The sequence below is a fragment of the Ovis canadensis genome, chromosome 1 (assembly GCF_042477335.2).
Source record: "Ovis canadensis isolate MfBH-ARS-UI-01 breed Bighorn chromosome 1, ARS-UI_OviCan_v2, whole genome shotgun sequence".
Taxonomy (NCBI): Eukaryota; Metazoa; Chordata; class Mammalia; order Artiodactyla; family Bovidae; genus Ovis; species Ovis canadensis.
This window is the reverse complement of record NC_091245.1, coordinates 55,936,567-55,999,738: the sequence shown is the minus strand read 5'-3', so window position 1 is coordinate 55,999,738 and position 63,172 is coordinate 55,936,567. Positions and strand designations below refer to the sequence as shown.

General features: G+C 37.4%; 2 protein-coding genes across 9 annotated transcripts in view; both read right to left on the bottom strand.

Moving 5' to 3' along the window:
• Positions 1–14,482: 14,482 nt before the first annotated feature.
• IFI44 (interferon induced protein 44) lies at positions 14,483–36,369 on the bottom strand. Of its 8 annotated transcripts, none has more exons than XR_011252051.1 (11): positions 36,184–36,369; positions 33,593–33,768; positions 32,902–33,353; positions 30,212–30,248; positions 29,098–29,293; positions 28,783–28,929; positions 22,099–22,270; positions 20,760–20,860; positions 18,367–18,541; positions 17,433–17,532; positions 17,045–17,345 (listed from the first exon to the last, which is right to left on the bottom strand). XR_011252051.1 is itself a non-coding variant. In XM_069566833.1 (10 exons), exons 3-10 carry the CDS (start codon positions 33,341–33,343, stop codon positions 14,934–14,936), a joined length of 1,314 nt encoding a protein of 437 aa, XP_069422934.1. In that variant the 5' UTR covers positions 33,344–33,353; positions 33,593–33,768; positions 36,184–36,363; the 3' UTR covers positions 14,483–14,933. The 8 variants fall into 8 exon arrangements, 6 of the variants coding, with proteins under 6 accessions (XP_069422934.1, XP_069422837.1, XP_069422781.1 ...); XR_011251993.1 differs by lacking the exon at positions 36,184–36,369 and adding an exon at positions 18,005–18,042 and having other exon boundaries at positions 33,593–33,715; XM_069566833.1 differs by lacking the exons at positions 17,045–17,345; positions 17,433–17,532 and adding an exon at positions 14,483–14,977 and having other exon boundaries at positions 36,184–36,363.
• A 13,691-nt stretch (positions 36,370–50,060) lies between these two features.
• The window catches only part of IFI44L (interferon induced protein 44 like), a 20,290-nt gene continuing 7,178 nt past the window's right edge, over positions 50,061–63,172 (bottom strand). The window contains exons 3-10 of the mRNA XM_069566599.1: positions 62,105–62,598; positions 61,555–61,603; positions 60,637–60,832; positions 57,365–57,517; positions 56,233–56,404; positions 51,353–51,453; positions 50,890–51,064; positions 50,061–50,735 (exon numbers count right to left, since the gene is read on the bottom strand). Of these exons, the coding sequence (XP_069422700.1) occupies positions 50,894–51,064; positions 51,353–51,453; positions 56,233–56,404; positions 57,365–57,517; positions 60,637–60,832; positions 61,555–61,603; positions 62,105–62,588 (1,326 nt within the window). The 5' untranslated portion in view covers positions 62,589–62,598 and the 3' untranslated portion in view covers positions 50,061–50,735; positions 50,890–50,893. The remainder of the gene's footprint in view (positions 50,736–50,889; positions 51,065–51,352; positions 51,454–56,232; positions 56,405–57,364; positions 57,518–60,636; positions 60,833–61,554; positions 61,604–62,104; positions 62,599–63,172) is intronic.

Below are 63,172 nucleotides of genomic sequence, written 5' to 3'. Positions count from 1 at the left end.
AGTTGGTTTCTTAAAGGCAGACCTTGCTGTAAGCAAGTCATAGTCAATGAATGTTTTGATACATGGAAATTCTAGAAACTCTTTAACCTCGTTAAAAGCCTGTTAACTTGAAACAGATTCCAAGAAAAGTAATACTTTCATAGATAAAATAGACCTATCACTATTTCAAGAAAGGAGTAGGCTCACATATGGTGAGGTAAAAGGAAAGAAATAATAATGGTAAAAGCAGAAATCAGTTAAATAGGACACAAAAATATAATGGATGAGACCAATAAAATCAAAATCTGATTTTTAACAGTGACTAATAAAATTAACAAGATCCTAGTGGTAAGCACCAAGAAAAGGCAGCATAAAGTAAACTCAAAGTAAAAATAAATAACTAACAAAAGATAAGAGAAAAAAATCAATTAAATAGAAATAGAAAAGCAAAGAAGAAAATCAGTAGAACCAAAGCTTATTGTTTGTAATGATTAAATTTATAAAATTAATCAAAATCTAGCTATAGTGACCAAAAAGAAAAGAAAAATCAAAAAAGAGATGCATCACTATAGATTTTGGCTCTATTTTAAAAGAATAATAAGGAAATATTATGAATAGCTTGATGCCAATAAAGCTGGCCTATGGACAATATGCTTGAAAGGTATGACTTATGAAAAGATATCCAAAATGAAATAGAAAACATAAATAAACCTATAGCAATTACAGAATTAAAATTATAATCAAAATCCTTATCACAAAGAGAGGCCCAGAAGGATTCAATGATAAATTCTATCAAACATTTAAGGAAAAATAATACCAATCCTACAAAAACCATTCCAGAAAATTGAAGAGAGAACATATTCCAATTCATGTAATGGAGCCAAAATCAGACAAAGACATCTCCAGAAAAAAAGAATTACACACCAAAATCCCATAAACACATACACAAATTTATAAATATACAAACAGAAAAATGTATAATGGCCAAGAATGGCTTATACTGATAATGAATGATCAGTTGGACAATCAAAAATAAATAAATCACCATATAAGTAAAGTAAAGGAAAGAATCCATGTGATCATTGCAATAGACGCAGGGAGAAAACAAGAAAAACTTTAACTCCCATCTATGACAAAAATTTTGAAAACTAGGAATAAAAGGGAATTTCTTTAACATGATAAAAGTCATATTTGAAAATCTTGCAGCTAATATCAATCTTGAAAGGCTCAAATCTTCCTAGCTAAGATCATAACTTAGGGAAGGATGTCTATCTCACTTCTGTTCAACTTTGTGATGGAGGTTTTAACTAGCCAATTTAATCAGGCAAAGAGATAGATGTTAGATAGATAGATAGACATACAACCAAAGAGGGGATTGATTGATAAAGGCAAAGCATAAATATTGGAAAGAAAGACTAAAAATTGCCTTTACTTGTCAAGGACATTATCAACCATGTACACAGAAAATCCCATTGAATTTATACAAAAGCTACAAGAACTAAAAATAAATTTAGCAAGATCACAGGACATAGTCAATAATATAAAGATCAATTTTATTGCTGTAATAATCACAATTTAAAATATTAAAGTAAAATTAGAAACTATCATCATTTACTAGAACATCAAAATATGAAACAGGAGTAAATTTAGCAAAAAAAAGGAGGGGCCCAAATTTGTACAATGAAAACTACAATATATTGCAAAATTAAAGCACATATAAATAGATAAACTGTGATATTGACAAAATATTGGCTTTTGTTTTACTGTTTTATCTTTGACATATTTGGAAATTAATTTGATGATGAAGTATGTAAGATACTTTGATGAATTCACCTAGGAATGGGGTTTTATTTGTGGATAGGTTTACTTTTCAAAATTTAAATGTTTAATAGCTTAATTAAGAATTTAGTTAGGCAGACAGGGCAAATCACCCCTTCCTCCACCTTTATATCCTATTGAAATCCTCAACAGATTGAAAGATGACAACCCATATTGGGGAGGGCAATGCACCTCATTCAGTTTATCAATTCAAATGCCAGTCTCTTCTGGAAATAGCACAGACTTAACCATAAATAATGCCTAATTGCCCAGGTGGCACAGTCATTAAGAATCTGCCTGCCATTGCGGGATATGCAAGAGGACATGGGCTCAATCCCTGGGTTGGTAAGATCCCCTGGAGATGGAAATGGCAACCCACTGCAGAACTCTTGCCTGGAAAATTCCATGAACAGAGGGGGTCGCAAGGAGTTGGACATGACTGAGCACACACACAACCACACACAGAGAGACATCCGGACATTCCATGATAAGGTCAGGTCATAAGATAAACTATCATATAGGATATACTACATATAACACAATTTGTCCACTCATCAGTTGAGGGGTTTTACTATTATAAACAATGTTGCAATAAACATGAATTTACAAGTCTTTGTATGGACATATGTTTTCATTTCCATTAGATAAATACCTAGAATGGGATTGCTGTATCAGATCATAAAATATGTTTAATTTCATAAGAAGGGGCTTCCCTGTTGGCTCAGAAGGTGAAGAATCTGCCTGCAACGTACAAGACCTGGGTTTAATCCTTGGGTTCGGAAGATCCCCAGGAAGAGGAAATGGCAACCCACTCCAGTATTCTTGCCTGGCGAATTCCATGGACAGAGAAGCCTGATAGACTTCAGTTCATGGGATCACAAAGAGTTGGACATGACTAAGTAACTTACACTTACTTACTTACACCATATTATCTTCCTAAGTTAATGTGCTATTTTGAATTTCCATATCAAGGTATGATAGTTTCAGTTGCTTCACATCTTTTGTGAGAAGTATTGTACATCTTCTTGACTTGAGCCGTTCAGATGAGTGTATAGGGATATCTCACCCACATTTTCATTTGGATCTTCTTGATGACTACTGATGTTGATCATCCTCTGTGATTATTGGCCATTTTTGTGAAATATGCCACACTTTTTGCCTATTTAAAAACTTTTTCTTCTCTTTGAGTAAGAGTCCTTTATATGTTCTGGATAAAGTCTTTGTTTACTTTCCTGATATCAGCACTTTATTGATATAGTTTCATTTTTTCCCTCTCAGTGCTTTTCTTAACAAGGTGCTTCAAAGAGAAAACGTTTTTAATTTTGATCTAATCAATTTCGAATTTTTTTCTTTTATGTGGCTTTTAGAGTCTATTAAGAAATCTGCCGTGCTCAATGTCATAAAGATTTTGTCTTAAAGCTTTCTTCTAGAAATTTAATAATTTTAGCTCTAGCAATTAATTTTGTAACTCATTTTGAGTTAATGTTTGCATATGGGGTGAGGTCAGGGTTAGAGTTTCTTTTCCTCATTCGTTTATTTATCCATGTGTTCTGGCATAGGTTTTTAAAAGGCTATCTTTTCCCATTAAATAATTTTGGAACTTTGATTGGAAAATCAATTGAACATTTAAGTGTGAGTGCCCTTTATGATGCATTTTCATAGCTCCTGCAAAGAAACACCACATTAGAACAGTGGGTCACCCATTTGAGCCAAGGTGGAAACACTCAGGGATTCCCAGGTAGCTGAAGGGTAAAGAATCCACCTTCTACTGCAGGAGACACAAGAGACATGGGTTTAGTCCCTGGGTTGGGAAGATCCCCTGGAGAAAGAAAAGGCAACCCACCCCAGCATTCTTACTGAGAAAATCCCATGGACAGAAAAGCCTGGTGGGCTATAGTCTTTGGGGTCGCAAAGAGCCAGACACAGCTGAGTGAGCACACATGCACACAAACCCTCTTAATGATTCATTTTTAGGAGGAACTCTCAGGCAGTTTTTGTTGATGACATATAGTGTCAAGATCCTACCTGATTCTCCACTGTTTGCATATTCATGTACTTCTTGGCAGGCACCTGAGACAACAAAGTGAACAATGTTTTTATTCAGATGCTTCAAACTTAGTTTTACTGTGCGCTGATGACTTTCCTTATCTTTGATTTTGGCGAGGGTATTTGATTACCCTTAAAAAATCACTGCAGATGGTGACTGCAGCCATGAAATTAAAAGACGCTTACTCCTTGGAAGAAAAGTTATGACCAACCTAGATAATATATTCAAAAGCAGAGACATTACTTTGCCAACTAAGGTCCGTCTAGTCAAGGCTATGGTTTCTCCAGTAGTCATGTATGGATGTGAGAGTTGAACTGTGAAGAAGGCTGAGCGCCAAAGAATTGATGCTTTTGAACTGTGGTGTTGGAGAAGACTCTTGAGAGTCCCTTGGACTGCAAGGAGATCCAACCAATCCATTCTGAAGGAGATGAGCTCTGGGATTTCTTTGGAAGGAATGATGCTAAAGCTGAAACTCCAATACTTTGGCCACCTCATGCGAAGAGTTGACTCATTGGAAAAGGCTCTGATGCTGGAAGGGATTGGGGGCAGGAAGAGAAGGGGACAACAGAGGATGAGATGGCTGGATGGCATCACTGCCGCAATGGATGTGAGTCTGAGTGAACTCCAGGAGCTGGTGATGGACAGGGAGGCCTGGCATGCTGCGATTCATGGGGTCGCAAAGAGTCAGACATGACTGAGTGACTGAACTGAACTGAAGTGTCAAGAAACACCTGGAGTAACAGGGAAATTTGACCTTGGAGTACAGAATGAAGCAGGGCAAAGGCTAACAGAGTTCTGCCAAGAGAAAGCACTGGTCATAGCAAACACCCTCTTCCAACAACACAGAAGAGTCTACATATGGACATCACCAGATGGTCAACATTGAAATCAGACTGATTATACCCTTTGCAGCCAAAGATGGAGAAGCTATATACAGTCAGCAAAAACAAGACCAGAAGCGGACTGTGGCTCAGATCATGAGCTCCTTATTGCCAAATTCAGATTTAAGTTGAAGAAAGTGGGGGAAACCACTGGACCATTCAGGTATGACCTAAATCAAATCCCTTATGATTATACAGTGGAAGTGAGAAATAGATTTAAGGGACTAGATCTGATAACCTGATGAACTATGGACGGAGGTTCATGACATTGTACAGGAGACAGGGAAGCAAGATCATCTCCCAAAAAAAGAAATGCAAAAAAGAAAAATGGCTCTCTGAGGAGGCCTTACAAATAGCTGTGAAAAGAAGAGGAGTGAAAAGCAAAGGAGAAAAGGAAAGATATACCCATTTGAATGCAGAGTTCCAAAGAAGAGCAAGGAGAGATAAGAAAGGCTTCCTCAGCGATCAATGCAAAGAAATAGAGGAAAAGAACAGAATGGGAAAGACTAGAGATCTCTTCAAGAAAATTAGACATACCAAGGTAACATTTCATGCAAAGATGGGCTCAATAAAGGACAGAAATGGTATGGACCTAACAGAAGCAGAAGATGTTAAGAAGAGGTGGGAAGAATACACAGAAGAACTGTACAAAAAAGATCTTCACAACCCAGATAATCATGAAGGTGTGATCGCTCTCACTCACCTAGAGCTGGGCATCCTGGAATGTGAAGTCAGGTGGGTCTTAGGAAGCATCACTACGAACAAAGCTAGTGGAGGCAATGGAATTCCAGTTGAGCTGTTTCAAATCCTGAAAGATGATGCTGTGAAAGTGCTGCACTCAATATGCCAGCAAATTTGGAAAACTCAGCACTAGCCACAGGACTGGAAAAGGGCAGTTTTCATTCCAATCTCAAAGAAAGGCAATGCCAAAGAATGCTCAAACTACTGCACAATTGCACTCATCTCACATGCTAGTAAAGTAATGCTCAAAATTCTCCAAGCCAGGCTTCAGCAATATGTGAACTGTGAACTTCCAGATGTTCAAGATGGTTTTAGAAAAGGTAGAGGAACCAGAGATCAAATTGCCAACATCTGCTGGATCATGGAAAAAGCAAGAGAGTTCCAGAAAAACATCTATTTCTGCTTTAGTGACTATGCCAAAACATTTGACATATGTGGATCACAATATACTGGAAAATTCTTCAAGAGATGGGAATACCAGACCACCTGACCTGCCTCTTGAGAAACCTGTATGCAGGTCAGGAAGCAACAGTTAGAACTGGACATGGAACAGACTGGTTCCAAATAGGAAAAGGAGTGAGTCAAGGCTGTATATTGTCACCCTGCTTATTTAACTTCTATGCAGAGTACATCATGAGAAACACTGGGCTGGAAGAAGCATAAGCTGGAATCAAGATTGCTGGGAGAAATATCAATAACCTCAGATATGCAGATGACACCACCCTTATGGCAGAAAGTGAAGAACTAAAGAGCCTCTTGATTAAAGTGAAAGAGGAGAGTGAAAAAGTTGGCTTAAAGCTCAACATTCAGAAAACGAAGATCATGGCATCTGGCCCCATCACTTCATGGCAAGTAGATGGGGAAACAGTGGCAACAGTGGCTGACTTTATTTTTCTGGGTCCCAAAATCACTGCAGATGGTGACTGCAGCCATGAAATTAAAAGACACTTGCTCCTTGGAAGGAAAGTTATGACCAACCTAGATTAGCATATTCAAAAGCAGAGACATTATTTTGCCAACAAAGGTCTTTCTGATCAAGAATATGGTTTTTCCAGTATGGATGTATGTCATGTATGGATGTGAGAGTTCGACTATAAAGAAAGCTGAGCACAGAAAAATTGATGCTTTTCAACTGTGGTGTTGGAGAAGACTCTTGAGAGTCACTTGGCCTGCAAGGAGATCCAACCAGTCCATCCTAAAGATCAGTCCTGGTTGTTTATTGAAGGGACTGATGTTGAAGCTGAAACTCCAATACTTTGGCCACCTGATGCGGAGAACTGACTCATTTGAAAAGACCCTAAAGAAGATTGAGGGCAGGAGGAGAAGGGGAAAACAGAGGATTAGATGGTTGGATGGCATCACTGACACAATGAACATGGGTTTGGGTGGACTCTGAGTTGGTGATGGACAGGGAGGCCTAGCATACTGCAGTTCATGGGGTCGCAAAGAGTCAGACACGACTGAGAGACTGAACTGAACTGAAGTATCATATAAATTAATGTGATGATTCAAAGAGTGAATGGGTTACAGTTAGCCCTTGTGAGTTTTTGCTTCATAACCCTGTGCATGCATGCATGCTTAGTTGCTTCAGTTGTGTCCAACTCTTTGCAACCCCATGGACTGTAGCTTGCCAGGCTCTTCTGTCCATGGAATTTTCCAGGCAAGAATACTGGAGTGGGTTGCCATGCCCTTCTCCAGGAGATCTTCCCAATCCAGGGATTAAACCCATCTTCCACAGCTCCTGCACTGGTGGCAGATTCTTTACCTATTGAGCCACCTGGAAAGCCTCTTAATCCCGTATATTATTCTAAATTTCTGCAATAACTGACATTAAGGGGAAACAGCAATAATAAATGTTGTACAGGGAAAATAAAATGTATTGTGGCTTTATGACTGATACTAGCTCTAACGTAACCAATTTATTTTGTGACTAACAGCAACAAAGAGAAAACACGAAATGAGCAGCTGAACAGAGGGACCCAGCCAACACACTGATCAGCGATCCAGGTGGGAGCTTCCAGAGACCTGGGAGATCATTCCTTCTAAGCGCAGTCAGATTCTCAGCTTCCCCAGTTCTCTCTCCCACTCTCTGCCTTTTTCTCACTCTCCCCATGGACTGTCATTCTCCTCTCCGCCCCCTTCCCAGCTCTCATTGCCAACTATGAACTTATCTCTTTAGTCACGGACTTAACCTGGTTGAAGTAATGAAGATATTCTCACTTCTCTGGACATACAGTGTTGTCATTTGAGCCCATAAATGAGAAACTGGAACCAATTACAGATATTTGGTGCATCATGTGGTAATCTTAAATGATGTATGAAAATGGTATAAACATGGATCGATTTTTATAACCTACTTTGATTCTACTTGGCTGCAAATGGTGATAAAACTTGTTTTGAATAGAAAACTATGAAAAGGTGAGAGAAAAGTCACAGAAAAAGACTTTGAAACTTATAGGGGCCAATGGCTTTATTTAAAGATTTTTCCCACCACTCGTACAGTGAAGATACTTTGAAAATCAAGTTTAATTGCTTAGAATTTCATGTGTCAGAGGGATATCCTTTATAGAGTTTTAACTGCCTGTCCCATATATGCAAATATTTACATCAGGATTTTTATCATTATAATATCATAGAATTTCAGACCTGGAAAAGGGCTTAGAATTAATCTTGCGAAGCCCAAGCTCTTAATTTACAAATGAAAAACCTAAGTCTTACAGAAGTAAAGAAATTAAACTCAAATCTTAGAGCTACTTAACCACAAAGCAAAATGTTGACTGTATGCTTCCAGAGTCCTGTTTTAATGCTACACTCCCCAAACTCTAGAATTGGGGAAAATACGGTACACAATGGGGATTCTCATGAATAACAATCATGAAGGTTGTAAGGAATCAATTTTCTTGAATACAGCTAAGAGCCCATTCTTTTAACACAATTTACATGATTTTCAGGATAAGCATGCTTTCCGTGCATATGGAATGCAGAGAAAATGTAGCCCAGATGACTGCTAAGTTTTAAAAGCAAAATATGCATGGAGAAGGAGCAAAATTAGAACAGTAAAGGAGTAAATCTAAAAAACTCATAGCTTGAGACTTGAAGAATATCTCAAGTTTGCAGAGACTACAAAATATTTGCAAGCTTCTAGATATTGAGATCTTGGAATGACTGAGAATGATACATTGAAATGCATGTTTTTGGCATTGCTATGATGCAGTTAAATTGTGTCATTTTAAATCAAGAGCCCTCAGTAGCCCCAGTCCACATCCCTGAAAAGAACTGCCTCGCCATCTAGCTATCGTTGTGCCTAAACTTTGTGCAGAATGACCCTTCTCAAGACACTTGCATAGTTTACAGTACATAGATATTCAATAAAGAATGGTGTTAAACAGGTGAACTTATCTCCTTCCACAGTGCTGGGAAAGTTGTTATTTGATGCACTGGAAAATATGTGGTTTGACATACAGATACAGCAGATACTGACCAAGCCTCACATTTGTGTTAATAAATCATAACCACTGGTAAAGGAAAAGCATCTCACCCTCTGCAGGTTTATCTTGAAAAAGAGGTAGAAACCTTTCTGTCTTTAGGATAAAAATGATCTTTCAAAAGAAACTCAATGCACTTTTCTCCTCTAAGCAAATTAGAATCATGCTAGGATAGTGAATTCTCCAGAGACAGTGAAGACAAAATCTTGACATCCATTGCAGTTTGAAATTCTCCATGCCTCAGGAAGAAAGTCCTTTTCCTCCCATTTCTGAGTTAACAAAAGTCCTCCCTGGTGTCTAGAGAGAGAGACTATATACCGGGGTCCTTGAGCTGTTAGTAGAGGTAGGACCATATTAGGCAATGTTTTCACACTAATTTGAGCACTAAAGGAAGTGTTGAGCCCATGGGGACTTTTCATCAAACAATAGCCAAATTTGTTTTCAATATTGAGAGAAAAGGACCTACACATGAAACACTTTGTGTGTTAGTTGTTCAGTCATGTCTGACTCTTTGCGACCCCATGGACAGTATCCCACCAGGCTTCTCTGTCTCTGGAATTCTCCAGGCAAGAATACTGGAGCAGGTTGCCATTCCCTTCTCCAGAGGATCTTCCTGATCCAAAGACTGAACCCAGGTCTCCTGAATTGTAGGCAGATTCTTTACCATCTGAGCTACCAGGGAAGCCCTACTGTAAGGCAAAAATTACTGCTGCCACAGAAGCAGAAGCAGAACCAATAGAATTTAATATTGAACTGAGAGTATGAGAAATGTTTTTAAATGGTGTGGTATACCAGTTGGACTTTGAACAATTGGGTACATTTTAATAGGACAAAAAGCATAGAGATTTTGTTGTGTGCTGCTGGAATAGTAGTAAAGGCATGAATATGCATCCTGTGTTTAGGAATAACCAGAAAACCAGAGACAGGAATGTAATTTGTGGGAAAGAAAAGAAGTTAGAGAAGGGTCAGCTGCACTTCTGCCTCCAGATCTGTTCCTCAGGCTTGCATCCCATTCCACTCCACTTAGCAGACAAGCCCATTCCTACAGACTGTTTCATCCAGGCTTCCACCTCATCTGATTTATGGCTAAGTTTGGCCAGTGGGAGTTACCAGCTAGAGACTAGAAGGCAGCTTGTAGTGCAGAGATGGGGGCTCTGTCAGCTCCTTTCTTGCCCTTGGGCTTGACCTCCAGCAGCAACTAAGTCCTTATGGCTCCAGCTTCCATGGGACAGTCCACCCTGTGCAGTTTCACTTCTCATCAGGAAGCTCCCACTGTAGTTACAGTTTCCTCCAGAAAGCTTTGGCTTCTTGGTTCTGGTATCACCATCTCACCACATTGTCCTCTCTGCCTGTGTAGGGAGGTAGCAGCTTCCTCTTTCAACAGAAGGAAATCAGGATATGTCACCCCAAAATATGCCTCTCTGATATAAAAATTATTTTGAGGAATTAACAGAATATGAACACTTAGGTGACAAATGATGATGACACAAAAATATCTCCTATGGTTCTTGTCCTACAGTTGTTAGGTTTTCACATGAACATACACAACAGATAAGTTTATTAACTGTACAGCATGATGACCATTTACTGTTCATTAAGTGGAAGTAGATCATCATAAAGGTCTTCATGCTTGCCACCTCCGTGTTGAGCAGGCTGCAGAGGAGGGTTGGTCTCACTGTCTCAGGAGCGGCAGGGACCGAAGAGGGAGAGGAGGTGGAAAGGGCAGCAGGAGGGGCAGGCACACGTAGTGTAACTATGGAAATATATCGTAACTTCTGTCTGATTCCACTTTTCATTTCTCTCAAAATGTTTCTACACAGACTCAATCCTCCTACCATTCACTTCAGTGCCCAAAATCATAGAAGGGGTCATCCATGTCATAAAAGAATGCAAAAGCAGTCTTGCAAAGTCAGAACCCTTCTGACTTTTGATTAACTAGTTTTTCGCTTTTGTTTTTTTTCTGGCACTGCTTCTTGTACATCTTCTCCATTGTCTGGCACTGGTTCAGAAGCACTCAGTCATCTTCTGGTAATTCCTCTGGTGTGGTGTCTATTAGCTCTTGAATTTCTCCAAGATCCATTTTCTGAAACCCTTCACAACCACCACCCTATCTTTTTTTGCCACATCCACAGTCTCTTTCATAATTTCCTTGGCGAGCTCTGTCATAAATCCTGAGAAGTCATGCACAACATCTGGAAACAGTTTCCTCCACAGGAACTTATTGTTTCAGGCTTTATGGTTTTCGCAGGTATTTTTTACAATAATGATAGCATCTTTCATGGTGTAATCTTCCAGACTCTCATAATGTTGTTTCCATCGAGGTTCTCTTCCACAGCATTGACCATCCTTTCCATAGAGTACTATGGGTAACGAGCTTTAAAGTCCCTAAGAGCCCTAATCTGGAATCTGAATCTGAGACACTGTGTTTGGGAGCAAGTAGACCACTCCAGCACCTGTGGTGCTGAACTCATGAGGTTCTGGGTAGCTAGGGACATTGTCCAATATCAAAAGATCTTTTTAAAAGGCAGTGCCTTATGGGAGAGGTATTTCCTGATGTCAATGACAAAGCATCAGTGGAACCAGTCCAGAAAAAGACTTCTCATTGTCTGGGACTTCTTGCTGTACAACCAGAAGACTAATAGCTGGTGTATATTCTTTCCTGTCAAGGCTCAGATGTTAGCAGCTTTATAGATACGGGCAGTTCTGATCATAAACCCAACTGCATTTGCACAAAATGGGAGAGCTAGGCTATCCATTCCTGCCTTAAATCCTGGTGCTCATTTCCCTTCTGTATTAATAAATGTTAATAATCCCTGGAGATGCTCTTTCCAGGGAAATTGTCTGCTGCCTCTTGGTCAGTGGAAGTTGCCTCTCCTGTTATCTTGACATTTTTAAAGTCAACATCTTTCTAAAACTATCAAACCATCCTTCACTGTTAAATTCTACAGCTTTAGATCCCTTGCCTTCCTTTGGCTTTCCATTGTCATATAATAACTTCACTTTTTTGGAAACATATTAGTCTATAGATATGCCTGCACCCGCATAAAAGCTGCATTTTCAATACAGGATTAAGAAGATATTTTGCAAAAAGTGCGAAGTTTTCCTGCTTGCTAATGTAGATGCAGTTATACCTTCATGGATTTCCTTTTTGGGGTTTTTGTTGTTGTTGTTGTTGTTGTTTTGTTTGTTTGTTTTTATAATGGTCCTTATGCTGGATTTGTTTATCTTGAAATGGCAGGCAACAGAAGCTGCAGACCTCCAGCTAGGGTACATATCCAGCAATTAAACTTCCTCTTGTAATACCGTCATGACTTTTCTCTGCTTCTTGGGAGCACTTCCAACCTCACTAGCGGCACTTCATATGGGTCCCATGGTGTTAGCCAAGGTTTATGGTATAGAACTAAACATGATGAAAACTACGCAAGAACTGAGAAAGAGCCTTTCTACTGTGATGCGCAATTTACTGGAGAGAGGAACTGCACATACGGAGATGATTAGCATCTCATGGCACTTTACACAGACTCACAACACCTAAGCTCACCTAAACCGCAACAGGAGTTGCCTGTACAGTAGTACAGTGTGTCCTGCAGCTAATTTTACAGCTATGATTTAATACTGCATCGTTACATTTTTTTACATTGTTTTTTACATTTCTCTCGGCTATGAATGGTGCCAAGTATGGTTTTTACATGTTTTAATGTATAAGTTTTGATAAATTTTAAGTTTTCATTATAGATTTGTATGTATTTTATGACCATAAATGATAAAATAGGCTAGTATATTCATATATTTTATGCATTCATGACATACCTACTTTTTCTTCACTCTTTTTTTTTTAATATTTCTAGGCTACATGGGGAGAAGGCAATGGCACCCTACTCCAGTACTGTTGCCTGGAAAATCCCACCGGCGGAGGAGACTGGTAGGCTGCAGTCCATGGGGTCTGGAACAGTCGGACACGACTGAGCGACTTCACTTTCACTTTTCACTTTCACGCATTGGAGAAGGAAATGGCAACCTACTCCGTTGTTCTTGCCTGGAGAATCCCAGGGACAGGGGAGCCTGGTGGGCTGCCGTCTATGGGGTCGCACAGAGTTGGACACGACTGAAGTGACTTAGTAGCAGCAGCAGCAGGCTACATGGATGGTTTATCGGTCATTTTTTCAAACCAGTGCAAATCTCCAAAATTTTGTCCAATATATTTACTGAAAAAGATCTACTATCAGTGGGCCCATAGTTTAAACATGTGTTGCTCCAGAATCAGCTGTAGATTTTTTTATGTTATTCTCAGCTAGGTTTTCAGGTATCAGGTTCACATCCACATAAGTCTTCATATGTTTTCTAATCACTTCATTTAATTCCTTCAAACATTACTGAACATCTATTATTCACAGAAACTGTACTAAGTGAACTGACCACAAAAAAAAAAAAATAAAAGTATACTTAATATGCTCAAAAAAAAAAAAAGAATAATGGACCTCCTTGTGGTACATCTTTCGGAGATGGCAATGGCACCCCACTCCAGTAAAAAAAAAAAAAAAAAAGCAGTGTGCCCATACATGACCATATAGCTAAATAACATATAGTGTGATAATGCTTGGACAGTGTCTACAAAGAGTCAGTAGAATGCAAATGACAGAGAAATCAGTCCCTGATTGGCAGGTGGTAGAGAGGTATATGAGATGAAATACTACAGAAGGGAAACACGACTAGCATGCCTAGGCTTCGCTAGTGGCTCAGTGGTGAAGAATCTGCCTGCCAGAGACATGGGTTCGATCCCTGCATCTAGAAGATCCTCTGGAGAAGGAAATGGCACCCCCGCTCCAGTATTCTTGCCTGGGAAATCCCATGGATGGAGGAACCTGGCAGACTACAGTTCCTGGGGTCACAAAAGAGTTGGACATGACTTAGCAACTAAACAACAACAGCAACAACACTTACTGTCTACTGTGTTTCTGACACTTCAAAAAGTACTTTATACTTTTATTTAATCCTCAAAACAATTCTCTGAGGTAGGTACTATAATTATTCCCATTTGCCAGATGAGAAGACAAGGTACGTAGAAATTAAATAACTTCCCCAAAGTAGAAACAATCACATGGAGATGGACAATGCATAAAACAGTTAGGAAGAGCAAGTCACTCAGTGGAGCACTTGTTTTAGTGTTTGAGATCAAGTATGTCCAGATTAGGAAAAATCTCCTAAGAAGTTTGGACATAATGCTGTGTAGGCAAAGGAATTCATCATAAATCTCTGAAAGAAGCATTGGTAGGGAACCAGGGCACATCATCATGTTTTTGGAGCACTGTGCTATTTTAACTAATTTGCAGACTCTTCTTTCATATGGAATAATATTAAATCAAATATAAATGCACATTGAAGGAACATGACTCTTGAAGCATAATGTTTCTTCTGTTCTACATGAATGTAATTTGCCTGCACAAATTAACTCATGTGTGAGCGGGTTCGAACCTCATTATCCAAAAGTAATGTCATTGGGAATAACATTGTTTTAAAGCAAAAGACAAAAGTTCCCATTGTATGTGTTTATTGATCACCATAGGCCTTGAGCATTATACATTCAAATTTCTATTTAAATATGCTAAAATAGGATATGTTAATAATACCTTAGTTTGCAAACACGCATAAACAATGTCTGATATAATGCCAGGAATAAAAAAATTCTAGCACAGAACACAGCATTTCCAAAAGCTGTCATATATTCAACACCAGGAGAAAATCATCTTCCATTCAATAATGAACACCTTTAACAAAATTATATGTTGAATTTTTTTTTCTGCTCTGATGGTTTTCCTTTAAAAAAAAAACAAAATTAGAAGCCTTAGTTTTTATTTGAGCTTCCAAATTCAACCTTCGCCGTCTTCTCCATTTAGAGCATTGACCACTAGGGGGCAGAAATGACCCAATCATTTCGTTTGTTTCTGTTGACTGTTTCAGATTTTGAATCCGAGACGTATGCTCCTAAAGCAGTATGCTCCTAAAGCTAAAGGTGTATCTTCTATAAACTGCATATCAAACAAACAAAAAGAAAGAAAATTCAATTTAAGTCTCTTTCATTTTTTATGAGTTACCAAGTCCAAATCTTATGCTTGTTTTCAACTACAATAAAATTAAATTTACAATAGAGAGATTGATAGTTGATTATTGGTCTGTTGTTATATAAGACTAGCAATGTCCTTCTGTATCTGGGTTTATGTTTCTAAGTGCCTACACTAATGATTAATGTAGTTATGAATATCACCTAATTCACGTATACTATTAATTACATATATACATATTATACATATTAATGTAGTTGTGTATATTATCTAATTATGTGTGTGCATATATTATCTAATTACATATATTATCTAATGATTTAGTTACGTATATTATCTAATTTAGTGTTTATGACATATCTATGTAAGATGGGAAATTAAAGATTTTTTAAAAGATTGCAAATTATGTGGCATAATAGGGATTTAGATCCAGTTCTGCATAATTCCGAAAGTTTTGTATGATATTAATTTTTTTCTCTGTTGGTATGGAATATACAATACATGCAGGAAAGTACATTAAATACAAATATTCAACTTAAAAATGATATAAAGCAAATATCCATTTCACCACCATTCTGATCGAAACAAAGGACACTTATAGCTCCTGCAGAAGCACCAGGTGGCTACTCACTCTTCACAAACCCCCTCCACCTTGGGAGGTAAAGAAATAAAATAGTCTACCTGATTTGTGTATGCTTTTGCCTGTCCAGACCAGTTCGACAAGCAGGGTTTCCGAAAGCGCGAGAGAATGAGAAACAAGACACAAAAATTCAGAGAAAAGCGAGGATCAGGGGACCAACACCGCTCCAAGGTGAAGGTGCCGAAACCGAATCCAAGCCAGCTTTATTATGCTTTCAGCCGTGAATGAAAGAATATGCGGGGAGTTAAACTATAACTCATGTGGCCTTCAGGGACAAAGAAGAAAATGATCATTAACCATTGAGTAATTAAGAAACAGTAACCAATAACAAATCAGTAACTAGGACTGATATTCTTATCTATAGATTTTTCACCAGATATGTAGAACATGTGATTCTGAGAAGCCAGTTGAGAAACAGTCTGGGGTCGCAGGATCATATCTTGTTTTCAAGATTATGAACTGTTCCCTCTGGACTTGTTCCAAGAGTCTCATGCCTTATAGCATCCAGTTTATCAATAATTACAAATTTATTCTGTGGCCCTTGCCAGGGCCTGCTTTTCTTTTATTCTTCCTGTCTCCTACACTTGCCTGTAAAAATATTTCCTTCTTTTTATTGCCGAGTAGTATTCCATTGTGCAGATATACCACATCTTTTTACTTATTCACCTGTCAAGAGGCTATGGATTGTTTCCAATAAGGTTGAGGATATGTAGACAGACCCAATGAGCTAGCAATTTCTCAGTTATACATCTTAGGGACGATTTTTATATGTGCCTCAAAAGATGTGTATAAGAATCTTTGTAGCAGCATTATTCATAACAGTCCCAAATTGGAGATAATCCCCAGGCCTATGAATAGTATTAATAGAACAGATAATAAATTGCAGTACATTACATAGAGCCCCTCTCCACCTTGAAATATCATCACCATCTTCATTTTTATGACCATCATCATTTTTAAGATTATCATTCCCTTTGTTTTACTTAGAACTTCTATGAGATTTATATAAATCTATTCATCATGTATAGATTCATTCATATCTTTCTCCTTTTGGTCAATAGTGTATTTTTAATATTTATTGATACTATTGTATATAGTTATAGCTCTTTAATTTTCATTGCTACATGAAATGAAATCTCTATGTAATATTAATTTGCTACATCCTTGAAGAAGTGTTCAGATATTCAAACAAAAATGGCTTTAGGTTAAAGAATACAACATTAATAGGGACCCAAAGAGAATCAAGCACTTTAGAAATAACATAAGAAGGCAAAAATTAAGACAATATGGGTGAAGGTCAGAAGATGTTGACAAGTTGTATTAGAATAATCTTTTCCAAAATCACACACACATACCACACACACACGTATGCACACACTCAAGTTAGACTTCAGTTTTACAAGAAGAAACTTTAATTTTTCGCAGATACAGTACATAATTTTTAAAGAAATTATTAGTCTTTTATATAATTAATGACTTAAATTGTGCTGTTCCTCTTTATAGGTATTATGATTTTGTATGTAATTTCATTCTAGATTTAGATAAAATATCCCCCTCAGGTTCAACTGCTTCCTTTTTTCCCGTGTTTTCTCATTTCACACTTTTCACTTTGCTATGATGAAATTAAAAGCTTTAATATGCAACGTGCTCACTTATTTTCTTTATTCACATTTGATCATTTCTTTCTTCTGATCTCTGAGTAAAGGAAAACAACATATTCTTAATGGGTTATCCAGGGAAAAGCGCAGAGAAGGCAATGGCAACCCACTCCAGTACTCTTGCCTGGAAAATCCCATGGGTGGAGGAGCCTGGTAGGCTGCAGTCCATGGGGTCACTAACAGTCGGACAAGACTGAATGACTTCACTTTCACTTTTCACTTTCCTGCATTGGAGAAGGAAATGGCAACCCACTCCAGTATTCTTGCCTGGAGAATCCCAGGGATGGCGAAGCCTGGTGGGCTGCCGTCTATAAGGTTGCACAGAGTCGTACACGACTAAAGCAACTTAGCAGCAGCAAGGAAAACCAACCAGTAGGAAGAAGAAATATTGGGCTAAGCCAACCCTGACTTTGGGAGTGCATGCCCCACGAGGAAGAGAAGGAATGGAAAAACCAAGATGGCAGAGTCAGAACTGCAAATGTAGTAATGGTGACAGTTTCCCAGGGGTTTGCAAGTGAGAGAGCCAGAGATAATATGATACTCTGATTTCCCACAAACTGAAATAAGTTTTGAGTTTAGGTTAACACTCCTGCCTTATCTTTGATTGGAACAGTACAGCATGTATTATACACAGGTTGATAATAGGAAATACACATAATACTAAAATCTGAAGTCATAAACAGGAAAAGTACCCACCTCTACCCGGAAGTGATTACACTGCATTAAGACAGGCTCTGATAAGGGAAAGCCATTGAAAAGTCAAGTCAAAAAACAGGCATAAGGATAAAGCTCCAAGGAAGGACCAATAATCAAAGATCCCATCTGATCAGAAACAATGCTGAGTCAATCCCTTCCTGAGTCCCAAGCAGCAAAGCCCATTTTGACAAAAGAGAACAAGGATACTGCTTGGTCTGTTAAGACAGAGGTGAATCATTTCAAATTTTCATTTTAAAACAAGACAAGAAGGGGAAGAAATAGTGTAGGTCCAGTATACACCCAAAATGGAAGTAGCCACATAGTGGACACCTTGAAGCTTTCACACCATCAAACACATCTACCTGTTTTCTCAAGAGGCAAATTCTCTAAGAAGTCATCTGCAGCCCACAGCATCTCTCTCAGTGCAGAGAGGATCAGGACATCTATGACAGGCTCCAGTTCCCACTCTGAGGTATAATTACTAACCACAAAGATGTCAGAAAGAGCGAATCCAAGTTTTCTGTGAACTGCCTCTAGCTGCAATAGAGAATGCAAAGCCCAGAAATCTTAAAACAGTGCAAAATACAATTTTATGTCAATATAAATTATGAAAGTATGAACATAAAGTAAGAACTTGGCAATGGTTTGGCTGTTGGAGAATGTAGAGACCGAGATCTGGCCCCATAAAGGGGTTTCTTCAAGAACTTCACAAGTCAAGTTCTAATATCATTGCTAATTTTCTCTTAGAATACACATAATAGACTCAGTATGAATTAGAAGTGAAAGGTACCTAATAGTTTCATACAAACTACACTGAAATTCAAGCATTTTAACACCTTATGTTAAAATCTATCATTTCCTTTCATTTCTTTTTTAAATTTCTTTTCAATTTTTATTTATTTGTTTTTGGCTGTGCTAGGTCTTTGCTGCTTTGCACAGACTTTCTCTAGTTGTAGCGAGTGGAGGTTAGCCTCTAGTTGAAATGTGCAGCCTTTTCATTGCAATGGCTTCTCTTGCTGCAGATCACAGGCACTAGGCACATGAGCTTCAGTAGTTGCAGCACGTGGGCTCAGCAGTTGCAGTGTGTGGGCTCTAGAGGGCGCAGGCTCCAGTAGTAGCAGCACTCAGGCTTAGGAGTTGCGGCACATTGGCTTGGTTGCTCCCGGACATGCGGAATCTTCCTGGACCAGGGATCAAACACGTGTTCCCTGCATTGGCAGGTGGATTCTAATCCACTGTAGCACCAGGGAAGTTCCCTTTCAGTTTCCTTTTAAAGGTTATTCTCAGGATAAGTCGGTTTTACTAGACTAATTTAATGTTATGCTTAATTCAAGCTTAGCCTAGTTTATTTGTGGAACCACACTTCCTATGGCAATCCACTCCAGTACTCTTGCCTGGAAAATCCCATGGACAGAGGAGCCTGGTAGGCTACAGTCCATGGGGTCGCAAAGAGTCGGACACGACTGAGCGACATCACGTTCACATTCACGTTCACGTTCATACTTCCTAGGTTCAAATTAGGACTCTGTCACCTCCTAGCACCGTCAGTAAACTAGCAATTGCTTTACTCTGTGTGCTTCTGTTTCCTTATCTATCAAATGTGGTGATGACAGTGCCCATCTCATAAAGTTGTTACGAAGTATTGAATAAGAAAATACATCACATATTTAGTGCTCAATGGCCTTCCCTGTTGGCTCAGTAGTAAATAATCTGTCTATAATGCAGAGACCCGGATTCAATCCCTGGGTCAGGAAGATCCCCTGAAGGGCATGGCAACCAACTCCAGTATTCTTCCCTGGAGAATCCCCATGGACAGAGGAGCCTAGAGGTCTACCATCCATGGGGTCGCAGAGTCAGACATGACTGAAGCCACTAAGCAGCAGCAGTTCTCACAAATATTTACTATCTTTATTTCCTCCCAACTATGGTTCCCACCTCCAGGTTCCCTCGACTCCAATCTATTCTGCACATAGGTGGCAGATTTTTATTGGCTTAACTTTGGTCATACCATTGCTCTTTCAAAAAAAATTGCTGTAATTCCATATAATGCACCTAATTAATAGAATCATCTCATGCAAATGTAACTTCCTCTCTCTATCACTCCAAGGATTCAGCCCTCCCCTAAACTAAACAGTGCCATGCTTCCCATACACACTACCTTTTCCCTTATTGATGCATTGGCTTATTCAGGGCCTCAGTTTTTCCCCTTTTGGTCCCTTCACTTCCTGAAATGCTCCTCCTCAGTACCACCCCAGTAATGAAATCACCCCCCTCCCCTTTAAAGTATTATCTTCCCTTCTCTAAAGTTTCAAAACATTTTATTTTTAATCATTTCTGTTTATCACACTCAATCATATCACATTCTTTAGTCAATTTCTTCTTATCCTACCACTTCCCCCAGTCTCTTTACCTCTTCCTACAAAATTATAAGCTTTTTAGTGCAGGGAAATTATTTTTGTTATCTGTGTATTTGATTGGAGACTCTCATGTTTGCTTGATCATCAAGGTAATTGATATAAGTTGAATAGAACCTAACTGAATTAAATTGTAGTGAATGGAAATATCTGTGTCACTGTAAAGATAAATATATATTTAATTTTTAAAAATTGGAAAATGAACCTGAGTTATCCCAAGCAATTGTTTTAATTCTTCTTAAACTCAATAGGTGTTTGTTTTTATTTTTATACACAGTAATATGTGATTAGAGTGACATAATACCCCAGAAAATATGTTTACAAATGGCATCACCCATTACCTTAAGTTTCACAGGCACACATTTGTATATGTCTATGAGGTCACCTTTTGTAATCAGATCCAAGGTATCCACATGAGTGAGCAACACCACATGGACCACATCTATGCCAAAAAGATTCATATTATTTTCATTATTAAAGACAACACCAATATTTTTCATTTAATCAGCTATCAGTTATGCAATATGCTATCTATGGAGCAATTTCAGAGACTTGAGAAGGTTCCGTATCCCCCACAAAAAATGTCCCCCTTAACTACTCATTCATACTTGGAATTTGTCTAACAGAAGAAATATCCTTCATTGCCTCCTAGGGGAAAAAACAAGACTTCAAAAGAAACCACCTCTTGGAAGAGGTAACTAAAATACACTATAGCATTATTGATTGATTTCACATCCTATCCAAACATTTGTGTTTTTATGGAGATTAGAGAAAACCAAAAGAACTCTAACACACAAGATGGGGGAAAAGACGCCTCAAGAAGGAGAAGGAATTTTAGCAATCACCTTCCTGCACACCACCCTTGAAAGCTTTTAAATTTCAGTAAGCAAGTAAATCAATCATTCTCTGCTTCTAACTTAATCAAAGTTGTGACAAATTGGCTCATCTGCAAACAGAATGGAAAACAGAGCCTAGAAAAACCATTAAGGCACTCTAATTCCCTAATCCTATTTACCTTCTCTGAAGCCTTGATACTACCTCTCCCTACTCAACATCTTACTTTCCGACATCTTTTTCTTACTGAAATGTTCTTTTCTACTTTCTAACCCTTTAAGAAACAAGGGAGAATTTAGGATTCTTGGTAAATAAACACATGCTAGAATGCCGAGGTAGCAGGCAGTGAGGATTATAGTAATCTCTTCATCTATATTGATTTGTTTAATCTTTGTAATAAATCTCTGAGGTAGGCTCTATGATTATACTACAATTTTATAGATCAGAAAATTGAGGCACAAAGTCACTCAGCTTGTGAATGATTAATTTGATGGAATCACACTGATTAGCCAGGGGAATATTCACCTATGAGGGCTTCCCAGGTGGCGCTAGTAGTAAAGAACCTGCCTGCCACTGAAGGAGACATAAGAGATGTGGGTTCAACTCCTGGGTTGAGAAGATCCCCTGGAGGAGATGACAACCCACTCCAGTATTCTTGCCTGGAGAATCCCATGAACAGAGGAACTTGATGGGCTACAGTCCATAGAGACTCCAGGAATCAGACACAACTGAAGCCACTTAGCACACACACATTCACATATGCAATTTCTTAAGTTCTTCATCCTGTCCCCAAACCACCCAACAATATAATCATTTGCCTTAGAAGTGAAGTGGAAAGAGACTCACCAGACTTAATCAACTCCCTTTGAATTTTCTTGATCTTTTCCACCATCTCATGGGAGAGCTCTCCAACAGAGTTGGCATTGAACACAAATGCCACACAATGGATTCTGTCCTTCAGCAATGGACAGCCTGAATGGTTACCAATGCCTTTTGGCCTTAGTTTCAAGGAATTAAACTGTAAAGTAAAGATAAAGCAACATATTAATTCAATGAATATTTATAAGCACACACTCTGCACCAAGCACAGTTAGAGTGACTGAAACTGAACAAAACAGGCATGTCTCTAACACTAAAGGGCTAACAATCTGGTAGGGAAGACAGTTGTTATGCAATTAGATGGCTGTCCTTTCATATGGTCAGGTAAAGCTTCTGTGAGGAAAGGTCATATATTCAGAAAGCTAAAATGTTGGGGGAGAGTTAGTCCGATAAGGGGAATAATGAGATGGTAGAAAGCATTCAAGATAGAAGAAGCAATGTGGATAAAGGTGGAAGTGAAAGCATTCAGAAAGAAATCTGGTACAGGCAGAATACAAGGGGGAAAGTGGTTAAAAATAGGATGTGTTTACTCTTGAACTAGCAATTCCTATGCTGGGAATCTGTCCCACATATATACTGGCAAAATACAAAGTGATATATATACAAGGCTATTAACTTCAGGACTATTTGTAGTGGCAAAAATCTGATTCATCAGTGACATATAGTATTTTATCACCTCTCTAAGAAAGGAGAAACCACAAATAAACTACAGATTTTTATATGGGTACTTATAAGAAAAGAGGAGGAATGTATTTTATGAGTCAGAGAAGAGATGGATTCTTTGAGTACATCTTCTTTTCTAGATTTGACCTTGTATAGATGATAAACATAAATATAAAACTAAATTTTAAAAGCTATCCTTAACTTTAAACAAATAAGCTTTTACATCCAGTGGGATCATAACCACACAGAGATAAATAACTTGACTCGAAAGCATAGTCATTTATATATTTCTGTTACATATTTCCTAAATTGAATATAAAAATCTGCTAAAAGACTAAATTGTTTCCAGCTTTGATTGTATTTATATTATGTTGGTATTAAATATGATCATGATTAGACTGTTCATAGTAGTAATAGAAATTTTGCTCTGAGACCACAGTGAATATTATGTGCAATAAAGCAAATGAGTGGTGATATGATATTCTGCCACCTCTGATGCACTTGAGAATAGGGATTCTTTGCTTGGGAGAAATGAGATACAAATGTAAGATTGCTGTTCAGTGGCTAAGTCATATACTGCAGCACACCAGGCTTTCTTGTCCTTCACTATTTCCCTGAGTTTGCTCAAACTCATGTCCACTGAGTCAGTGATGCCATCCAACCATCTCATCCTCTGTCACCACCCCCCTTCTCCTACCCTCAATTTTCCCAGTATCAGAGTCTTTTCCAATGAATAGGCCCTTCACATTAGATGGCCAAAGTTTTAGCACTTCAGCTTCAGCATCAGCCCTCCCAGTGAATATTCAGAATTAATTTCCTTTAGGATTATGTGAGATAGAAAAGATTAAGTAAAAATTCTCTAGCCCTGAATTTAAATGGAAATTTTCTTCATGAATTCATAATATATTTTATCATAAGTACATATATTATATATGTGTGTGTGTGTGTGTGTGTGTGTGTGTGTGTATCTTAGCCCTGTCTACAGAAAAGGGCAAGAACCAGTGGCCAACTAAGAAGCAATCAACAGTTCTAATGACCCAAGCAAAGACTCCTTAGAGAAATCCTTGATTTAAAATCTAGAACTGGAAATATACACAATGTGGTTTGAATATCTAGTATATCATAAATAAGAAATATAGAAGATTTTTCAGGTTTCTGTCAAAAAAAAAAAAACCCACTCAGTATCCAAAATGTAGAGGCTTCCACTTGTCAAAAATGGTACATTTGGCATCAAAATGGAGAAAAACATAATAAATAGAAGCACATCAAGTATGTTCAATTCATGAGTTCATATGGATAGTAAAATAATAAATGGTAATTGTTGGCAGATACAAAGAACTAACTTATTGTTTCAAAAGTTTGTAAAAAAGAGAATAAATGGAGCATGCATTTCTGCCTTTCTTATATAAGCTCTACCGCTAAATAATCTGGTAATAGGAGAGGGGAAGTTCCTCTTTCCTATGTGAAATGAAGGAGTGATAGAAAGAGAATACCACTGTTTTCACACTTCAGTAGAGGGTCTAGACATTGGACACTGATAAATATCTATATTAGAAAAATGAGAAAACCCAAAGTTGTATGCCTCTTCATGAAAGAACACAACACCACCTAGGAAGTAGAAGCTGAATTTAAACATGCCCCAGGCATAGTTTTGGAATTTTTTCCATGGTTTTAGAAACCCACATCAATTGAAACAAACAGCAAAGTTCAGACTATAGGTTAAGTCTAGAGGACAAACAACTAGATTTCTCAAAAAATTAATTTCAAAGAAGAATACCAGAAGATATAGAGGCAGAGCATACAGACTAAAAGAGGCTGGAGAGATTTATTTGAATAATGTTTCTAAGAAACTGTTAAAAAAAAAAAGATGCATGATAAAGAGAAATGGGTAATAGTTTGCCAATTAAGAACAAGTATAACTTTTAGATGTGATAAGCATATTATGGCTATATTTAATAAAAGACACATATGTGCCATGAGTGTATATATATATATATATATGTATATATACATACATATATAAAACATTTGACATGTTAAATATAAATTGAATATATATATTAATAATAAATTTAAAATAGATATATATATATATATTCAAACAAAAGTGAAAATGTTAGTCTCTCAGTCACGTCCAACTCTTGGGAACCCCATGGACTGTAGCCTGCTAGGCTCCTCTGTGCATGGAATTCTCCAGGCATGAATACTGGGAAGAGTAGCCATTCCCTCCTCCAGGAGGTCTTTCTCACCCAGAGATCAAACCTGGGTCTCCTGCATTGCAGGCAGATTCTTTACCATCTGAGCCACCAGGAAGACTAGAGATCTCTTCAAGAAAATTGGAGTGATCAAGGGAACAATTCATGCAAGGATGGACGTGATAAAAGACAGAAATGGTAGTACCTAACAGAAGCAGAAGAGATTAAGAAGATGTGGGAAGAGTTCACAGAAGAACTCTACCAAAAGGTCTTCATGACCCAGATAATCCGACAGCGTGGTCATTCACCTAGAGTCAGACATTCTGGAGTGTGCAGTCAAGTAGGCTTTAGGGAACATTACTATGGACAAAGCTAGTGGAGGTGATGGAATTCCAGCTGTTATTTCAAATCCTAAAAGATGCTGCTGCTAAAGTGTGACATTCAATATGTCAGCAAAATTGGAAAACTCAGCAGCAGCCACAGGACTGGAAAAGGCCAGTTTTCATTCCAATTCCGAAGAAAGGCAATGCCAAAAGATGTTCAGATTCCTGTACAGTTGCACTTATTTCACATGTTAGCAAGGTAATGCTCAAAATCCTTCAAGCTAGGCTTCAGCAGTAAGTGAACCAGATACACAAGCTAGATTAGAAAAGGCAGAGGAACCAGGGATCAAATTGCCAACATACGTTAAATCATAGAGAAAGCAAGGGAATTCCAGAAAAATATCTACTTCTGTGTCACTGATTATGCTAAAGCCTTTGACTGTGTGGATCACAACAAACTGTGGAAAATTCTTAAAGAGATGGGAATACCAGACCACCTTACCTGTCTCCTGAGTAACCTGTATGCATGTCAGACATTGAACAACAGGCTGATTCAAAATTGAGAAACAAGAACATAAAGGCTGTATATTGTCACCCTGCTTATTTAACTTCTATGCTGAGTACATTACACAAATGCCACACTAGATGAATCACAAAGATGGAATCAAAATTGCCAGGAGAAATATCAACAACCTCAGATTCGCAGATGACAACACTCTAATGGCAGAAAGTAAAGAGGAACTAAAGAGCTTCTTGATGAGGATGAAAGAGGAGAGTGAAAAAGCTGGCTTAAAACTCAACATTCAAAAAACTAAGATCATGGCATTCTGTCCCATCACTTAATAACAAATAGAAGGGGGTGGGGAGGAATAGAAGCAGTTACATATTTTTCTTTCCTTTGGCTCCAGATCACTGTGGACAGTGACTGCAGCCATGAAATTAAAAGACACTTGCTTGTTATAAGGAAAACTATGACAAACCTAGACAGCATATTAAAAAGGAAAAACATTACTTTGTTGACAAAGATTCATATAGTCAAAGCCATGGTTTTTCCCGTAGTCATGTATGCATGTAAGAGTTGGACAATAAAGAAGGTGGAATGCCGAAGAACTGATGCTTTCAAGTTGTGGTGCTGGAAAAGACTCCTGAGAGTGCCTTGGACTGCAAGGAGATCAAACCAGTCAATCCTAAAGGAAATAAATCCTGAATATTTATATGGAAGGACCAATGTTGAAGCTGAAGCTCCAATAATTTGGCTACCTGATGCAAAGAACTGATTCATTGGAAAAGACTTTGATGCTGGGAAAGATTGAGGGCAGGAGGAGATGGGGACAACAGAGGATGAGATGGTTGGATGGCATCACTGACTCGATGGACATGAGTTTGAGCAAACTCCAGGGGATAGTGAAGGACAAGGAAGCCTGGTGTGTTACAATCCATGAGGTCCCAGAGGGTCAGACACAACTTATCAAATGAACAACAACAGTAGCAACATATATTTAAAGGCATATTCATTTATGGGTGAAATGTTATGATGTCTCATATATTCTTCCAAATAATATAGGAGAGAAGAATGTGGGTAGACATAGATGAATCAAGTTTGGCTATAAATAAAAAATTTTGAAGCAATGTAAAGGAAAAATTTGTTAAATAGTTTTGTCCACTTTTACATAGGTTTAAAATTCTCTATAACAAATATTTCTTTTAAAGAACATTTTAAAATAAACTTAGCTACCTCTATAAGATAACCTGACACTAAGGAATGAAAGAATCTTGCATGAATTTAAAAATAAAGTATTCTCTGTTTCTGGATAAAAATACTGGATGTGCAAAGATGTATATCAACATGCAATATAAAGTTTTCACATCATCCCAATCAAAGCACTAACAAATCAAACACAGAAACAACAAAATAAAGCACAAACAAGTTCATTTGAAAAATTGTATGTATGAAATAGTCAAAAATCTGTGAGAAGTGAATAATGAATGATGTATCCAGTGAGTTATCAAGACACAATTTATTGCCATGGAAATTAAAACAATTAGACAATATAATAACAATATCACAATGGAATTGAAATATATATTAATAAGACAAACTACGGAATAAAAATTAATATATATATTTAGAATGAAAAATACACAAAAACATTCAATGAAAGATGTTGGCACATTTGACTATTCATTTGGAACAAGATGAATTGATAATTAACTTAATTATATAAATGTTTATAAAAAGGAATAGGAACTTTGTTTTTTTTAAAGGCCGACTGAAGTAGTTCTTCTCTTTAATCTTTTCCTTTTTCTTGCCTGGAATATTGAGAGTGCTTAGCATGATCATCTTGAGAACACAAAGATTAAAACCACGTCTTAGTCGTCCTGGCCTGCTGTCACAGGTTAGAGAGAAAAACTTCTATTTCTCATAGTTCTAGAAGCTAGTAAATCCAAGATCAAAATGCTAGTAGATTTGGTGTGTGGCGAGAGCCACCTTCTTGCAGTGTCCTCATATGGCTTCTAGAGAGGTCATCTCTTGTGTCCTTTCTTGCTGCTGCTGCTGCTAAGTCATTTCAGTCGTGTCCGACTCTGTGTGACCCCATAGACAGCAGCCCACCAGGCTCCCCTGTCCCTGAGATTCTCCAGGCAAGAACACTGGAGTGGGTTGCCATTTCCTTCTCCAATGTAGGCAAGTAAAAAGTGAAAGGGAAGTCGCTCAGTCTTGTCCGACTCTTAGCCAAGGATACTAATTGCATTTACGAGGGCTTCACTGTCATTATCTAATCACCTCCAAAATTCTCTACCCTCAAACCTCAGCACATTATGGATTAAGCCTTCAACATATGAATGCGGGGTTGGGAGGGCAAACATTATGCCTTATGCTGAGGGATCTCAGAAATGAAAGTCAGAAGCACTCTTGAAATTAATAACCTGCCACACTGCCTACCTTCAGACTTCCTGTTACATAAGAAAAATCACCCATGTGAGTATATTTATGTAGTTAGATTTCTGTTTCACATAACCAAAGCAAGTGAACATAAAATAGCATTCATTGTTATAACAGCTATGACAGAAGAATCCTTTGGATGCTTGGTGTGCTAAGTCACTTCAGTTGTGTCTGACTTTTCATGACCAAATGGACTGTATCCTCTGTCCATGGGATTCTCCAGACAAGAATACTGGAGTGGGCTGCTGTGCCCTTCTCCAATGAATCTTCCTGACCCACGGATAGAACCCAGGTCTCTTGAGTTTCCTGCATTAGCAGGCGAGTTCTTTACCATTAGCACCACCTGGTAAGCCCCTTGGATGTTTTAATTCTTTATAAAATAAAATATCAAAAAGCAGAAAAGGATCATGAACAAGTATAGTTTAACACAGTAAATCCCAATGCACTAGAGTTTGATATTGTCAATTGTGAGCAAAAATAAACATTTTAAGTATCAATTATACATTCTCAATAATTAGCTAAGTCATACCTGGTATCTGTCAGGAAAATGGCCTTCTAAGATATAGTGTATGTCATCCATGTCCAGGCCTTCTTTCTCACTCAGCCCCATTGAGTCACACAGAATAAATGGCAGAGTGTTGTTATCTTTCCCATCCTTAATGAAATATGTTCTGTACTGCAAAGGGAAAAAAGCAGCTTTAAGAACTCATTTAAAAAAAAAAACAAACAAACACTGTAAATTGAAATGAACTCTATGTGTAATGAAATTGATCAGCAAAAGACATTTCAAATCTAGTTAACTTGAACGAAGAAGCGAAAGCTGAGTGATCTAGCATGGACTCACCTTTTCAGATGTCCCAGTTGGATTAGAACCCACCAAAGCCTGGTTCGTTACATGGCCTCGGAAAATAGACCTCACTGAGTTGAAAAAGCTAGACTTCCCAGCTCCAACTGGACCCAGAAGCAGAATGCGAATTTTGTGAACCAGGCCTCCATATGGTATATAACTTCTGATAGCACACAATAAGCTCTCCTTGAGCCTGTTTAGATAAGACAAGTTTAAAAGTTGACTAAGGTTAAATCATAAGACCCTACCATAAATTTTCCTAGAATTCAGTCTCTTTTCTTCTGTGTTATTATTTATTTCTAACTAGCAACTTGTATAAAAAGACATGAAACTATCTTATCTCAAATCCTATTGTAAAAGAAGTAAAAGTAAAAATAACAGTTTTAACTAAAACCAATCAGACATAAAGGCTTTTGGACTTAAGTATATATAAATCTTGGAATAAACAGCAATTATGCTAAACAAGAAGATAAATTATCAATAATAGACTTCAAAAACCACAACACAATATGTGACTTTTGAAGTTTATAAAAGTAGATGGTTTCTAACATGTTCTTGAAGTTCATCATAACTATTCCTGCCCTGCCAACCACCCCTGCCCTGAAATAGTTAAAACTATAGCTCTAAGAATTCTAAGCAAAAATATAGACATTCAGCCAAATAATAATTTCCCTTTAAGTATATAAATGCCGTTCATCCACTCAGTGCTCTTTTTGCTTTAACATTGAAATTATGAAATATTTTATGATTATAGTTTGTTCTTCATGACACATAATTTATATGCTATAATTTACACTACCAATTTTATTGACAGACAGTATAGTAGAATAGGGTTTTCCAGGTGGTGCTAGTGGTAAAGAACCCACCTGCCAATGCAGGAGACATAAGAGACACAGGTTCAACCCCTGAATCAGGAAGATCCTCTGGAGGAGGGCATGGCCAACTCACTCCAGTATTCTTGCCTGGAGAATCCATGGACAGAGGAGCCTGGTGGGCTACAGTCCATAGGGTCGCAAAGAGTTGGACATGACTGAAGGGACTTAGAGGAAAGGATAGTAGAATAATTCTCAGATAATGAACAGAATAATAGAAAGTTAAAACATTGACTTACACAGTAATTCCATTCATCCTCCTTTCGTCCAATAAATCTAGAGAAATAATCAAGGAATAATGAAGATTACAGGTTGTTGAATGATTGGAACTGAATGAATGTTAATGAAGTCACTAGAAAAAAATGCAAAAATTGCCTTTCTGCGGAACTGTATAGTATGGTAAAAAGCAAGTAGAAAATTACAGGAAATCTCCTGAATGTATTTCATTTGAAGAGTCCAGAGCTGGTGGGCACTGCAAGATCTTTTCTCACCAAATTATTTAGCAATAGTGTGTGACCTACTCCAACACGAGAGATATGAGCTGGGGCCTCTCTGAATCAGAGTAGCAAGGCCTAGAGGCATAGACAGGCCAGGGAAAGACTCGAAATACCCTAAAATATCTTCTCCATAAATCCAATAGATCTGAAGGGGATAATGTACAAAGACACACAAATAAAAAACTACAGGCACCAGATTTTCTTTAAAACCTACTATCAACTGTTGGGCCTCTTAGAACTTCCAATCCAATTGATTTTCTTCTTGGTATAAAAAGAAATGTAGTACTTGTGCATAAACAATGAGAGCACAATAAGGGATTCAAGGGCAGACTTGCATCTTCACTGAACCAGTGAGACTCAGGCTCAGCATTCTTTTGTTTCTTGGAAAGGGTTACTCTTTTTTGGTGGATTTAAAACTGAAAGGATTAGATGTAGTGATGCTGGTAACTCTAAATAACAAAAGAATAATACTGTGTGGAACATTTATAGATATAGCTAAATGCATGGTTATAAAGCAATATTCTTTAAATTACCAAAGGTAGAAATAGTGAAGACTGTTCAATGACTACAATATAATAAAACTAGAAAAGAAGGAGGGTAAACAAAGAGAAGGGCAACCTCTTAGGATTTCACAAAGCACTTTTTAGATAGCTTTAACATCCAAAAGGAAATAAAAATCACAATTGTAAATGTATAGACTATAAGAATATAAATACTTAATATCAACTTGGGATGTGTATATTTCATGAATAACAAGAAAGAAGGAAAGAAACAGAAAATAGAAACAAAAGAATAAAGGGGAACAAATCTTAGAAATATAAGAATATAACAAAAATTAAAAGGAAAATTTCCATAAATTGAAAAAGAATAAATTAATATAGTAATTAATGTAAAATATGAAATAAATTACTAGTCTAATCAAAAAAAGCTAAATTCACAAAATGTCACACCACAAGTTGCATACCAGAATGGCTACAAATTGTAAAATCAGTAATAAAAGATTTGGGGAAAGTTTTAGAGAGACAGAAAGTCTCATACACTGCTTGTGGTAATGAAAATGGGTATGACAATGTGGGAAAACTTTGTCAGTGTCTACTGAATATGCACATACCTGATGACCAATTTCATACTTATATTCTTCAAAAAAATTATATATATACATGAACAAAAAGACATATACAAGAACATTTATAGCAATATTATTTGTACTAGGCCCAGACTGGAAAACCCAAATGGTCACCAAAAGTGACTTGATCTTCTTTACAGTGTGATGGAATCGCTACAATGAATATTATAGGAAAATAAAAAGGAAAAAATTACTACTATATATAATACTATGGATGTATCATTAGGGAGGTAGAAGTTAAAACAACTGACCTAGGATACATTCACTCTCTTTACCAGGGAAAGAAAAAAAGTAACTAGGTCTAATTTTCTTATAAATATGCTAGTAGTCTTATCTCCTGGGAAATAAACTAGTGATATTTGCTACAAGGATGGTATTTTTCTCTTGAATATCTTTAACAGTATGTTCCTGGCTAACAATTATGTGCTAAGTTACTTCAGTCATGTTAAATTCTTTGTGACCCCATGGACTATAGCCCGCCTGGCTTCTCTATCCATCGGAATACTGGAATGGGTTGCCATTTCCTTTTCCAGAGGATCTTCCTGACCTAGGAATCCAACCCAAGTCTCCTTCATCCCCTGTATTAGCAGGCAGAGTCTTTATCACTGAGCCACCTGGAAGCCATTTCTAATTACAAATTGATATATTGACATGTAACTAGCTAAAGATTAAAAGGCAGCATAGTATTATTTTAGAGTCCGGAGCAGTATCTGGCCCATAAACAAGCATGTCTACAACACTTTTGTGGGTAGCACAGACAACTGAAGCTTTTGGAAGGTATCTATCCAAAGGCAAATGTACATAATTCTTAAACAGCAACTCCACTGTTGGGACGTTACCATAAAGAAGTATTTTTGTGTACTTATATGCATACAGATAATACAGGAGCATTGGTTGTAACAGTAAATATAAGAAACAATTTATGTCTTTAGTAGAACAATGGGCAAACTAACTTTGGTCTTTTGATATGATTGATATAATAGGAGACTGCAGCAGAAAGCATCGAGTACCAGCCAAGAGAAGTTCAAGCTCTGATTTCTTTCTAACAGTCTCACAATCTTCAAGTTCGCTTTCTGTTCTCTCTCTCTCACTTTCACAATATCTCCTCCTCCCTACCCCTTCCCCACACTCCAGAGAACTCTGAATATGCGACTTTTGACCATGTTTGTGTTGTAGAAAACAATTTGGGGCCAGTTTTCAGTCTGGACTTCCTGATGATAAGGACAAGCATAAAAAATTATTGTTCCTTACATGAATGGGTCAGCTAGAACCCTCCAAATGTGAAGGGTTATCCGGTTAAACCTACCTTCACATCGAAAAACTTCACAGTCCTGGAAGGAAATATAATTTTGAAGTAGTCCAAGTTTTTTCTTTGCATTTACACTAAAATACATGGTTTTTTCCTTTAGATGCATACTGACTTCAAGATTTCCACCAGGGTCTTTAGCAAATGACATAAGTAGTTTAAATGGTCCTACTTTGCATTCTGTAGTTGTAGTCTCTTGAAAGACAAAAACAGTGATTAAATAGTTTCCTTCCCCATAGTTCTTGTGCATATATGCCACAACAATCCGATCTTTACTGTAAATCACTGTTAGAGTAGGTCCTTGTCTAGAGCATATCTGAAGCAAACTATTAGTAGAGAATCCATGGACACTGGCCTTATAGAGAAGGCTAAACTGCTTTTCTCCAAAGTAATTTTGCAGCTTTTTTTCGTGCATCCATGTCAAACGAGTTGCCACTGCCATACTTCTCAATCTGGTGGAAAATCAAATACATTTTCCATTAAGTATTGAAATTTTTGCACTGCCAAAACATTTGCATTAATGCTTCTTATTTACTTTGCGTTACAAATGAAATATGTAAACAGAGGGTGAATAAATAGCAAGAAAAGTCATTAGCTAGTTTTTCATTCTAAATGATTTCTTTTTTAATTTAAAAAAAAAAAAAAAAGACAACCGTTTGCAAGAGACTAGGAAAAGTGGAAAGCCATTTACCTGTTTGGAGGATCTCTTCAAGGGCTGAAGCTGAGGGTAGCTGCTCTGTCTGACAGCTAGGCAGGCACAAAGTGAGACCAAAAACCTTCTCAGCAACCTTGAGGCTTTGGAGAAGCAGCGAAAAGGAAACTGAAACTTAGTGAGGTCCAGCCCAGTTGGCTCTGTGCTCACTTCCTCTAGTAAGTAAGCATAAAGGGATCCAGTTAATTTTAGATAGTGAAGTCATATAAAAATTACTTTAGAAAAATCAAGGAATTGAAGTCAGAAGGAAGAAAGCCTAATAGCTCATTACTTTTTTTAATGATTTAAAAAAAATTTTAAGGACAATTCAGTTTCTAAACATGGACCCACAAAAAAAGCAATGTCTATTCTACCTCCAGCATGCATCTCAAATATGTTCATTTCTCTTCATCTCTGCTATCAATATATTCTAAACCAACAAATGCAGATTGTTTAAACAGTTTCCTAACTGGTCCCTCTACTTTTCTGTTTGCCTCCTCTCCAATACTGTCTCTTCAACGGAACCAGTCATTTGTAAAATATTTACTGAATAATGTAAATTTCACACTAAAACCCCTTCTCTGATTCCACATTGCTGGGGGTCAGAAACTTGTGTCCTATAGGCGGAACACAACCTGCAGATTTGTTTCATAGGGACAACACAATTCCTTTTCCTTCTTCCATTTTTTCCCCCCCTTGGTGGGAATGGGGTGTAGGGGTAGATTTTAAGTTTGAATGTTTTTATATCATTTTATTTCCAATTGTCCTCATAAGTCCACTAATCCTAGTTCTGAAAATCTGTAATTGTTTGCCTGGCCTAAAGAGGAATTCAAGTTTTTTATTCTATTTTAAAAAGCACTATAAAATAAAAATATTTTAGGTAGCTTTTAGGTATTACTTACTTAGCTAAAAAAGTACCAGAAGCTATCATATACTTATTATTTATAAGGCACTATCCATGTTAACTCATTTATTCATTTCAATAATCTTATGGGAAAAATACCAATCTTGCCTCCAGTTTTCAGATAAACTATTGGAGTTCAATAACTTGCCAAAATTCACTCTGCTGCTAAATTTTAGAGCCAAGATTTGAACCATAATCTAAGTGAAAGCAGAGTGATAGGGGTTTCACAAGTACATACATTTGTCAAAACCAGTCAAATTATATACTTCCAACAGGTACAATTTTATGTATCTCAACTATATTTTATTATAGCTGCTAAAAATGTCAACAAGTTCCAAACAATATATTATCCTGTTTTCCCCTGTATAGTAAAAAAGTTTGTAATACAGTTAAACTGCCTGGCCACAGTTTAAGGGCAATGGCATACATAAATACACTTAAATAATTCATTAACATGAAAATAAAAGTAAGAAAGATGCTCTTTTGCAAAAGCCATTAATTATCTGTTAACTGCAGGGTCTTTAGCTATGCAAGGCGAGCTTCCTATTTGTGTTGTGAACTGAGATTCTTTCATTCATTCTTTCTTTCAATATTTATCAGATACTTGCTATGTGCCTCCACTGTTTTGGAGGCTAAAGATATAGTAAACAAGACAAAGTTCCTGTCCTCATAAAACTATAGTGTTTAGAAGGCAGGCAATCAACACAAATGTTATCTAGAGAAAAAAGTTGTGAGGAAAATAAATGGGAATAAGAGAGAGAAGAATAACGAGAGGCGTCTGCCACTTAGCAGCAGTAAAGTAGGTATGGAAGAGATTAATGTTGATGATCACTCTAAAAAGAGAAAAAATATAGGGCAGCAAGAAGGCTATTGCAGTATCAGGCGAGAAGTGAAGATCATGTAGCCTAGTGTGATAGTGAGAGAAGCAATGAAAAGTGGTAAGAATCAGCACACATTTAAGGATGACAAAAAAGCGGTGAGAACTTACTGTAGGACTAATTGTGATGGGAAAGGAGCAGGAATGGAGGACAGAGGAGAATTTACCCTTTGGAGAAAGGAGAATGGCCCTCACGGATTTTTGTCTTGAGACTGGATAAATGATGGAACCACTTGTTGAGATGTGTATACTGGAAGATTTCTTGAGGGGATATCATATATTCTGTTTTATACTGAAATCTGTAAGTACATAATACTGCTAGTTGGGTTTATGAGATCAGAGACTAGGAAAGAGGACCAGGTTGAATATTGAATTTGAGAATCATCAGCATAAGTCTACATCTATATATCTGGAGAAGGAAATGGCAACCCACTCCAGTATTCTTGCCTGGGAAATCCCATGGACAGAGGATGTGGTGGGCCACTGTCCATGGGGTCTCAAAGAGTTGGACATGACATAATGATAAAACAATGACAGCAATATCTATATTTATCTATCTAGAAAGCTAAAAGTGACTTTAAATTAATGAGAGCAGTCCTATAGACCAAGACCTATCCCTGTCCCCAACATCTAAAGGTCATATTTATTAAAAGGGTCTATCCAAGAAGAATGTGTGACCAGAAAAGAGAAAAGCTGGAAGAGTAAGTTATACCAGGAACCACGTGAAGAATGAGAAAGTCACTGGCTGCATCAAATAGTGGAACACTTCCCTTCAGAGCCTCCTGCATCTAGACATCTGAAAAGACTTACTCTGTCTCTCAGGATCTGGGAATTTGAGGGATAGTCTCGCCTCACTGTGGCAGAGGCCGTTAGGGTAGTGGCGACTATCTCTTGTCAGGGAAAGGTTGGAAATTGTTAGAGAAGGTAGCTCTGCTGCAAATACAGAAGTGAATCTTCAGAGAAGCTGTCTCCACAGAGCTGAGTGAAGCTGTGGTCTATGCTAGCAACAGAGAGGAAGGCCTCCCGCCCTGGCCTCAGTGAATTGCTCAAGCAGTTCTATTTGGTAAGCAGTTCTATTTCCCTCTTTTCATGCTCAGTAGAGAGGACCTCTTGTCAAACTGGCCAGTCCTGAGGGTCCTGAGTTCTTAGTGCATCAGGGACCACTGTTTTATATGCTGTTGGTGATAAGGAAGACTTTAAAGCTTACTCCAGCAAAAAAACATGGGACGGTTTCTGGAAAGCTGTGATGGGAGGAGCAGCCTCAAGCGGAGATTATTTGATAAAATAAAAGGCTTTCAGAGATTAGCGAGGGTTAAATGCAGTGTCACCATGATCTGAACTTCTCCTATGTTCAGGTTCCACTGTTCCCTAACAGGCCCTAAGAGCAGAAGATCCTCTCTCCTTCCATTTTGAAGACTGCCTTAAGAACTCAGACTGGAGCGAAGGGGTCTAATATCACCTGGAAGATGGTTGTCAGCTCAATTAGAAAGATGAGAATCTTAAGGTAATACTTGACACATTCCTTGTATGATCAACAAAACCAAAATAAATAAAGCTTAGCTCTGTAAAAATAAAGAAAACAAGACATGGAGATGGCAGAAGAAATCATTTGGTAGTCAGCACTAACCTCACATTCTTTTGAAAGATGCTGTAGAACTGGCATTTATCAAGATGTAGTTTCAGACCTGCCCTCCTACCCACCCCATGCACACACATTATTGTTGTTCAGTTGCCCAGTCATGTCCAACTCTTTGCAACCCCATGAATTGCAGCTCACCAGGCCTCCACATCCCTCACCATCTCCCAGAGTTTGCCAATTTCATGTTCATTGAACCAGTGATGCTGTCCAACCATTTCAACCTCTGATGCCCTCTTCTCCTTCTGCCCTCAATCTTTCCCAGCATCAGAGATTTTCCAATGAGTAGTCTATTCACATCAGATAATCAAAATACTAGAGCTTCAGCTTCAGCATCAGTCTTTCTAGTGAATATTCAGGGTTGATCTCCTTTAAGATTGACTGATTTGATCTCCTTGCTGTCCAAGGGACTCTGAGAAGTCTCCAGCACCACAGTTTGAAGGCATCAATTCTTAGGCATTCTGTATTCTTTATACACACATACAATAACCCAATAACTTAGACAGCCCTTACTCACAAATTATGTCATTTAAATGAATCAACACCTTCAAAAAGCTGATATTCTCAGCTTTCCTTTCCTTGAGACTTTAAAAAAACTTATTAATACATGCTTAATATGAGCTGAGTTGGGATAGATCCCACCCAAAAGCCTGTGTTGGTGTCCCCTCTATCCCCCCCACCTTGCATACTCCCACTGGTCCTTTTAGCAACAAGGATAAACCCTATATGTTTGGAGTATTTTGAGTGTCTCAAGTCTTTATAAAAAGCTATGCTCCAACTGTTCAGACAGCCTCAGACAGCCTGAGCCTCAGCCTCATATTTTAGAACAGAAATGTGTCCTTCTGTTTGATAATCTACAGATGATTAGATTACCTGTAGGTTACACTATTATAATCAAGTCATTATTAATGAAAGGCTCACAGGCCACATTGACAAGATTGTCAGATACAGTTTCTTCTTTACCATGTAAAGTGTGGGACTTCTTCAAATGGGAATGAAGACTTTGGACACATTGCCCTGGCTTCTAGTCAGTGTCTTAACTTTCACATGGTACTGAGAATTTCCCCCTTTGCTAATGAAACCCTTCCTCTGGTTCTCTTAGATTCTATTTCTCTTGATTTTTCTACAAGTGTTATGGCCAATGTCTCTTCCCTCTTTCTTCCCAGGATCGGCGACTACCTTGTAGTTTCTACATAACTGAGTCCCTCTATTACCTTTTTAGTACATAGCAATTCCATAAATTCTGTGTTCACATCCTTTCATTGCCTGGACTCCCAATAGTCTATATGGAAGTTTAAAAAACTCAGATCACTGTTTCAGGTTTGTTTGGGTTTTTTTTAAACCCCTGTTCTAAATAATCTTAATTCTTAAGAGGAAAATGGACATGACTCTGGGAAATAAGGGATGAAATATACACAGGAAAGTCTATATAACTTATATAGTAATAGTTTTATATATATATATATATATATATATATATATATATAGAGAGAGAGAGAGAGAGAGAGAGAGAGAGAGAGAGTTATTTTAAGAGTTTATTCTAGCTGCATGTGCAACCCATTTGAAATATCTGAAGTCCTACCATGTAGATGAGCTATTTTTTCTCCCTGGACTGGTCAGTCATGGGGACTTGACAATTCTCCCTCTATAAATCTACACTGAGAATAGAACCACTGATTGCCTATCAGGCAGAACAAGGTCTGATACACTCAAAATAACATACCTGTATTTTTATCTTATTAATGGTAAGCTTATTGAAATTATAGTGATCCATTCACATTTGAATTGCTTCTACAACATAACACCAAAATAGAACACAAATTTGCTCAAAAACTTAACTATGTGTGGTTTTCTTTGCATTTTTTATCAATATCAGACTGGCATTCTCATGAAATACTCCAAATAAATAAATCGTCTAAAATAAATTATAATGATTTACCCACCTCTGTTGAGCTCAGCTTGTCGGTCTTTTCCCTGCCTCTTGTGAGTTCCTGCCATCTGTACTTGTAGTTTTGCTTACACCAACATTTCTTCCCTGGGGCCTGGAATAGTTTGAATCTATCCATGTGAGGGGTGTGCAGCTAGATATTGACTATTATCCTATTATCTGACTGACCCCAGTGTCCTGCATTTTCTCCAGCACCAGAAAAAATTTTTGCAGTGGTTTGGTAGGCTTGATTCCATCTTGCTTAGATTGAAGGCAAAAATCAGATGTATTTAATCTACTCTCCTCAATAAATTAGCACATTCATCACATTAAAGATGGAATTTGGGGACATCCAAATTCTCACAGCTTTAGGGATGCCTTAAGACTTTGATCAAGCTTCCCTTGTGGCTCAGGAGGTAAAGAATCTGCTGCAAAGCAGGAGACGCAGGTTCAATCCCTGGTCAGGAAGATCCACTGGAGAAGGGAATGGCTACCCACTCCAGTATTCTTGCCTGGAGAACTCCATGGACAAAGGGGCCTGGTGGGCTATAGTTCATGAGTCTCAAAGAGTCAGACTCAACTGAACAACTAACACAAAGACTTTGATCAGCCTTACTATCAAGTGGCCACTTTAGCATCAGATGGAGTTATGTCCCTACAAGATGATTAGTCGTCAGCTGGTATCTGAATCATCTGAGGCTTACTTGAGTCCCCATCAGTTTTGCCAAATTAGTTATTAGCCTCCCTTTTTTATGAAGAAGCAACATGATAATCTTTTAATATTAGGTTTCTTTTTTGTTGTTGTTTTGTTTTTAAATTTTTATTTTTACTTTATTTTACTTTACAATACTGTATTGGTTTTGCCATACATTGACATGAATCCACTACGGGTGTACATGCAATCCTAAACATGAACCCCCTCCCACCTCCCTCCCCACAACATCCCTCTGGGTCATCCTCGTGCACCAGCCACAAGCATGCTGTATCCTGCATCGGACATAGACTGGTGATTTGATTCTTACATGATAGTATACATGTTTCAATGCCATTCTCCCAAATCATCCCACCCTCTCCCTCTCCCTCTGAGTCCAAAAGTCCGCTATACACATCTGTGTCTTCTTTGCTGTCTTGCATACAGGGTCATCATTGCCATCTTTCTAAATTCCATATATATGTGTTAGTATACTGTATTGGTATTTTGTATTGGTGTTTTGTATTACTGTATTGGTGTTTTTCTTTCTGGCTTACTTCACTCTGTATAATCGGTTCCAGTTTCATCCATTTCATCAGAACTGATTCAAATGTATTCTTTTTAACGGATGAGTAATACTCCATTGTGTATATGTACCACCGCTTTCTTATCCATTCATCTGCTGATGGATATCTAGGTTGTTTCCATGTCCTGGCTATTATAAACAGTGCTGCGATGAACATTGGGGTTCATGTGTCTCTTTCACTTCTGGTTTCCTCAGTGTATATGCCCAGAAGTGGGATTGCTGGGTCATAATGCAGTTCTATTTGCAATTTTTTAAGGAATCTCCACACTGTTTTCCATAGTGGTTGTACTAGTTTGCATTCCCACCAACAGTATAGAAGGGTTCCCTTTTCTCCACACCCTCTCCAGCATTTATTGCTTGCAGATTTTTGGATCGCAGCCATTCTGACTGGTGTGAAGTGGTACCTCATTGTGGTTTTGATTTGCATTTCTCTGATAATGAGTGATGTTGAGCATCTTTTCATGTGTTTGTTAGCCATCCGTATGTCTTCTTTGGAGAAATGTCTATTTAGTTCTTTGGCCCATTTTTTGATTGGGTCGTTTATTTTTCTGGAATTGAGTTGCATAAGCTGCTTGTATATTTTTGAGATTAGTTGTTTGTCAGTTGTTTCATTTGCTATTATTTTCTCCCATTCTGAAAGCTGTCTTTTCACCTTGCTTATATTTTCCTTTGTTGTGCAGAAGCTTTTAATTTTAATTAGGTCCCACTTGTTTATTTTTGCTTTTATTTCCAGAATTCTGGGGGGTGGATCATAGAGGATCCTGCTGTGATTTATGTCTGAGAGTGTTTTGCCTATGTTCTCCTCTAGGAGTTTTATAGTTTCTGGTCTTACATTTAGATCTTTAATCCATTTTGAGTTTATTTTCATGTGCGGTGTTAGAAAGTGATCTAGTTTCATTCTTTTACAAGTGGTTGACCAGCTTTCCCAGCACCACTTGTTAAAGAGATTGTCTTTACTCCGTTGTATATTCTTGCCTCCTTTGTCAAAGACAAGGTGTCCATATGTGTGTGGATTTATCTCTGGGCTTTCTATTTTGTTCCATTGATCTATATGTCTGTCTTTGAGCCAGTACCATACTGTCTTGATGACTGTGGCTTTGTAGTAGAGCCTGAAGTCAGGCAAGTTGATTCCTCCAGTTCCATTCTTCTTTCTCAAGATTGCTTTGGCTATTCGAGGTTTTTTGTATTTCCATACAAATCTTGAAATTATTTGTTCTAGTTCTGTGAAAAATATGGCTGGTAACTTGATAGGGATTGCATTGAATTTGTAAATTGCTTTGGGTAGTATACTCATTTTCACTATATTGATTCTTCCGATGCATGAACACGGTATATTTCTCCATCTATTAGTGTCCTCGTTGATTTCTTTCATCAGTGTTTTATAGTTTTCTATATATAGGTCTTTAGTTTCTTTAGGTAGATATATTCCTAAGTATTTTATTCTTTTCGTTGCAATGGTGAATGGAATTGTTTCCTTAATTTCTTTTTCTACTTTCTCATTATTAGTGTATAGGAATGCAAGGGATTTCTGTGTGTTGATTTTATATCCTGCAACTTTACTATATTCATTGATTAGCTCTAGTAATTTTCTGGTGGAGTCTTTAGGGTTTTCTATGTAGAGGATCATGTCATCTGCGAACAGTGAGAGTTTTACTTCTTCTTTTCCAATTTGGATTCCTTTTATTTCTTTTTCTGCTCTGATTGCTGTGGCCAAAACTTCCAGAACTATGTTGAATAGTAGCGGTGAAAGTGGTCACCCTTGTCTTGTTCCTGACTTTAGGGGAAATGCTTTCAATTTTTCACCATTGAGGATAATGTTTGCTGTGGGTTTGTCATAGATCGCTTTTATTATGTTGAGGTATGTTCCTTCTATTCCTGCTTTCTGGAGAGTTTTTATCATAAATGGATGTTGAATTTTGTCAAAGGCCTTCTCTGCATCTATTGAGATAATCATATGGCTTTTATTTTTCAATTTGTTAATGTGGTGAATTACATTGATTGATTTGCAGATATTGAAGAATCCTTGCATCCCTGGGATAAAGCCCACTTGGTCATGGTGTATGATCTTTTTAATGTGTTGTTGGATTCTGATTGCTAGAATTTTATTGAGGATTTTTGCATCTATGTTCATCAGTGATATTGGCCTGTAGTTTTCTTTTTTTGTAGTATCTTTGTCAGGTTTTGGTATTAGGGTGATGGTGGCCTCATAGAATGAGTTTGGAAGTTTACCTTCCTCTGCAATTTTCTGGAAGAGTTTGAGGAGGATAGGTGTTAGCTCTTCTCTAAATTTTTGGTAGAATTCAGCTGTGAAGCCGTCTGGGCCTGGGCTTTTGTTTGCTGGAAGATTTCTGATTACAGTTTCAATTTCCATGCTTGTGATGGGTCTGTTAAGATTTTCTATTTCTTCCTCGTTCAGTTTTGGAAAATTGTACTTTTCTAAGAATTTGTCCATTTCTTCCACGTTGTCCATGTTATTGGCATACAACTGCTGATAGTAGTCTCTTATGATCCTTTGTATTTCTGTGTTGTCTGTTGTGATCTCTCCATTTTCATTTCTAATTTTATTGATTTGATTTTTCTCTCTTTGCTTCTTGATGAGTCTGGCTAATGGTTTGTCAACTTTATTTATCCTTTCAAAGAACCAGCTTTTGGCTTTCTTAATTTTTGCTATGGTCTCTTTTGTTTCTTTTGCATTTATTTCTGCCCTAATTTTTAAGATGTCTTTCCTTCTACTAACTCTGGGGTTCTCCAATTCTTCCTTTTCTAGTTCCTTTAGTTGTAGAGTTAGGTTATTTATTTGACTTTTTTCTTGTTTCTTGAGGTATGCCTGTAGTGCTATGAACTTTCCTCTTAGCACTGCTTTTATAGTGTCCCACAGGTTTTGGGTTGTTGTGTTTTCATTTTCATTAGTTTCTATGCATATTTTGATTTCTTTTTTGATTTCTTCTGTGATTTGTTGGTTATTCAGAAGTGTGTTGTTCAACCTCCATATGTTGGAATTTTTAATAGTTTTTCTTCTGTAATTGAGATCTAATCTTAATGCATTATGGCCAGAAAAGATGCTTGGAATGATTTTGATTTTTTTTTAATTTATCAAGTTTAGATTTATGGCCCAGGATGTGATCTATCCTGGAGAAGGTTCCATGAGCACTTGAGAAAAAGGTGAAATTCATTGTTTTGGGGTGAAATGTCCTATAGATATCAATTAGGTCTAACTGGTCTAATGTATCATTTAAAGTTTGCGTTTCTTTGTTAATTTTCTGTTTAGTTGATCTGTCCGTAGGTGTGAGTGGGGTATTAAAGTCTCCCGCTATTATTGTGTTATTGTTAATTTCCCCTTTCATACTTGTTAGCATTTGTCTTACATATTGCAGTGCTTCTATATTGGGTGCATATATATTGATAATTGTTATACCTTCTTCTTGGATTGATCCTTTGATCATTATGTAGTGGCCTTCTTTATCTCTTTTCACAGCCTTTGTTTTAAAGTCTATTTTATCGGATATGAGTATTGCCACTCCTGCTTTCTTTTGGTCTCTATTTGCGTGGTATATCTTTTTCCAGCCCTTCACTTTCAGTCTGTATGCGTCCCTTGTTTTGAGGTGGGTCTCTTGTAAACAGCATATAAAGGGGTCTTGTTTTTGAATCCATTCGGCCAATCTTTGTCTTTTGGTTAGGGCATTCAACCCATTTACGTTTAAGGTAATTATTGATAAGTATGATCCTGTTACCATTTACTTTATTGTTTTGGGTTCGGGTTTATACACCCTTTTTGTGTTTCCTGTCTAGAGAATATCTTTTAGAATTTGTTGGAGAGCTGGTTTGGTGGTGCTGAATTCTCTCAGCTTTTGCTTGTCTGTAAAGCTTTTGATTTCTCCTTCATATTTGAATGAGATCCTTGCTGGGTACAGTAATCTGGGCTGTAGGTTATTTTCTTTCATCACTTTGAGTATGTCTTGCCATTCCCTTCTGGCCTGAAGAGTTTCTATTGAAAGATCAGTTGTTATCCTTATGGGAATCCCCTTGTGTGTTATTTGTTGTTTTTCCCTTGCTGCTTTTAATATTTGTTCTTTGTGTTTGATCTTTGTTAATTTGATTAATATGTGTCTTGGGGTGTTTTGCCTTGGGTTTATTCTATTTGGAACTCTCTGTGTTTCTTGGACTTGGGTGATTATTTCCTTCCCCATTTTAGGGAAGTTTTCAACTATTATCTCCTCAAGGATTTTCTCATGGTCTTTCTTTTTGTCTTCTTCTTCTGGGACTCCTATAATTCGAATGTTGGAGCGTTTCATGTTGTCCTGGAGGTCTCTGAGATTGTCCTCATTTCTTTTAATTCGTTTTTCTTTTTTCCTCTCTGATTCATTTATTTCTACCATTCTATCTTCTATTTCGCTAATCCTATCTTCTGCCTCCGTTATTCTACTATTTATTGCCTCCAGAGTGTTTCTGATCTCATTTATTGCATTATTCATTATATATTAACTCTTTTTTATTTCTTCTAGGTCCTTGTTAAACCTTTCTTGCATCTTTTCAATCCTTGTCTCTAGGCTATTTATCTGTGATTCCATTTTGATTTCAAGATTTTGGATCATTTTCACTATCAATATTTGGAATTCTTTGTCAGGTAGATTCCCTATCTCTTCCTCTTTTGTTTGGTTTGGTGGGCATTTCTCCTGTTCCTTAACCTGCTGAGTATTCCTCTGTCTCTTCATCTTGGTTATATTGCTGCATTTGGGGTGGCCTTTTAATATTCTGGTAATTTGTGGAGTTCTCTTTATTATGGAGCTTCCTCACTGTGGGTGGGGTTTTATCAGTGGCTTGTCAAGGTTTCCTGATTAGGGAGGCTTGTGTTGGAGTTCTGGTAGGTGGAGCTGGGTTTCTTCTCTCTGGAGTACAGTGGAATGACCAGTAATAGGTTATGAGACATCAAAGGTTTTGGAGTAGCTTTGAGCTGCCTGTATATTGAAGCTCAGGTGTGTGTTCCTGTGTTGCTGGAGAATTTGTGTGGTATGTCTTGCTCTGGAACTTGTTGGCCCTTGGGTGGAGCTTGGTTTCAGTGTAGGTATGGAGGCATTTGATGAGCTCCTATTGCTTAATGTTCCCTGAATTCAGGAGTTCTCTGATGTTCTCAGGCTTTGGACTTAAGCCTCCTGCTTCTGGTTTTCAGTTTTATTTTTACAGTAGCCTCTAGACTTCTCCATCTATACAGCACTGATGATAAAACATCTAGGTTAAAGATGAAAAGTTTCTCCACATTGAGGGACACCCAGAGAGGTTCACTGAGTTACATGGAGAAGAGAAGAGGGAGGGGGTAGTTAGAGATGACTGGAATGAGATGCAGTGAGATCAAAAGAGGAGAGAGCAAGCTAGCCAGTAGTCACTTCCTTATGTGCGCTCCATAGTCTGGACCGCTCAGAGAAATTTTTGAAGTTACACAGGGAAGAGGAGAGGGAGGAAGTAGACAGAGGTGGCCAAGAGGATAAGAGAGAGGAATGAAAAGGAGAGAGACAAATCCTGCCAGTAACCAGTTCCTTAGGTGTTCTCCACCGTCTGGAACACACAGAGATTCACAGAGTTGGATAGAGAAGAGATGGGGGAGGAAAGAGACAGAGGCCACCTGGTGGAGAAAAGGAGAGTCCAAAGGAGGAGAGAGTGGTCAAGCCAGTAATCTCCCTCTCAGGTAAAACTGGGTAGTGAAGTTTGGGTTTTTAAATGTACAAAATCGACAACAAAAACCAAAAAGCAAAGATTAAAAATCTAGAGTAGAGGTTGGATTTTCAAAAATACAATATTAAAGAAAAGAAGCAGAAGGAAAAAAGAAAAAAAAAAAGCCACAAGAATTATTTAAAAAACTCCAACCACAACCACATAAAGACTATATATGGTGTTTGCCTTAAAAAAAGAGTCTTTTTTGAAAAGTAAGAGTAGGTTATAGAAATAAAAATTAGAGGAGAAATAGAAGACAACAATTTAAAAAAAGTTAGAAAAAAAAAAGCAAGAAAAAAAAGAGGGAGAAAAAAAAAAGGAATGATTGTAAAAACAGCAAAGATATATCTGGCCCTTCTCTGATGTTGTGGGCAGTGTGGGGTCACTTCCAAGGCAGTTCCCTCTGTTTAACTTCTTCTGTTTGCTGGTTTTTTAGGCTCACTAGTTCAGTCGCGCTGTGGGGAGGGGGGGATGCTGCAAACAAATAGCACTGTCGTGTGCACACAGTGTCTCAGCCCCGCTGGATCTGTCCCTTCTCGCAGGGCACAAACCGCTCCGGTTCTACAATGCTCAGCTGGGAACCGTCTGAGGCCGGCCCTAGGCTGCATGCACCTCCCCGGTCTAAGCCGCTCAGGTTCGGCGCTCAGGTAGCCCTCAGAGGCTCAGATTCAGTTGGGACTGCGTTTTGTGCCCTTCCCAGGTCCAAGTAGCTCAGGAGTTTGGCAAGCGCGGTCTCTGCGACTTGCCACCTTTTCTGTCTCTGCTGCTCAGTTTTCTGGGTGTACCGCTGGCACCCCTTGTGAGGCAGATGACGACTGTCCAGCACCCTCAGAAGTCTTAGCAAAGAAGCCTGCTTGCAGTTTGGTAGGTAGAGTCTCTCCAGGGCTGCAATTGCCCCTTTCCAGCCCTTACAGCTCTGGCTGCCTGTCCCCGGCGGGGGATGGTCTGCAGCCGGCTATTTCCATTCCATCCTTTGTTCTGTGTGCGGTCCTGGCGGTGTCTTATGTTTGAGCTCGTGGTAGCTATCCCACAGTCTGGTTTGCTAGCCCAAGTTAGATAGTTCTGGTTACACGTGGGGCGTTCCTGCCCGATTCTTACAAATCTCTGCAGCCCGCACCTCCCGCGCTTCCCTGCCCTGCCCCCACTTGCTAGTGGCGGATGCAGGCGTCTTGTGCTGCTTTTCCGCTGGGGGAGTTACTGTTGGGCTTGTAATCTGTTGGTTTTAATTATTTATTTATTTTTCCTTCCTGTTATGTTGCCCTCTGTGTTTCCAAGGCTCGCCACAGACTCGGCAGGGAGAGTCTTTCCTGTTGTTTGGAAACCTCTCTTCTTAAAATTCCTTTCCCGGGACAGGCTTCCCTTCCCAGGACAGAGCTCCCTCCCCACCTCCTTTGTCTCTCTTTTCGTCTTTTATATTTTTTCCTACCTGTTTTTGAAGACAATGGTCTGCTTTTCTGGTTGCCTGATGTCCTCTGCCAGCATTCAGAAGTTGTTTTGTGGAGTTTGCTCAGCATTGAAATGTTCTTTTGAGGAATTTGTGAGGGAGAAAGTGGTCTTCCCTTCCTATTCCTCTGCCATCTTAGGACCGCCCTAATATTAGGTTTCTAAAGAAGACACAGGCTTGCACATCACCCACCATAACTACTCCTCTTATTAAGGTGGATGCTGGATGAATTTGCACAATGCTACAAATTTCTGTCAGAAATAATTACTTTTGTTTTTACTTTTTTTCAAATTTCATTAAGATATAACTGATATAAACCATTATGTAAGTTTAAAATGTTCAACGTGATGATTTAATAAACATATTATGAAATGATTACCATAATATGGTTAATTAACATATCCATCATCTCATCTCAAGTCATTACCCTCTTTGTATGTGTGGTGAAAATATTTAATAACTACTCTCTAAGCAACAACTGAAAATTTGTATCCTTTAACCAACATCTCATTTCCTCCCGCTCAGCCCTTGGCCACCACCATTTTATTAAAATTTAAGTAATGTTATGCAGTATTTGTCTCCCCTATATGACTAATTTCTTTTAGCATAATACTCTGGCCCATCTATTTTGTCTAAAATGGCAGAATTTTCTTCTTTTATGGTTGAATAATATTTCATATCTTTATCCATCCATTGATGGACATGTAGATTAAGAAACATGTGGTGGTATGTTTTAATGCCACAACCCAATCCACTCATCCACCTACCCCACCTACCACACAAAGGTTTTAGCATTGATACTTAAACTGTCTCACCAACATCCCTCTCACTTTAAGACAATATTCTACCTTACATTTCCCCTTGTTTTATCTACTGTGCCCCTTAGCACTATTTCGCTAAGTATTTTAGCAATTTTGGCTGGACTATACAACTAGATGAATTGCAAATTATGTAAAGTTTAAAAAACCCTGAATGGCTTCTAAAATGCAGCAAAATGGTGAGTCCTACTATCTCTCAGGATGGTAGAGAAAGATCAGCAAAATCTACAATTTCAGGGAAAGTCTTCTCTCAGGTAAAAGAGACGTTTACCCCTTTTGAGGCTTCCTGCCATCTCCAATCTTTTCCAGCCTAAACTCCAAATAAACATTTAGTTCCATTGGAGGTCTAAATGCTCCCAAAGTAGTATAAAATCAGAGGATTCAGAATTGTGACATCAGTTATCTAACACTGCCCTTTATAGAAAAAAAGAAAAAACCTCAATATTTACATTCTCAAATAATATTGGCTCACCTAGACAGTCCCTCATTGCTTAAGTCTGTTCATCATTCCATTACGTCCCATCTTTTTCAGCATCTCCTTCTCTCTCATAACAGTATTCCATGCTATCCTTTCAAATAAAGTTCCACTTTCAATCTAATTTTCATCTAGAAAAACTTTCCTCTGCCCAGATTTTTGCTGACTCCACTCTGGAGAAGGATGAAGTATGGTCCTGCTGCTGCTGCTGCTGCTAAGTCACTTCAGTCATGTCCGACTCTGTGGGACCCCATAGACAGCAGCCCACCAGGCTCCCCCGTCCCTGGGATTCTCCAGGCAAGAACACTGGAGTTGGTTGCCATTTCCTTCTGCAATGCATGAAAGTGAAAAGTGAAAGTGAAGTCGCTCAGTCGTGTCCGACTCTTAGCGACCCCATGGACTGCAGCCTACCAGGCTCCTCTGTCCGTGGGATTTTCCAGGCAAGAGTACTGGAGTGGGGTGCCATTGCCTTCTCCGGAAGTATGGCCCTACAGTTGGTGAAATCAGTGGTGGGTCTTGAGTCACCTTCAGTCTTTTCCAACCAACAATAGCTATGGCTTTTTTTTCTCCCTAGAATACATGGAGGCAAACATACCTTACTTTCCAGACCTGTTGTGCCTTACATCCATATCATAACTATCCTGTTTGCCACTCTTAATTTTGTTCCCAACATCTACTTGGGCTCTACTCCTCAATACTTATGACCATTCTATTCCCAAATATTTTCTAAAGAACTTATCCATCGTTTCCATTGAATTATGGCTTCTGGACATTCATTAGAATATGGCATCACCTGTAGCTTTGCTTTAGGAATTATTCCTTTTCCCGTAATTATCCCAAAGGAATTCTTGCCCTTGTAATACCCAGGACTTCCCCAAAAAGATAATAATTCTAAGTTGGATTGTATTAATATAAAGAACTACTGATCCAAAGCATATTCATTTGAAAAAGACAGAAATTTGAAAGGAGTTAAGTAAAAAGAGAGAAAACTTGATTCTTCATCTTTCTTTATTAATAGTTCTAACTTCTTCAGCTATCCACTGAACTTTAGAATCATTTGGGAGTACTTGTATAAAAGAACCTTATAATTGACTTGCACTAGTAGACGTCCCTTTTACTTTTCATTTTCATGCATTGGAGAAGGAAATGGCCACCCACTCCAGTGTTCCTGCCTGGAGAATCCCAGGGATGGGGGAGCCTGGTGGGCTGCCATCTATGGGGTCACACAGAGTCGAACACGACTGAAGTGACTTAGCAGCAGCAGCAGCAGCAGTAACCTTATTTGATCACTCTACTTTGGAAATGTGGCTAGGGTGGTTTAGAATTCAATCAATGAAAATCAGGCATGGGTTCATTATAGGAAAAATGTTTGTTTTTTTCTCACAGAAATGAAATGTTAATCTCTTGAGAACACTTGTTTCTTTTAATTAACTTAAATTCATATTTTCATCCAGAGCTAAGCGATACATTCTCCTTCCTTTATTTATTTCCAGCATTTCATTCTCTCACAGTCTTCCTTTTCATAAGGAGAAATTTTTAAATATACGTTATCACACCGGGGAGATTGGGAGATATGCTTAATAGCAGGTATGCTTGCACCCTTCCAGGCAGTGTGCGAATTTCTGTGAATACAAAGACAAGCAAAATCCAAACCCTGCTTCTTGAGAAGCTCACTATTTAGAGAAGCAGATATCTATAACCATTTTATATTCAGTGTGGTTATTACTGACACTGAGTTTTAAACTAAGTGTTGAAACAATTAAGACAAGTAAGTAAGGGAGTAGTTAACTTTGTTGAGGATATATTCAAAGATGTCATAGAAATTAATTTGTAAATAGTGCAAAAATACAAAAGGTGGTTTGCAATAGAACATATGTTGGTCTACAACTGCTCAAGGTTGGCCTTTGTACTTGAGGTATGAATGATCTTAGAAGAAACCATCAGTTAAATGTTGTCAGGGACAGAAAGCAAAACACGAGTAGAAGCAGAATCTCAAAGAGGCTGTTGGCAACTCCAGCTCGGGCCAAGTGTCTGAATCAAGTCAATTGATGCAGAGCTGGAACATTCCTGCAGTTGTATCTGGAAACAAAACATAAAAAGGGTGAGAACAAAACAATATGGTTACATGGCTGTCAGGACTACTGCAGGGAGATGGGTACCAACCATCCAACTGAGAAATAGCTTAGCGTTTTTCCAAAAACTTCGTGAGAGGAGCAGGATGGGACCAGATTACCTGTTTACTCAAGAAGCAAATCCTCTAAGAAGTCATCCACAGCTCGGAACATCTGCTTCAGTGCAGAGAGGATCAGAATGTCCTTTAAAGGGTCCATCTCCCTCCCTGAAGCATAATTTTCAACCACCAATATTCTAGAAAGAGGAATGCCTAGTATCTTGTTGACATTCTGTATCTGTGGAAAAAAGAATTTAATAAATGTAAGTCTTATATCTAAAATTTGACTGAATTTAAATATAATTTAAGAAAGAAACAGTAAACACAATGGCTTAATATTATTTTCTGAATATAATTATAATTCAGATTATTATTTTAAAGTAGAGTATTAACTTCAATCAACCAGCCAATTGATCCACTTCTTCATTTACCTGTGAATATGTAGTATGAACATGCACACACACACACACACACACAAAATATAAAACTATTACAATTCTATCTAGTTGCAAAAAGTATTCTTTACCTGGCTTTGAGAAATCATAGCCTTATTCATCTTTAAGAAGTTGTCTTGAAGAACTTCATTGCAATTATTCACTTTAGTAAGTAATGCTACTTGTGCTACACCTATATCAAGTAGATAAATCAGTTAATTTATATCATAAACAGTAGTGTATTAACAAGGTAATTAAATATGTGTGAAAATAGTACTCTGTAAGGTAAATTTAAGATCAGGAAAATGCAATATTCCCAAGAAATCTCAATATGGAACCTGAAGTTCTTCTAATGGGAGAAATTATTTCTTCCAACATGAGAGACTATTTCTAAATGGAACTAAAATTATACTAAGTTGCAGTCAGCTACTATACCATTCAAACAGTGTGTTTTAAATTGGTCGGGGGCGGGGGGGGAGTGGTTGCTGGATCTTGAAAACTGAAAAATAACCCCAAGAAAGAGAGACAGCAAGGAGATTTGTGTGAGAGCATTTGTGAACTTGAAGTACACTGATTTCACTGTTCTACTAAGGACCTTGCATTTTCCCTCAAACCATAGAGATAAAAGTAAATAATAACTGGTTGTAACTGAATCAAAGTTCTACTTTACTAATGGCTATTTCCCCAAGAAGGACAGAGAGATATCTCTATAGACCCCAAAGACATAAAAAGCATGAGAAGATACTACAAACAAGTCTACATGTGTAAATTTGACAACTTAGATGAAATAGACTGAAACTATACACTACAAACTACACTACAGCTCATCTAATATGAAATAGATCATTTTAATAGCTCTAAAACTATTTTTAAATTGAACTCATGGTTTTAAAAATCCCTGAAAAAGAAATCTCCAGGGCCAGATGGTTTTATTGGAGAATTCTACAAAATGTTAAAAAAAAAAAAAATTCTATACAATCCCTTCCAGAAAATGAAAGAGGAAAGAGTACTTCCTAACTCATTTTATTACACCAATATTACCTGAGAGCAAACCCTGACAAACACTGCTGTTGATGCTGCTGCTAAGTTACTTCAGTCCTGTCTGACTTTGTGTGACCCCATAGACAGCAGCCCACCAGGCTTCCCCGTCCCTGGGATTCTCCAGGCAAGAACACGGGAGTGGATTGCTATTTCCTCCTCCAATGAGTGAAAGTGAAGTCACTCAGTCATGTCCTACTCTAGCGACCCCATGGACTACAGCCTACCAGGCTCCTCTGTCCATGGGATTTTCCAGGAAAAAGTACTGGAGTGGGGTGCCATTGCCTTCACCATGACAAACACTACAGAAATTAAAAAAAAAAAAACTACAGACCAGTATCCCTCATAAATATAGATGCCACATTTCTTAATAAAATATTATCAAATAGGATTCAACAATATATAAAAGGAATTATGCACCATAAACACATGGGTTTTGTGTTATGGAGACAAAGTTGGCTCAAGTTTCAAATTCAGTCAATATGATCCATGATATAAACAGACCACAGAGGGAAACAATTCCCATGATCATATCAGTCTATAGAAAAAAACCATTTGGCAAAATTCAATACCTGTTCATGCTTTAAAAAAAAAAAACTCTCAGAGAAGTTGGAATAAAGAACTTGCTCAAGTTAATAAAGAACAGATATTAAAAACTATAATGACACTAGTTGACATTAAAGTGATGAAACATTTAATCTCTTATCCTAAGTTCAGAAACAAAACAAGGGTATTTGTTCTCATCACTATTCAACTGAAAGTACTAGCCAGGATGGTAAGATAAACAAAAATAAATAAAACACATACAAGTTAAGAAAGAAGAAATAAAATTGTCCCCATTTGAGATGACATGAAATCCTAAGAATTTAATGATGAAAAAAATCTTCCTAGAACTAATAAACAATCAACATCCCATTAAGACTTTTTTTTGTAGAAATATACAAAGTAATGCTAAAATTCCTAGAGAAATGTAAAGGAACTAGAATAGATAAAATAATTTTGACAAATAAGAATAAAGTGGAAGGAATTATTTTGCTCACTTTAAGACTTATAGTTTTTATTATTATATAACCACAGTGATGAAAACTGTGTGATGTCAGTAGAGGAATGAACATATTGATCAAGGAAACAGAACAGAGACGCAGAAATAGATGCACAGAAGTAAGGACAATGGATTTTTGATAATGGTACAAAAGCAATACAATTGAGAAATGACAGTTTTTTCAACAAATGGTCCTGGAACAACTGAATATCCATAGGCAAAAATAAAATAAACCTCGACCTACACTTCACATCCTACACAAAAAGTGACTCAAAATTAATCACATATTTAAATGTAAAATGTAAGACTATAAAACTTTTAGAAGAAAACAGAAAAAAAATCCAAGACTTAAAGCTTGGTGAAGGATTTTAGACACAAAATGAAAACCATGATCCTTAAAAGAAAAAATTGACAAATAAGAGTTCACCAAAATTTTTAACATTTTGTTTGTGAAAGGCTCTGCTAAGATATTGAAAAGACAGCTGAGTACTGGGAGAAGCTATCTGCAAACCATATATCTGACAATTGAATCATATCTAGGATTTATGGATCTTTTAAAACTCAACAGTAAAAAAAACAAACTGTCCAAATAGAGAGCAGGTCAAAGACATGAAGAGATCTTTTACTGAAAAAGACATATACAAGCAAATAAGTACATTAAAAGATGGTCAGTGTAATTCATCATTAAAGTGAAGTCCCTCAGTTGTGTCTGGCTCTTTGCAACCCCATGGACTGTAGCCTGCCAGGCTCCTCCATTCATGGGATTTTCCAGGCAAGAATACTGAAATGGGTTGCTATGTCCTTCTCCAGGGGATCTTCCTAACCCGGGGATTGAACCCAGGTCTCCTGCACTGCAGGCAGACTCTTTACCAGTTGAGCCACCATTAGGGCAATGCGAACTATCACTATATACCTACTAGAAAAGTTAATTTTTTTTAAAAAAAGCAATAATCGCAAATACTAGCAATGAAAGAGATGGGAATACCAGACCACCTGATCTGCCTCTCGAGAAACCTATATGCAGGTCAGGAAGCAACAGTTAGAACTGGACATGGAACCACAGACTGGTTCCACATAGGAAAAGGAGTACATCAAGGCTGTATACTGTCACCCTGCTTATTTAACTTACATGCAGAGTACATCATGAGAAACGCTGGACTGGAAGAAACACAAGCTGGAATCAAGATTGCCAGGAGAAATTTCAATAACCTCAGATATGCAGATGACACCACCCTTATGGCAGAAAGTGAAAAGGAGCTAAAAAGCCTGTTGATGAAAGTAAAAGATGAGAGCGAAAAAGTTGGCTTAAAGTTCAACATTCAGAAAATGAAGATCACGATATCTGGTCCCATCACTTCATGGGAAATAGATGGGGAAACAGTGTCAGACTTTATTTTGGGGGGCTCCAAAATCACTGCAGGTGGTGACTGCAGCCATGAAATTAAAAGATGCTGACTCCTTGGAAGAAAAGTTATGACCAACCTAGATAGTATATTCAAAAGCAGAGACATTACTTTGCCGAGTAAGGTCCATCTAGTCAAGGCTATGGTTTTTCCTGTGGTCATGTATGGATGTGAGAGTTGGACTGTGAAGAAGGCTGAGTGCCAAAGAATTGATGCTTTTGAACTGTGGTGTTGGAGAAGACTCTTGAGAGTTCCTTGGACTGCAAGGAGATCCAACCAGTCCATTCTGAAGGAGATCAACCCTGGGATTTCTTTGGAGGGAATGATGCTAAAGCTGAAACTCCAGTACTTTGGCCACCTCATGAGAAGAACTGACTCATTGGAAAAGACTCTGATGCTGGGAGGGATTGGGGGCAGGAGGAGAAGGGGACGACAGAGGATGAGATGGCTGGATGGCATCACTGACTCGATGGACGTGAGTCTGAGTGAACCCCAGGAGATGGTGATGGACAGGGAGGCCTGGCGTGCTGCAATTCATGGGGTCACAAAGAGTCGGACACGACTGAGCAACTGAACTGAACTGAACTGGGCAAGAATCCAGAGAATCTGGATCCCTCATATATTGTAAAAATAGAAACTGTGCAGTAATTCTTAAAAGTGGTTTGGCACTTTCTTTTAAAAATTAAACACTGAGTCAGCATAGGACCCAGCAATCACACTTTTGGGGAATGATCCCAGGAGAAAGAAAACTTACATCCACACAAAAACCTGCACACTAATATTCAAAGGAGCTTTATGTGCAATAGCCAAAAAAACAGAAGTAATCAAAAAGTCCTTTGATAAAGAACGGTTAAAACAACTATGGAATATCTATACCATGAATTAGTACTCAACAATAAACAGAAATGAACAACGGATGTACATAACAACTTTTATGTAATTCAAAGGATATTAGACTGAGTTGAAGAAAGCCAGCCTCAAATCAGACATACTGTTGGGATTCCATTTGTATAACATTCTCAAAACTTATGGAGATGAAGGAGAGATTAATTGCTGCCAAAATTAAGGATGGTGAGGGTTGGGGGGTACTATGACAAAGACTTTCATGGCGATGGACTAGTTCTGTATGTAGTGGTAGTTACTGGAATCTACCCATGTAACAAAATAACAGAGCTATAACACGCATTATGAGTGCTGTATCTCCTGGTGTTAATCTTTCTGGTCTAGTCACTTAATATGGGGAGGTAACTCCTCTATCTAGCCATAGGAAAATCACACATGATGAAAAAATTATACCCATTCTAATCTTTAAGTATTTCAGTAAAGCCTTTGAATGATCTCTATCTGCTATTGCCACCAACCAAACCAGGACTCTGGAAATTGGAAGAAGGGGACATGGGACCTTACTGCAATCTTTTTGCAATTTTCTGTGAAAATTCAAAGTAAAAATGTTTACTTTATTTCAAAGTAAAAATGTTTTGAAACTCACCACAGTTTATTACTTCTTTTTGAATTTGTTTGAGCTTCGCCATCATTTTAGGGGAGAGATTGTCCACAGAGTTGATATCAAAGACATAAGCCACACAGTGAATCCTGTCTTTCAGTGATGGAGAGGTGATGAAAGTAGGATGCTTGGGTGTAATTGGTTTTTGGGGACTAAACTGTTATAGAAATATAAGGCAACATTTAAGAGAATTCTTTCATTCATTTAAAAGAATTCTGCTGAATTCTTTCAGATACAATTCATGTTTCAAGCATGATCACCACTAACTTCCAACACAAAACTTCCCTTCTCCCAGACACTACTGCCCCAGATTAGTTCATAACATTCTTTCATACTTCCTCTCCTCTGTTAGCATGGCATCATTATATTAAAAAAAATACAACCCACTTCATTGCTTCGGCAAAATATACATATATATGATTACAACTTAATTATCCATAATGGAAATATTTCAGAAAAGTACAAACAATGTTATTTTTAAAAGCTAATTTCAAATCTCAGTCTCTTCAAATCCCAAAGCACAATTGAGGAAAAGGGAATCACTGCTTAGAAATTGAGGCTAATTTTATTGCACCCAATACCTAAAAGAAAGGTGATAATAATGGTTAACTTTCTGAGAACTTAGAGTTTATCTTCTCATTTAATCTTCTTAGCCACCTATGAGATCACCATTATTATTATCTACATTTCACATATAAAAAAAAAAAAACTCACTGAGACAAGCATGTAACTTACATATGGGTATACACCTAATTGGTACAACTAAGAGTAGTTGTTTCAATATTTTGTCTAAGTGATTATAAAAGTGCAAAAGATTATATTACTCTTTTCCTAGTATTTAGAATCATAGCAAAGAGTAATATAAACACAGTTCCTCCTGACCTTTTCCTGGAACCTATATGAGTAAAATCTTGCCTTTTGTTTATATTTCTTAATGCTGTAGAAAATAAGAGAAGTTGTCTGCTTTCTTTACATAAATATTTTTTCATTTAAAATACAGTAGTATTGGTTGGTGTTGAAACCACTTTATAAAAATTGGAAATGCATGTGATAAAATATCAACAAAAAGCATTGCTGAAAATGATTTGAAATGTTCTAGACTTTGAAGGATTCTTACCTTATATCTGTCTGGCACACAGCCTTTTAAGATGTGGGGTATGTCATCCACACATAACCCTACTCCCTCTTCCTCATCCAGCCCCATGGAGTCACACAACATAAATGGCAGAGACTGGCCATCTTTTCCATCTTTAATAGAATATATCCTATACTGTAAAACAAAACACAGCAATATAAAAGTTCACTCTTCAACTAACCTTCAAGATGTAATAATAAGAAGAAAAACTCATTAATATTTATACTGTGGTCCTCAAACATTTTGGTCTCAAGATCAAGTAAGTTTCTTAAAAATTATTGAGGCGTCCAAAGATATTTTATTCATGTGGGTCTTATCTATTTACGTGCAACATACTAGAAATTAAAACAAAAACTTTTAATATTTCTTAAATTATTTAAAAACACAATATGAACCTGTTATATATTAATCTAACAATTTTAGGAAAAAACTATTTTCAAAAAATTATAGAAAAGAGTGGGATTGATTTACTTTTTGCAATTCTCTTTAATGTCTGAATCAATAGAAAACAGCAAGATTCTCATAGTTGCCTCTGCATTCAATCTGCTGTGATATATTGTTTTGATTGAAGTATATGAAAAAAATCTGACCTCACACATACAGGGAGTAGGCAAAGAGGGAGTATTTAATTTAACAGCTTTCAGAGAATTATGGACATTGCTCATTAATAATACATCAAAGCTGAACAAGTGATAATTTCTCAAAGGTTACCTGCAATGTGAAATCTGTGATACTTTTAACTATGACATTAAGTTCATTGATTTATTTTACACTTTGAATATATTTTTTATCCATCCATGATTTTGTAACGTGATGCATTGGTCATTTGAAGGTATTGGTTCACCGGCTTATCTGGATCTTCCAAATATTGGTATATTTCATTGTACAATATTAAAATATCATATTTGTTAATACCATCATTAATCTCATTAGATAAGTCTTTAAGTTATTAAGTTTTCAAGCTCAAAGTAGTGGATACAAATCTTCCTCATGCTGTTTTTCTTAAAAGCTCAAATGTTATCTTTGACAGCAAACACTGTGGGTTGTTATCCTTGAAGTGATACCCTCATTTCATGCATTTTTCCCCAAAATGTCTACCAAATATCCAAGTATAAATAAGCAAGTCTTTCAGTTGCCTTTTCAGTCAAATATGATATTCCATGAGAGAAGTTCAGCTTACAACCACCATATTTTGACATGCATTAGGAGCACTTTGCATGCAGAATCTGCCTGCAGTGCAGGAGACCTGGGTTCAATCCCTGGGTTGGGAAGATCCACTGGAGAAGGAAAAAACTACCTATTCCAGTATTCTGGCCTGGAGAATTCCATGGACAGTCCATGGGGTCACAAAGAGTCAGAAACAACTGAGGAAATTTCACTTTTCACTTTACAAAGCTTCTTTTCTAGACACACTCCATCAGATCCCAAGACTATTTTTCAGGATGCTGCTGCTAAGTCGCTTCAGTCGTGTCCGACTCTGTGCGACCCTGTGCGACCCCGTGGACTGCAGCCTACCAGGCTCCTCCGTCCATGGGATTTTCCAGGCAAGAGTAAAAATTTCATTTATTGGTCAAATACACTTTCAACATAGACTCAACTATAGAAGATTTGGGAAGAATCACAAAGAAAAGGGCTTCTCAGAGACCCCAGATGATACTCAGTTCTTTCAGTCCAAACCAGGAAGTAGAGAATTCCTCTGTAACCTATTGTCGTTTGAGAAGGAGTCAAAGCACCCATTGCTTCATAAAAATGCCTAGAGTAATTCCACTGGATATTTTGATCTAAGTGAATGGGGTTTATTGGTAACTCAACATGAAAGAAATTAACTCTAATTAGAGTTAGATAATATTCAATACACTAAAATTTCAAGATCAATAGGCACATTCATAATCCCAATAACCATTAGCCTGTTTCCTTTACAGCTTCAATTCTTCAGAAAGAAAGGTCTCTAAGCAATAAAGTATTCCGTTTCCTTCACTAATATGCTGTCCTGTTTTCCTTTAATGTATATAGTATTTGCATTCTATTTGGAGTTCAGGATCTAATACACCTTCCCTTAAAGCAGCAAGTTGCTGGAGTTTTCAACATAAAAAGAAGGCATAGAAATTCTGTCCTGATGAGTACCACTATTGTAGCATGTCTCACACTGAATAGTACTTACTTGATTATTATCTACATTGGTCTCTGAGCTCCCTGAGTAAAGGGTGTAGTTTTATTTGCATAGTCTCTGTTGCCACACAATATTTAGCAAACATAAATATTTCAATCAATGCTTAATGTACTGAATTGCTGTTGCAGTATCTTGCTTCTGAGGCTAGGCCCATATATCATAATAAAGCCACTGAGTGGATAGAGAATAGCCAACATCCAGAAATAAGATGTGATTCTTAAAAGTCTTAGAAATGCTTTCAGTTATTAAATATGACCTAAAATTAAATCAGCTATGACTGTCTTATGCTAAATTTTGCATTGACAACATACAACATATTCTCAATCAGAAGATAACAATATTGAACTTTAGCAATCATAGAAAAACGCAGCTTGATTTTGACATTTTCTATTAATTTCCTTTATTCTTTTTGTTTGATTACATAATATTGACAAGCATAGAATGGAAGCTTCTAGATAAATATTGCACTATAAATCGAAGGTCTTTAGCATAACAGCTTTAAATATGGTATTAGTACTTATTTCCTTAAATACATTTATTTACAAATAAGATAGTCTTTATAGGAGCATTGGTAGACTGATTTACCCCATGAAAGTTTTGCTTCTCATGATCATTTTCTATTAAATGATCTCATATAATGCAAAAGTGTTACGATACACAATTTCCATTATTTTATTAGAAAAAAAGAGAAAATAATTTCAATCCAGGCAAAACCATGTGGGACATGAGTAAATATATATATATATATATATATATATATGTATATGTATATGTATATATATATATCAAATAAAATGGAAAAAGATATCTACAAAGTTTTTAAACATTTATTATTTTTTGCAAATACCAAAAAGCACTCTTCTTAAAACTGCTTATGCCCATAAAAATGGAAAGCTTCTCTATCTAATATAACTCATGGGGGCCATTCTAATTCAATTTTTATTCCTGTTTTACATTTGATTTAGCATTTAATTGTTCATAGATTAGAAGGTTAAGCTATTGAGAGAAAATGCCAAAGAAATTAACAGACCTCATAATTGTAACCTATAAAACAAAATCCTCAGGAAATCCTGAAATAACTTACCTGTTCAGTAATGCTGGTGACATCAGATCCCACTATGGCTTGGCGAGTCAAATGGCCTTGGAAAATGGACTTCACTGAGTTGAAAAAACTGGACTTTCCAGACCCAACCGGACCCAGCAAGAGAATACGGATTTCTGAAACCAAGTCTGCATAGGGACTGTAGGCTCTGACATCTGCTAGGAGACTATTTCTGTGCCTGGAAAACTGTAGTAGTTAAATGCAATAGCCAAACTTCCATAAGGAACAATATAATTCTGCTGAGCTTTTCTTCCTGCTAAAAAGCATGTTTTAATGCTTATTTATTATTTTGATATTAGCATCTTCTTTCATATAACTTGAAAGGGTCTAAGGTTATACATTTTGTGCTTGAAGAAAATGTACTTATCTATATCTGACTAAGTTAAACTAACCAGCAACCAAATAATTTCTAAACTATTAACCTTAGATCCCATAAGTATAATAAGAAATAACAACAACACTGAAAATGAATTTTCAGTAACAATGTTACATTAAGGGGAAACAAAAATAAAATATATGCAATGCAGGTTTTTATCTATAAAGTGGGAAGAGGGTACTTTGTTTTTAAAATTTTCTGAGGTTCTCTGAAAACTTGATTCTCAAAACAAAGATCCAGAGGAATTATCTAAAATAGTCGTCTCAACTCTGGAAAACTTTGAATCTAACAGAACCAAAGCGAAACATGAAGTCAAACTGCCATCAGGTGGATCTTAAAAAGTTTCAGCTGGTAGTGGTTTTGTTTTTGTTGCTGTTCTAAATTGTCTTCAACACGCTATGTCAGGAGCACTGTAACTGACTTTTATCACTCCAAGTAACACGATTTTTAATCTCACTGTCAGTGCCATTCACACAGTTGCTCTAAATGAAATGAGTAGTAGATAGTTCAAGAAACTAACTTACTGTGTGGCTCTTGTTATCCTGTTTATGTAGCCTGCCTCATCCTTAATTCCTAAAGGAAATAAACATGGAATAACAATTTTTAAGCTTGTCTGATTAAATGTGACCAAGTCTAACTTCTATAAATAGAGCAGTGAGTCTTTTTGCATAATCCAGCTGAGCTGTTTGGTTAGGAATTAGGGTTGGCAGCATAATGAGATTAAGAGGAGCTAAAAGTATCTTCTTTGTATAGACCACTCTGCAAACTCATATAATTATGCCTAGGAGTCCCAGGGCTAACTCAAAAGGTGTCACGTATCAAAACAATGAGACTTCTCTCTTCTCCATTTCTTCATTCATACTTCTCAACTAACTTTGGTCAAAGCTGGCTATATTTTCTGGGTGATAATCCCATAAACTTTATGCCTTCCATGTTTCATTTTGGAGGTTATTAAAAAATGAGTGGTATGAAATTCACTTGTCTGTCTTCTTTTTTCTTGTTCTTGTAGATTAATTATGAGTTACCAAACACAAAGAATAGAATCAGAATATAGTAGTGTACAAATTAACATACCTTCAACTCGAAAAACTTCACATTCTAAACTTGAGAACATTGGGTTACATTTTACTCTTAACTCTTGCTCTAAAACTCTAGCTATACAAATGCATTTTGTGCTGAAATTTAGAACTAAATATTGTTTGTCATAACTAGAGATATTGAATTCCGAGGTATTATAAGAAATTGTCACTGTTGAATTTAAAACTACAGTTTTCATTTCCATTGTTTCATTCTTTTGAAGTGAAAAAAAGAAGGACTCATTTGGCTCTATAAAACTTTTGGACTTTTCAGAACTATGCCCAAGCATAAAGATACCAAAAATATTGTTGGAATGATAAATCACTGTTACAATGGGTCCTTGACAACGGCACCTATTCTGCATTTCTACAGTGTTTTCTCCATGGACACTAGACTTATAAAGAAGTCTCAGAGAAACATTTCCAAGCAGCTTTTGAAAACTTCTTTCCCCATTCCATGTCAATGTGGTTGTCACTGCCATTGTTCTGTATCTAATAGGAAAAAAAAATTTAATAGTTTCAGAGAGTAGTACAGTATTATGATTTCTGCTATACTAGTTTCAGTGAGTTCTTTATTCACTGACCCAATTAAAGCATGTTATTTGGATTTGGAGTGTAAAGAAATATATACACACACATACGTATATACAGGTCAGGAAGCAACAGTTAGAACTGGATATAGAACAACAGACTGGTTCCAAATAGGAAAAGGAGTATGTCAAGGCTGTATATTGTCACCCTGCTTATTTAACTTATATACAGACTCCATCATGAGAAACTCTAGGCTGGAAGAAGCACAAGCTGGAATCAAGATTGCTGGGAGAAGTATCAATAACCTCAGATATGCAGATGACACCTCCGTTATGGCAGAAAGTGAAGAGGAGCTAAAGAGCCTGTTGATGCAAGCGAAAGAGGAGACTGAAAAAGTTGGCTTAAAGCTCAACATTCAGAAAACGAAGATCATGGCATCCAGTCCCATCATTTCATGTGAAATAGATAGGGAAACAGTGGAAACAGTGTCAGACTTTATATTGGGGGGCTTCAAAATCACTGCAGATGGTGACTG

Bases quoted from the DNA above. Each gene is read 5' to 3' on its own strand.
- IFI44 (XM_069566680.1), bottom strand. From the start codon at position 33,343: ATGGCAGTGGCAACTCGTTTGACATGGATGCACGAAAAAAAGCTGCAA. The intron at 30,249-32,901 runs GTAGGTTTAACC...TTATTTCTCTAG, and splicing joins TGAAGTTTTTCGATGTGAAG to ATTTATTGGACGAAAGGAGG. The intron at 22,271-28,782 runs GTATGACTTAGC...TTTACTTTACAG, and splicing joins ATTTTCCTGACAGATACCAG to TTTAATTCCTTGAAACTAAG.